Source organism: Nothobranchius furzeri, chromosome 13, assembly GCF_043380555.1.
Source record: "Nothobranchius furzeri strain GRZ-AD chromosome 13, NfurGRZ-RIMD1, whole genome shotgun sequence".
NCBI classification, from domain to species: Eukaryota; Metazoa; Chordata; class Actinopteri; order Cyprinodontiformes; family Nothobranchiidae; genus Nothobranchius; species Nothobranchius furzeri.
In genome coordinates this window covers 49,906,384-49,976,741 of record NC_091753.1, presented here as the reverse complement: position 1 = coordinate 49,976,741, position 70,358 = coordinate 49,906,384, and the positions used below count along the sequence as shown (strand labels likewise).

Here is a 70,358-nt window from a genome sequence, read left to right as displayed (position 1 = left end):
TGTACAGAAAATACATTAAAACAATTGACTAAACAGAAAACAGCAAAGATAGATAAATAAATAAAACACATGATACATAAAATTAAAATAGCCCTATATAAAAATAAAAACTTGATAAAACCGCACTGAATCACCTAAAACAGCTAAAATAAAATAAAAATAAAAATAGAAACCAACATCTCACAAGGTATCAAAAGCCAGGATAAAGAGGTGGGTTTTCAGGAGTGCCTTTAAAACAGGTGAGGAACTGGCCTGTCTTATCTCTAAAGGAAGTTCGTTCCACAGTTTAGGAGCTGCTACAGCAAAAGCGCGATCTCCTCTAAGTTTACGCTCAGTCCTGGGTACAATCAGGAGCAGCTGATCAGCAGACCTGAGAGAGCGGGAGGGAGTGTAAGGCTGTATCAGGTCAGAGAGATAAGAGGGGGCGAGGCCATGAAGACCTTTAAAAGCAAACAAAAGGATTTTAAAATGAATCCTAAAAGAAATGGGCAGCCAGTGAAGTGAAGCTAAAACAGGGGAAATGTGCTCAAACTTTCGAGTGCCAGTTAAAAGACGAGCTGCGGCATTTTGCACCCTCTGTAGGTGACTAATACATGATGCACTGACCCCAATGTAGAGTGCGTTACAGTAATCCAGCCGAGTGGTTACAAAGGCGTGGATCACTGTCTCAAAGTGCTGCCGTGAAAGAATTGGCTTTATTTTTGCCAGCTGCCTGAGGTGAAAGAAGCTAGAAGCTATAATAGTTCTACGGCCGATACCAAACATGCTTAGGAAGTTCTTTGCCAAAAATACCTCTCACACGAAATCATTTCATCTGTTTTGTTCTTGACAGTTTCAGTGCTTTCCAGAATAAGCTGTTTCAGAGCTGTGTCACATTGAGAAAACAAGCTAGAGCTGGCCACGCCCACCCATTAACCCCAGGCTACTATAAGCTGAGAAGCTCCAATAGTCAGAAGGGCTCAGAGTAGAGCTGCTTATCCTCGGCAGCAGCTCTTCGCACATGAGGTAATTCCATTCTAATGTCCCTGTTTGTGACATCACACAGCTATTTTTCATATTTGGAGTATCGATAGAGGCAGTAGAAACCCGCAATGCAACACAACTTGTTGTAGTTTGGTACCTTTATCTGTTCTTACTGATACTTTTCATTTTAAAGGCCCAGTGTGTAAAAAAAGTGGATTCTTTAGCGCCACACAGTTCAGAGTAGGTATTGCAACTACAGTAGCCCACACACATCAAAAAGGCAATATGACTTGTACAAGTTACTGAAACAAACCGAGTACAGCAACCTTTGACAGGAATACATAGATGCCCATTTGGACATTCCTCAGTGCTTGTGTGAAAGCACAAAGACAAGATGACGCTCATGCTTTGTTCCCTAAGAGATGGCACAGGATCAAAACGCTGATTCAAGTGGGTTTACAGCATCACCTGTCATGACTCCCATCTTTCAGCCTTCATTCAGCACACCTGGTCCCCTCATCAAGCTACGGCCAAGCCCTGTTTTCCCTAGCAACCTCAGTCAGCACCTCATCAACTCCATTCATCTCACCTGTTCCTGTCATCAGCTTCATCCACTTCACCTGCTCCTGTCTCCTCAGCTCATCACTCACACCTGCTTCCCCTGCTATATATTCACCAGCCAGCCACCAGTTCACTGCCAGATTATTGAAAGCTTCTTGCCAGTAAATCTTCCAGCCATTCACTCTACCTGATCTCAGCCTCCGGACCTCGTTTTTCTCCTGACCCCTGCCTTGAACTCTGCCCGCCATCACGACCCTCGCCTGTCTTCTACCACGTCTCCAGCCTGCTCTCTGTACCTGCTTGTGCCGATCTGGTTTTGACTCACGCCTGCCCTCCGACTCTGTCTCCTGCCTCGCCCTCCTCGGGTAACTCCTCATCCAAATAAAGACTTTTAAGGAACTATACTGTGTTTGGCATCATTACGGGTCTTCTGAGTTCTGTTCGTGACATCACCACCATATTAGATCAGTTCCTAACTCTCCAGAATTTGCCGCTGATGTCGGTGTAACTTCCTTCTCCATTTTGCCGCCGGCAGCAGAGGACGGTGTCGCACTCTGCTGCCCGCGCTCTCCTCACCGTGTTTTATTTGTTTTGTTTGTTGAACACATTCCTCAGTAGAAGCAAACACACTGGGGGCGGATTGAGACCCATCAAAGATGGGAGCCAGCCACTACGGTGCAGTCTACCATTGTTGCAACCATAGGATGCACAAAAGCGGACATAGTTGTTCACTGCGTTGACTTTGGAGAGCGAGGAGAACCACCCAATTTGGCGGCGAGTCGGCAATGCTGTTACGCTTTCCAGCGCCCAATGGGACGTCTACGTATTCATGCCTATGGCTCCAATAGGCAGAGCCTGTCTATGTTGGATCTACGTATATGATGTCTGTGACAGCAACGGTGTCTCAGTTCTCTTCTTGGGATTAAAAAACCCACTTGTGCCATCTCTTAGGGAACAAAGCATCAGCATCTTCTTGTCTTTGAGCTTTCACACAAGCACTAAGGAATGCTAAACGCTCTGATTGTAGTCGCATTTCCTCCCACAATAAAGTTTCCAGCATCCAAACAGATGTCTTGCTTGTCAGTCGGCTCATCCAAGGTGCCAGACTTAGATCTGGGCCTGCAGAGTCCCGAGAAGCACAGCTGCCTGCTGCTGTTTGCTATTCACTGTCAATCACATGCATTTCTAATGAGGTTGAGCCAAACCATAAAATATGAAGCTCACAAACTTCAGACCAGATGGGATCAGATGGACATGTGTGAAAGGAATACATATTTTTTTTACACGCCTCACACAGCAAATGTCTTCTTCTTCTTCTAGCTGTGCCTTGATGATCATCTCACATCTCATCCATTGGAGTAAAAGTAGCAGGAAGCGTACGGAGATATTAGAGTTGAGTTTATGTTTAACATCTGAAACCTTTCATTATCCTTTTGCCATGAAAGCGCACATCTATGCGAGCGTCTACTGAGCTTTGGGGGGTCTTTTCTGCAGGTTGCTGCGCTCTGAGACTTCCACTGGCTCAGGACCAGCCGCCAAACTTAGATCTGCCTGATAGAGGTGCCTCTATCTGATCAACCCGAAACATCCAGACTCTACAAACGCACATCCAAATCAGACAATCTGGGCTGACACACACACATGCCCGCGCACACACAGAGTAACGTGATGCTCCAGATTTAACACAGACAGGGAAGTGAAGCCCTCATCAAAGGCCCTGCTGTGATTTGATCCTCGCTGACTAACGTCTGTTTTTTTTCTCCGACGACAGCAGGGCAAATTTATTACCTTTGAGTAATGAGGCTTTTTATCCTAAAAGGTGATTTCATTTTAAACGTTGGGTGTCAATGCAGGTGACAGACCATAATGAGGTCTCCCTCCCAGGAGAAAAACTTGACCTTATTAATGGTTGAAACTTAAACTCACATTTATTATATGCAGAATTTGGAGTTCTGTCGTCAACTCCAGGTGTTTTATTATTGCGTCAACTTTCTGATTTAATTCAGGAAAAAAATATCCTTTTATTTTATCTAGACAAATAACAAGTCAAGCCAATCAGTTTTAGGACAAAAGATCCTAAAAAAAACTGCTTTTTAAGTGTCGATGAGCTGAAATAATAGAAAGTTTTAGAATGCTCAATGTAAAAAAATAAAAATAACAGCAGCAACTGGGTTCATTTTTGCTGTTTAATAAAATCATCAGTCACACTGCCAACTAAACTGTTTAATTTAAGACCTTTAAGTAGAAAAAAAATCATCACTAGAAACATGGCTGTAGCAAGCTGTGTCCTTGTGGCGCCACTTAGTGGATGATTTGGTGCACTGCATTCAGCGCCATAGAAAACAAACCATATTTCTGTATTTTATTATCATTATTTATTATTATTATTATTATTATTATTATTATTATTATTACATTATATTATATTATAATATATTATATGTGTGTAGTTATTTTTTTCTGTTGTTTTCGTTTTTTTTATTATTTACACAGAGAACTCCCCCATGATTTTATATTTACTTAACGACTACATTTTTTTATTACAAATTATGCCACTGGAAGATGGAGAAAAAGAGCAGAAAACATAATAATAATGATAATAATAATAATAATACATAGGTAATTGTCAATTTCTTTATCTAAAAAATGTCTAAAGACAAATCAAAATTATTTCCTTAAATAAAAACAATGTTCAGTTAAACTAAATCAACTCTAAAACACTTTCACTTGCAGGACAAAAATAATTTGCCTTTCAAACATTTTTTTCTTTAAACCTGTAAATAAAACAGCAGCTTAATTAATCATAGAACACAACAAAAAATTAGTTAATTCTCCAACGAAAGTTCTCAATTGGTGCTTTTCTGGTCACATTTCATTTAAATCCATTACATTTTACTGTTTTGCGCTGTTGTGATATAAAGATGTCTGACAGGCACTGAAAATAACTTCTTTCAAACTCTCCTCCCATTTTCTGTCTTTATCCTGTGGAGTGTCACAGATGTAAGCTTTTCATATGAGAAGGTAAAACGTCCAACTTGGGGACAAAAGAGACAAGCGTCCATTCACGCTTCAAGATTTCCTCTTAACCAGGAGCGGATTTTGTTCATGGAGAGGAAGTTTGATGTGACTGTAGACAGACTTATTTTTAAAAATCTTCAATGAAAACATGATGCATCCCTGAAAATGAGACGGCAACAGGAAGCTCCCTGGTGATTGTCAACATTCACACTTATTAAATATTCTTGCTGCCAAAACAAAATAACATAGAACTGGGTTTTAGAAAGCGACCTGAGGGAGGTCTCGTGAAACACGCATCACAATAACTACTTATTGCTTCATCAGACGCTCCATTTCCTTCATTGTTCCTTCTGTGGCCATTTCTGCAGAAAGATGTCAGCCTACATGCAAAATACTTGATATGCAGCTTGATTGAGTTCATAACAAACATTTAGGAAAATCATCCATGCTAATGATTTTAGCACAAAGCAGCATCAGGTGTTGGGGTGTCAAGTGGATGCAGTGGAGTTATTACAAACACACACCTGAGCTGGTCTGATGAAAACGAGAGAGACAGAGAGCAGTGTGTGTGTCGACTTTTATAAGTCCAAAGGAAAATGTGATCTGCATCAGCAAACAAGTCACCGAGTCAGCCAGTTGTCTTCTAAGGAAGAGGATGGCTGCCAAGATGGAGGGAGGGTTCTACGCCCAACAGTCCTCTCCTTTAAGATCAAGGTTTCACATTTGCCTCTTCATGGAGCTCAGAGTCACTCCTTTTGAGAATCAGACTGCGTTTCTGCAGGTCAGAGCGCCCGACAAAAGCTCTTTTGACACTTAAAACACATACAGCTAAATGCTCACTTTCTTTTCACCACTTTTTCCCAGCTTCAACTGACCAAAGAAAGCAGCAGTGAACATATTTGGCATTTGAATGAGAAAATATCACAATAAAATCAGATGAAATAGTATTTTAAGACTCTAATTTCTGTATCAGCAGAAAACCTCACTTGTCTGAGGTTCTGCAGACTTTTGCACTTTAAGATTTACATTTCTATGGGTTGCGTTTCACCCTAACATCTCTGTTGTTTGTTGGATATGAGTGGATCCTTTTAGCTTTGAGCAAACACATTGTGTGAAGTTACGCAAATAACATGTTTGATCTCCAAATGACTGCAATAAGTGCATTAAGTTTCCTCTGAGGCTGCGCAGCGGCGCGGTGGTTAGAGCTGTTGCCTTGCAGCAAGAAGGTCCTGGGTTCGCTTCCCGGCCTGGGATCTTTCTGCTTGGAGTTTGCATGTTCTCCCTGTGCATGCGTGGGTTCTCTCCAGGTACTCCGGCTTCCTCCCACAGTCCAAAAACATGACTGTTAGGTTAATTGGTCTGTGTAAACTGTCCTTAGGTGTGAGTGTGTGTGTGCATGGTTGTTGGTCCTGTGTGTCTCTGTGTTGCCCTGCGATGGACTGGCTCTCTGTCCAGGGTGTACCCCGCCTGATTGCCCGTTGGCCGCTGGAGATAGGCTGCTAGTCTCCCTGCATCGGCTACCTCGACTGATCATCTTCATCATCTGTTAAATGGGTCAACTTACCCAGAAAGAAGCTGTAAACCTTAAACTGAATTTTGGATAGCATTTGATTTGTTTTATTGCAATTTAGCCTCTTTTAGTACTTAACATTTATTTTTAACTTGATGGGGTTTACCTTCATGATTTTCTTTTTGGTATTCTGATGTGAACTTGTGCTTTTATTTTGAAAGACACAATGAATAAATAGATATGAGATACGTGGTGGATCAGTTGGTTACAATCAACTTGGATGTGCACAATTTTGGTCTGTGGGAGGAAACTGGAGAACCAGGAGAAAACTCACGCATGCATGGGGTCGAACACGTTAACTCTGTCAGCCTCCTCAGCCAGGATTCAAACCTGCAACCTTCTTGCTGCGAGGCAACAGTACTCCTAAGTGATTGTGAATGTTTGCTTGTCCCCGTGATGAGCTGGAAACGTTTCCAAAGCCCCTGCCGGCTGCCTCTTGGACGTTGGAATTAGTCACCAGCTGACCTATAGTGAGTAATAAGTGGTTAAAGATGAGCGAGAGAACAAACTAATAAATATCCTGATTTTCAGTTATCTCCAAAGCAGCGTTTTCAGATTTGAGCTTAATTTTTGTAAAATATAATGAAGAAAATGTTTGCACATCTTTTCAATGACTGCAATTAAAGATATAAGAATATTTGTTTTGCATTTCTACTTTCCCCTAACTATTTTGGGATTAGTGGGACCTCGTCTACAGATGACACAAATATGTTTTGTACAGTCAGAAGCTCAAAGGTATTTAAATGTTTTTTTCTATTAATGCTTATTTGTCTTTAATTCAATAATTCATAATGAAACTTTAGATAATTTTTCTTCTTAAACCATCTCTCTTCTTATTAGATTGTTTAATTTGAACAGAGTAAATTATCATAGAGCAAGAAGAAAGTGTCATGTGTTTTTAAGCCATTAAGGATCAACTTCAACTTTACTGATTTTCTACCAACATGGGACAATATGCAGCAGATTGGTGCTGCATCTGCAGTGATGTGGGCGTTGTACCGGTCTGTTGTGGTGAAGAGAGAGCTGAGTCAAAAGGCAAAGCTCTCGATTTACCGATCGATCTATGTTCCTACCCCCACCTATGGTCACGAGCTTTGGGTAGTGACCGAAAGAATGAGATTGCGGATACAAGCGGCCGAAATGAGTTTTCCCCGCAGAGTGGCTGGGCTCTCCCTTAGAGATGGGGTGAGAAGCTCGGTCATCCGGGAGGGGCTCGGAGTAGATTCGCTGCTCCTCTACATCGAGAGAAGCGAGTTGAGGTGGCTCAGGCATCTGGTCAGGATGCCTCCCTGGTGAGGTTTTCTGGGCACGTCCAACCGAGAGGAGAACTAAAGGGAGACCCAGGACACGCGGGAGGGACTATGTCTCTCACCTGGCCAGGGAATGTCTTGGGAGAGGGCTGGGGAGAGGGAAGTCTGGGCCTCTCCACTTAGACTACTGCCCCCAAGACCCGACTCCGGTTAAGCGAATGAAAATGGGTGGATGGATGGATGGATGGATGGATGGATGGATGGATGGATATGGGACAAACTGATTTAGCTCAGAACAAGGAGTCTTTCATGTATCTTTGATAAATAAAATGAAAATAAGTGGCACTGAAAAACAACCTCTTAATTTGGAGCGACAAGTCATTTTTGTGGCTCTTTACAAACAATATTTAGTTTCAGAGGTAAAAACTCACTCTTTCAGTCATAAAGGTTACAGACTTTTTCCTCTGGAGTTACATTTTTACTAGGGGTGGGACTTGATTAAAAAATTAATCCAATTAATTTGAGGTTTTGTAAATAATTAATCCTGATTAATTGCATTTGAATCATTCAAGACAATTTGCGCCCAAGCTAGTTTTTTAAATTAAAAATAATGTTAGTGAGGCACAGATGACAAAGCACCATGTATATTTCTGTAGGAGATCTATTTGATTACTTTGGCCTCATAAAGGAAACCATTGTGGAATTTTTTGGCATGTGTAAATATTAGTAAATGTGTTATTGATTAAGTGTAAATGAACACAGAACATTGCAAATGTTGTGTACTGAGCTGAACACAAAGGTGGCAGCAGAGTGCTGCTAATATACTTAGAGAGGTGTAGTGTAGAGTTCAGGGGAAGTTCTGCAGAGTTAAAAGATGAATGCTGCGGGTATGATGATGTGGGTAAATCTGAGGATGCTGGAGAATGTGAAAATATTCAGAAACAATGAGGAAGTAAAGAGAAATTTCAGCAACAGCTCACAAGTGCTCAGACACTTCAGTCTTAGATCAGGAGAGAAAACAGTTGGAAAGTTTTGGCAGCAGTCACTGCAATCAGTTTATTTGCAGCAATTTTCTCATTTAGTTTTATTTTCAGTGCAGTCATATTTTAAAGCCAAGGCAACAGAACTACTCCTGAAACAAAGTTTGCACCTTGTTTACTTTTTGTTGGATTCTCCATTCTGAACTGCTGAAATCTAAATTTGAATGAACAAACACACTGACCTGTCCTCTGAACTCATATGCAAATATTTTTCTCCAGGCAGAGCAATAGGCTCATAGTTAAAGTGCAAAAATGAAGCAGACACATGACTGAATACTGCTACAAAAATAAAAGTAATAAATTAAAGAAATGCATTTCTGACAGACCGAATGGGTAGGTAATAAAGATCTTTGTGCTGCCATGTGGTCTCTATTGCCTCTATAAAAACCCTAAACATGGAAAAAAAAACACATCCATCAGTTTTCTGTCAGTGTCTAGTTTTAGGAAATATGTGCTAAAAAGGCCATTTCAAAAAGTCCCCGCTTGTGATGTCACAACAGTTACAAGAAACAAGCATAAACCCCTTTGGTACGTTCTTTCTGGCTGTGTCTCAATCAGGCCCCCACAATGCTGCTCTGAAATAGAGTCAAACCCGGAAGTTAAATAAATTGCAGTTCCACCCTCATCCACTAGGGGCTGGTGTCAGAAACGGCAAATCCTCTTTGACTCCCATGTTAAAAATACCAATTTCACAGCAGAAATAAACATGTTTACAGCCTGGTACCAAAACATGTTTTTTGTTTAAATGATCTAGTTTACACTCATGACAACTCTGAGAGGGGTGATTTTTTTCCTCATTCTTCTGTTTAAGTGTATTAAAAGCCTAAAATTCTGTATAATTAATGAGCATCAGACCCACGTGACCACAGAGCTAGCTCCGTGGAAAGGCTTCAGTAGAGCCTCGGTCTGGCTTAGAAACTGCTCCGGGATTTTGAGTCTCTGTGTTTGTGTATTTTTGTTTGGATATTATTTGTGCAATTGTTGGACAAAATGACTTGCTGTGTCATTAATTGCACTAATAGAGCGTCCAAGGAGTCTCCACTTCATTTTTTTTCGGTAAGTAAAATTATATTTATGTATTTTAGGTCACTGCGGAGCTGAGCTTAGATTTTAACATGTACTGTTTAACCATGAAATTTAAATGTAATAGGCTAAAACCCAGTGCATTTAACATAATGCTGCACTTTAGAAAATGGGTTGAAATATGACATGTTGGTGGAGCTGGGTTCCGACTATCGGCTTGTGGAGCTCTCGGGAGACCGATGTTTTCCACCCTTATCCCCTCCCCGCAGCTCGGTCCATCTCTGTCTGATCGCGGCTTCTGTTAGCTGCGCGGGCTGATGGCTGGTTCTTATGGCAAGCCAGAACCGCCAAAATACGCCACTTCTCCCCGCAGCTCGGCGCATCTCTGTCTGATCGCGGCTTCTGTGTGCTGCGTGGGCTGACGGCTTGTGGAGCTCTAGGATGGAAACCTTTCCACCCGGTTCTCCCCAGCGGCAGCTCTGCGCATCTCAGATCGCAGCGGCGCTTGTCTGCTGTGCGGCTGCCGGCTTGTGGAAGTCTCGGAGACCTCTGTGTTCCACCCGGTTTTACCCAGCGGTCAGCCCGGCGTATCTCTGACTCAGAAGCTCTGGTGTTGTGCACAGTCAACTCCGGTTATAGCTAGGTTGCTACCTCCGTTAGCTTAGCTCCCACCTCCACATTAGCTTTGGGTTAGCTTCAGGTTAGCTTGTAGCTAGTTCGACCGGGTGTCGTCAGTTGATCCCAGCCTTACAGCCCCACCCTCAGCTCCACCTCTCTTCCCTTTTATGGAATTGTCTGGGCTTGACGTAAGCTGTGACACGTACGGTCAAAATGGTGGTGGTGGCCACCTCCCATTTTAGCAGAAAAACTTGTTATTGGAGGCTATGGAAACCCATTGTCCATATATTTATGTCGATGGTCTCAATTCAGGGTCTGCATCCTTTGTCAGCCGGATTCGTCGGCCGGTTACGTCACAGCGCCGCGACCAGGCCTGTCCCAATTCGAAGACTCCTTCAAATGCGGTCAACGAATTCGGCTTTCTTTTCGCCTGTATGAAGGATGGGTCCGGTGTATCCTTCAATGGTTTACATTTCCCAAGATGCCTTGCGGGCCAGACGGTAGAACTTTTAAAAACAATGGCGGACAGTGAAGCGGGAGCTGTTGGAAAGGATTGCGCATATAAATGCCAGTATAAACTTGAACACTGTTAGGTTAGGGACTTTTTGTGATACATGAACGTTATTTTAGTTAGAAATGTTACAGTAAAAGTGCTTGTATTGCAGTCTCGGCTCGTATGTTTGGCCACTCGGTGTCGCACTTCTCCCGCTACGTTTTCCCCCTGATTTTAATAGAAGTTTGTATTTTAGGGACAAAAGACAAAACCAGGGAGTTTAGGGCGGAGATGGACCACATGTTCACCGGAGCTAAGTATTCGGCGGTTGTGGCAATGGAGGTACAAGAACAACATCTCATCTTTTAAAAACTTTCATTTGAGTTTAGTTTATTTCTGTGAAAACATGACAGGAATAAACCGTTGTCCTCTTCTATCTTTTCTCTTCCTGTTTCTTTTCTTACATGTTAGGACTATTCTGGAGAAAATGGCCATCCAGGGAAAGGTGACCCCATCCAGGCAAAAAGAAAAAGAAAAGGGATAATTTAAAGAAAAAATATAAAGTATGTAGATGTGTGTGGAAAAATATAACATGTATACATGCTAAATCTAAAAAGGTTGAACAGGCTTGTAGTTATTTGTGTAAACTGATTTTTTTTTATCTAGGATTGCAAGTATCCAGGGTCAGGAGAGGGGGGTTAGTGGGAAGCCCGCTGCTGCTACTTGGCCCTGGTTTGACCTCATGGATGGTAGGACAGAGACCCTCAACCAGTCCGCCTGTCCTAATTGCCTCTATCCGTGAGGACACTCCAGGGCCAAGTACAGCAGTGGAGGAAAGGGAGGAGAGTGAGGATGAAGATGCTCAGCCAGGAGGAAGTCAGCCAGGTGGAAGAAAAAGGAGAAGGGACAGCGATGACCAGCTTCCGGAGCTGATCAGGGAGGACATGAGGCTGCAGAGGGAGGCAGAGCAGCAGAGGGCACAGGAGAGAAGGGAGAATTTTCGGCCCCGTGTGAGTTTGAGTTTGACACCCCTGCTCTACAGGTAATTGATGGTTCCATGTAATGTGCTCTTTCTGCTAACAGTTATTTGTTATTTAATGATATCCATATTTTTTAATTATGATTTTTTTATTTAAGCCATTTTCACATTTTTTTCTTCTTACTTGAGTAACTCTTTTGGTGGGGAGCTTTTTCAGTTGAGTAAGTATAAAATATTTGAAGTTGTAGTTTATATTTGAGTATAGGTTTTGAATTTAATACGGAGTCTGTTTACAACCTGTAAAAAGTTGCTAAAACTATCCATTAAACTAGCTATAGCTGATAGGTAAAGCCTACTTAATAGAAATTACTTTACCTGTTCATTGTTGTGTCTCAGCCTGAGCAAAATGCCTTCGCGGGCGATACGTGTCTTCTAACTCCTCCAGAACCAAGGAAATTGTTAAAAAGCTCAACAAAACTTCCAGCTCCATCATTTGAAGTTCCTTCTCCCTTCTGCTCAGCGGTTCCACGGTTGCTAGGCAACAGAAACGTTCGCCGAGGGAGAGGCGGGAATTCATGAAGGCTAGGCCTGTCCAAATTCACAGCTGTTAACATCCGGTCTACTCGGCTGACGGAGGACCCAGCCCACGTCGGGCGAGTAGGCTGGGTCCTTCGATGGATGCAGACCCTGAATTGAGACACGGCCTCTGTGTTTGGCTTCTAATTCCATTTTTGGTTCTTTTTTAAAACACAGGAAAGGTTTCTCTTTACCTTGCTGACAGTTTCGTTTGCATATGCAAACATCCTCAGAGCTGACGCTGAAGACGACGCATCAACTCTGAGGATGTTTGCAGACTCAAACTAAACTGTCAACAAGGTAAGAGAAACTTTTCCTGTGTTTTAAAAAAGAACCAAAAAAGCATAAACCCCCTCCCACATGCAAAAGAGAGCAGCAGCTCTACTCTGAGCCCCTCCCAACATTTTGGAGCTTCTCAGCTTATAGCAGCCTGAGAAAGGGGGTGGGTGGGTGTGGCCAGCAACAGCTTTTATTCTTAAAGTGACAGAACCCTGAAACGGCTCATTCTAGAAGGTACTGTCAAGAATAAAACTGCTAACGTGGCTTTATATGAGAGGGATTTGTGCACAGAGCGTCATCAACATTTTTGTATGGATCATAGATCTATCATGAATTAAAGAAGTCCTTCACTGATAAACCATTTTAACTTATTGTTTTTGAAAGCTAACCAATACAACCAACAAGGTGGGCCACCAAGTTATGGACAGCCTGGCCATTACAATAATTACAAAATACAGCAGAGAACGTCCCGACTAGTAGAAGCTAACCATTAGCATTAGCAACTCCACCACACAGCACAACTCCTTCAGACTTGTGTTATTTGTAGAGATAAAACATCAGTGACGCAGAGCAAAATTAGTCGATGGTATAGTCTTGTTGCTGTTAGTCAATCAGAGGTGAGATGCCCAAATATCAGGAAATAAGACTCCACATCCTGTCTCTGATGCTCCTCTGGCTGAATTCTCCATGCTGAAACAGATGCACTGGAGCTCCCATTTTGTTTCTGCTGCTGTCCGTCTAGATTTCTAGGCTACCAGAATATATGTTTGTGTTTTTCAGTCATAAATTACTAATGATCTCTCTTTTCCAATGGAACGGAACGGCTGGTGGATGGAAAGATTTTGGCTTTTTAAACTCAGATTTGGACGATCTTTCAAGCTTTCATCTAACATGTCAACCAAGTGATTTCTCGTGCTATGTGTGAATCCATGCAACACTGAGAAACGAAATTCAAAAGCATGCTGTGTTAAATTGTCACAAATTCAGCTGTGAGACGGTTAATTCAATTTTAGAGCATCCCGTCTGTGCAGCCTGTGTGTAGGGGCTAGGTTGTTGGTGAAAAAGAGACGTTTGTTCGATTACTTCCTCTAGCTCACCGAATCAAAAGTCTCTGGGTTCTGAGCACAGATGGATCCAGACTTCTGAATGAGTTTATTGTACCTGCTGGCTCTGCTGCTGCAGCAGCTCACCCTTTCTGCAAAAACCACAGCACAGTAGATGCCACCTGCCACCACAGAAAACAGCCTCCTCATCAACATTACTAATTTATAAACATGTAAAGAATGTTTATTGTGTTACTCAGGCCTGATGTGTATTAAATGTGTGCACATGATCCAGCTCCCACCCAGGCCTAAAGTGATTGAGCCTTTTTCCATCCCAGCTGATCTGCGGTTGGAAACACCTGCAGCACGATCGCAGCTCGCGAACTTCTGATTCAGGATCTGCTGGGCGGTGTGTGTGAAGGGAACAGACCCGCCATTTCCCCTCCTCGGTGGTCTTTTTTTCTTTCTTTAAAGCCGAACAGCAGCGGTAGGGGGAGGAGGAGGAGGTGGGGAGGAAGAAGAAGAGAAGGAGGAGGAACAGCGACGACGACTTGCGGAGCGGCGGAGGCAGGGATCCGGTGTGCCACATCGGGATGAGAGCGAGACAGAGACCCGGGTCGGATGAGTCAACGAACGGATTTCACCATTCATTTCCTTGAATTCTGAATGAGCCTGGACGAAGTTACGGGGTGAAATAAGAAAAAAATAATCAGATAATTTTAGCTAGTTGTCAGATTCCCGTTCCCTTTATATTCCGCCCTCCTCTGGTCCGTGTCTGCTATAGCCCAGTTTGGATTTGCTCTTCCGCCACCGAGGGAGGTGGGAAAAGAAGGGCTCGGAGAGGCTGCGGAGGATTCGGACTCGGACTGTAAATTTTTCTACCTTTTTGTCACATTGTCAGATAAAAGAATTCTAGCCTGTTATTTCTGAAGCCCTTTGTCGTGTAGTGTGAAGCGAAGATGTCGGGACAGAGCATTACGGACAGGATAACGGCAGCCCAGCACAGTGTAACGGGGTCCGCCGTGTCGAAAACAGTATGCAAGGCCACCACGCACGAAATAATGGGCCCGAAAAAGAAGCACTTGGATTGTGAGTATATCTCAACACTGTTCGAGTTTAAAACTTACAAATTTCACCTGGAATTTAACGTTTTTTTTATTATGGCGTTGGCGGAGCTAGTAGGCCTCAGAGCCTTAGCAACGTTAGCATTAGCAACATTCTACATATCGCTAATGTCAGGGAGATTAAACAGTTTCCACTGCTACCACGTTCCTTGTTGACATATTGACTCATTCATACTTTAATTATTCTAAGCTGGGATACATTTTACACGTATAATTTGTGGGGTTAATGTTCAAACTATCAATATCCATAAATAAGAGCGTTCACAGGCCATAAAGGCACATCTCCATATGTAGTGGAGTGAGTAACGTGAAACCTGCTGTTTTTTATGCTTTTGAAACAGAGACGACACAATAAGGGCAAAGATTACAGCTGAAGTCAGCGCAGAGATTCCTTCCCTTCAGATTTTCTGAAAAGCAGAACCATTTTCTGCACGAGTTGTAAGGTTAAGATCACGAATTCTTCCGTTTTAAAGAGTCACATCCTGTTGGTGCCTGCTTCTTCTGCCATTCATTCAGCATTCACCCAATAACAGCGATAAAAGTGGTCATGTGAAGGCCATAGACATGATGATAAAAGTTCAGTCAGTGACCCTGTGTGCATTGTGTAATCTGCCAACTCATCACACTGCTTTGTGAGTTGGAACACCTGAAAGTGCTTATCTAAACTGGTTATGATGGTAATTTTGTTGTTTATGTTGGCTTTGTGTCAAAAGTTGCAGGGTTCACACGAGTTGTGCAGCTGAGCTGAGGTGAGACCCCTGTGGTGAGATGAGTAAAAGTTGGCAGGGTGACACTGTTGGCCAGAGGCAGTGAGACAGACACACACAGCATAGTTTCCCTTTGTTTTGTGTTGACACATTAGATAAAGTTAGCAGCCAGGATTACATTTAAACCGATTTTTATTTTGTCCTTGCTATTGATTTTTAGGGAAAATACATTTATATTGTAATTGGAAATGATTTGTGCTGTTGAGTGCTTTTATCGAGTTGATGTCAATGATGTGAAACCCCAAAATCTAATGTAGGGATTAGTTTGCGTTGACGTTTACTATATTGTGTTGTGCAGCTGTATGATGGTAAAGAAGTGGTATTTGAGGCTGATGTTTTGATTTGACACATAAGGAGATGAAGTGTCTAAGCCATCAGTGGTGGTTAGTCATTTTAGTGTTTTAGATTTAAATATACCGCTTTTCTGCTCAACAAGTATTCCTAAAAATGAAATAGTATTTCAATAGTAAGTATTGATTATTCTTATATAATCATCATACATTAAAAGAGAAATGTGATCTATCTTATCTACAGTGTGTGTGTGTGTGTGTGTGTGTGTTGCCTCCATTTTATCCCTTAATTAAAAAATGTGCATAGTTACGAAGCTTTCAAACTAAAGTAATCAACAATTTTATCTTATTTAACATGTACGTCAGAAAACTGATCTCTCAAATGAAGTTTGTTCCACTCCAGTACAGTAGGTGGCGACATGCACCCTTTTGTGTCAGCATTCTTCCAGTTAGCATATACCAGGTGTATTCAATTCCTGGCCTGGAGGGCCGGTATCCAGCACGTTTCAGGGGTTTCTCTGCTCCAACATACTTGATTCAGTGGTTGTCGCCTGTGCAGCAGCTCATCAGGCTCTGCTGAGGCCTGTTAATTAGCTGCTGATTGAAATCAGGTGTGCTGAAACAGTTAAAACTAAAACATGGATACTGGCCCTTCAGGACTTTAATTGAATACTCCTGGCATATAGCAACACAACTGGTAAACAAATGCTGGCGGGAGTGAAGCAGAGGAAGTTAAAACAGGATATGCACCATAGCTGAAGGAATGGTCAACAGCAATGCTGCAGCACAGCTTGTTTGGTAATCACTGTACTGTTTGATATTGTTCCGCGTGTTACTTTGTGGCGATGATATTACCAGAAGATCACTTGCACAGTCTCGTCGCTTCTGGGAGTCAGTGGTATGAAAATGAGGGACAAAAAGTCTTTTAAATACTCAAAACACAACATAAACATAATGGTAAATGCACTACCTTGGACCAGATACATCACAGGGTACCACAGAGCAGCGCTACGCCCTCTGTAGTCCTGGCGGGGAATTGCTTTGCAATGCTCCCCAGGAGACGGAGAAGTCGGAGAGTAAAACGTCCGTCTGCGCGTCTCCCTGGTGGAGCTGACGGAGAAGTATAAGTTAGGCTTAAGCTGCTCACACACAGATGCAGGTGGTTTCCTATCGCATTATTCGGATCCACTATTATTCAGAACATTTTCATTTCATATTTTTGCTTCTGTGTAAATTATTTCACAAAATTACTGAACTATTACACTAGTAGTCCATAATACAGAGTCTTCTAAATTATAAGAAATATTTTTAGTTCCTGAGCTGATCGATCTTGGAAATAAATCAGTCACATAACCGAGACTTGGTATTAACAACAACACATTATATTTATTTATATATTCTAGTGGGTTAGTTCCATTTGACATCATTAATGAGGATGGTTGTGTTTATTTAGACGGCTGATTACAACACGCCGATGCTGTCATATCTCTCCCCATATTGTTGCTCTTTACCCCCCTCCTCCTAGCGCTTCTCCTCTCCATCATTCTCCTCTTTGGACAGTTCAGCCAGCCATGCTAACGGCTGCTGCCTCTCTGGAAGGTTCTCCTGTCCTACTAAGAGCCTTTTGAACAAGTCAAATATAGGACAGAAAGGGAGGCCCACATACTCCGTCAGTCTGATCATCGCTGTGAATGGCAGGGTCGTCAGCCCGACAGGGAGCTAGCTTGGCTCGTGCACCGTGCGGACGTGTTGAATGTGTGAGCAGGTGAAGTGGGACAGAATACAAGTGGTTAACATCTTAATGCAGCTTAATCCATTAACAATTGTAATGAGCAAGTTGGGCTTCAGATGCAGAAAAACCTGATTGCTTTGACACAGACGCATAATTTCCTGTTTGTTATGCTAATCATATTTTATGCAGAAAACATTTGTAATTAAACTGTCGTCCCACTTCTGGAGGATTTTAAAAATAGTTATTGTTTTGGTAACATCATCAGCAACTCTGCGCAGGACTTTCACTCTAGCTTTTGGTGCTTTTAACATGTTATTGGTTTGATTTTTCAGGTCTTATAAATACATTAAATAGTTGACTTCCAAACTCTTGTATGCAGGGTATCTGCAGGTCCTTAAAAAGTCTTAAAAAGTCTTAAATTAGCTTTTCCAAATTTAAGGCCTTAAAAATCCTTAAAAATGACAAATAATCCTTAAATAGTTTCCAAAGGTCTTAAATTTTCAAAGACCCAATAAAGATTATTTTATTTCTATGAAATTTTCATGAATTTCTAGTTAGTCTTCAGCATTTTTTGCGTATGATATTTGCGTAAGCAGAACCATATACATTCAGTTGCTTGTGAAAGGGGCTATTTTTAGATGAGCACATTAGCTGGTTAAACTAGTGGGAGCTTGCGCCGTGGGGAAGTGCAAGTTTGATGGTAACTGGATGGCTAATCCCATGTTCGCGACGCGGTTAGCACCAGTTCCAGTCAATAGCTGGAAAATAAAGCTTAAATTTAATTATAAAAATAGCTTAAATTTGGTCTAAGTGGCCTTAAAAAAGGTCTTAAAAAGTCTTAAATTTGGCTCCCTTAAACCTGCAGATACCCTGTGTATGTTTTTCTCCATATGAGCTTTTTTTGTTTTGTTTTGTGCAATAATTATAATTATTGAATAATTTGTTGTAAGATCTGATCCACTGCACCAACGAGATGAACGTGAACATTCCCCAACTGGCCGACTCTCTGTTTGAAAGGACCACCAACACCAGCTGGGTGGTTGTGTTCAAATCTCTCATCACTACACACCACCTCATGGTCTACGGCAATGAGGTGAGACGCTTCAGCAGATCTTAATCACATCATTGCCCCTCTAACACCCCCGATGTCAACGTCCTCAACCTTTCTTTTTCTTCTCTTGCAGCGTTTTATCCAGTACTTGGCTTCAAGGAATACACTTTTCAACCTCAGTAATTTTTTGGACAAAAGTGGGTTACAAGGTAAAGTTCTGATTGTGGTTGTCTTAATTGTTTGGACACAAACCGATCATGAAAAGTGAATTAGTTGTTTTTCTCCTGCTGTTTGACGCTGCAGGCTATGACATGTCGACATTTATCAGGAGGTACAGTCGATACCTGAACGAGAAAGCAGTCTCTTACAGACAGGTTGCCTTTGACTTCACAAAAGTTAAACGCGGGTGAGTTTTGACAATCACATTTGAATGACTAAAGGCTTGACATGTTCTCTTGCTGCCTGCTTTCTTTATGACTTATTGACTTTACAGTAAATTGTCATGTCTTGAATTTTTCTAAACCAAAAATGTTTCCTCGGGTAATGAGAATTAGAACTACTGGGCTGTAAATGTTAAAATAACTCTACGACTCCTTAAATATTGCTATTTCCAATATTGGATACGTTAAATAAGTTATGGAGCTGTAACCGGATTACAGGATACAATAAGATAATTAAAAGAAAAAATAAACAAATGGGCCAATAATTAGGTTCGGGGAGAATTGGAGGTTGTTTAAGAATGACTGGAGTCACGGGTATAGCATGAAACGGTTTATATACTAAATTTTAATAATAATGGGAAATATAACACATAAAGATAACACACAAAAACAGATGAAAACAATCGACAATAGTAAAATGCTCGGTATGAGATTTGATCATATGAGTCACAAGTCAGCCGGCGTCAAGTCAAATCCCCACGCTTGGGGTGAAAGTCAGAGTCCGGTGGTGCGATTTTTTCCTACCGCACCGTTGAGATTGTTCACAGAAGAGAGCAGTCTGCTCTTCAGTTACTTGAGATGTCCTGGTTCGTTCAGTGGTTAAGGCTCGCCATCTCCCTCGTCAGGAAGAAATCCAGTTCTCGTTCCAAGTGAGTGATCATAGGAGTCGGGATCAAACCCAAGGAAAAAAAAAACCCAGCCAACGCGCTCCAACGGTTCCCTCCTACAGAGGATTGGTTCACTCTGTCGTCTCCACACAAATCGCGTTGGTTCCAAGTTCCTAGCTCTTATTAGAAGGAGTCAAGTCCGCCTCTCCCTCTATCTATGCGGCACCCAAATCAGGGTTCTTCACGGCCTCGACCGTTGTTTTTTTTTCTCTCTCTCTCTCTCTCTAACCGCTCAGTCTTTGCTTTCTGTATCTGCGTGCTGCACAGCCGTTTGTCTCTCCTCTCGCTCAGCTGCGTCGCACGGTTTTATTTCGCGGAGGCGGGACTTATTTCTCTCAGCCAATGAAATTTCAGATTCCCACCTGGACCAATAGTATACAGCTTTCCTCTTCTGTTTCTGTTAGTGATGTTCAAGATTCTTGTTTTAACCGATGTTTAATATTAAACTCGTTATTTTAGTTATTCACCCTTCCAATAATTCATTATGAAATTATCTATTAGTTAATTAGATATCTATTAATTAGTATTGTTAATTTCCTTAATTTATATTTTATATTTTATCTAAATTGAGGATGGATCATATTAGTAAGCCAATTAGTTAATACCTCATTAAGGTTCTAGCTTATGGGTTACATCCTCCCCCATTAAATATCATGCACGTCCCTGTGCATTGTTTCTACGGGGTACACAACTTCTTGAGTAAGAGAGTCAATAAAAGCTTTATTAAGTCCTTGGAAAAGGGACCTAACTACGGTCACTAGTGGATTGCCCAATTGAGAGTAAGTTAGTCTTTGAGTAGGCTGACTACTTCGTTCAGATCTCCTGACATACATCTCTGGTTGCACAGTATCATGCTCATCCGTTTCGGTTTGATTCTCAACTGAGACAGGACGAAGTGAGCTCTCTGTTTCCGACAGAGCTGATGAGCTATTCTCTAAGACTTTGGTCTTTTCAGATGTATGTGTCTGATCGTGTATGATGGGTTCAAAACTTACATCACGTTGCTGCGACTTTAGGACACCATCCAATTGAGGTAGGTTTGTGTTAGTTTCATCCCCCGTTTCTACGTCGGGTAAGTATACTTCGTTTTTTTTCGTTTTTTCAGGTAAGTATGTTGCTGCTTCTTTCACTCTTTCAGGTAAGAATGTTTCGGTGTTGATGCCTTTGTCAAGTAAGGACAATTCAGCATTTTCATTACCAGCTAAGGTTGGTTCCTTGCGATCCCCTGTGTGTAAGGATAGTGTGTTTTGTTGTTGAATATTATTTACCGGTCCTGAATCTGCTATGAGTTCCCTATTTGGCAAGGTGACCGCTATTTGATAGGATGGTCGGTTTAGCACTTGTGGAAGATCAGAGTAATAAAACTCATCTACCTCTTCGTCAAGTGGCTCATCTGGGTCAGGTTCTAAGGCTGAACTCTGTCTTGTATGAGGTCTGCTAGGTTTCGTAACGCGTTCTGTTTCATTTTCTAATGAAGAGAGAAAACCACAAGGCAGTAAAAGATCTCTGTGGAGTGTTCTGTTGGGTCCTTCTCCGTTCTCTGGTTTTACAGTGTATACTGGCAAGTTTTCCATCTGTTTGAGAACTATATACACTGTTTGCTCCCATTTGTCTGCTAATTTATGCTTTTCTCTTAAGCGAAGATTTCGGACTAAAACACGATCTCCCACACCTAGTGTGGACTCACGAATGTTTCTGTCGAACCGTTCTTTGTTCTTCCTCGCTGTTTTTTGAGAGTTTTTTATGACAATGTCATAACTCTGTTCCAGATGACTCTTCAGTTCTTTAACATACTGAGAATGAGTTATAGAGGGCTTGTTCAAATGCGGTAACCCAAAGGCAATATCTATAGGCAACCGAGGCTGCCTACCGAACATTAGCTCGTAGGGAGAGTATCCCGTCACGTCATTTTTTGTACAATTGTACGAGTGAGTAAGTGGTTTTACAAAATCGCGCCAGTGATGTTTCTCAGTGGCTTGTAAAGTTCCCAACATGCTGAGTAATGTACGATTGTACCGTTCAACGGGGTTGCCACGAGGGTGATAAGGGCTCGTTCTGACTTTACGGATACCAAGTAAAGAACAAAGTTCCTTGATTGTACGTGATTCGAAATCCCGTCCCTGATCACTATGAAGACGCTCAGGAAACCCGTAGTGGACTAAAAAATGTTCCCACAGGTTCTTCGCGACGGTGGTGGCTTTCTGATCTTTGGTTGGGATGGACACTGCATACTTTGTAAAATGGTCTGTAATCACTAAGACATCTTTAGTGTTCTTACTGTCTGGTTCTATGGAGAGAAAATCCATGCAAACTAACTCCATAGGTCTGGTGGTGGTAATACTCACCATTGGAGCAGCTTTGTCAGGGAGGGCCTTCCGACGGATACATCTTTCGCAAGTTTTAACTTTGATTTCGATATCACTAGCCATTCTTGGCCAGTAAAAACGGGACCGAATGAGATCTGTCGTACGTTCAACCCCAAGATGCCCCATATCATCATGTAGGCTTTGCATGACTGTTGAACGTAATGAATCAGGCAAGACTAACTGCAATGATGTCTCTGGTCCTAATTGGCGTCTCCGGTACAGTAAATCATTTTGAAACTCAAACCGTTTCCACTCTCTCAAAAGGTTAAGAACCACCGGGGGTTCTGCAATAGTATCAGTTGGCGGTTTATTGTCAGTCATAAGCAGCTGAATGACTCGGCCAATGGTTGGATCTTTCCTCTGCAAGGAGACAAGGTCAGCATGGTTATACTTGGGCACAGCAAAGAAACTGTCACTATTGTCTTCCAACTGGAATAGGTCTGGAATGGCCGCTGCAGACATGGCAAGTGACTGAACTAAACCACAAGGAGAATCAGTCTCATCCAAGACCATGTGCTTTTGGCATGTTGCCTTCACTGCTTCGGCTTGAAGTTGAAGCTCGACTTCTTTGACAGAGGATAAAAGATGAGATCGGAACTCATCTAGTCGTTGGCATTCCTCAGTGAATTTTGAGTTGTCTTCAGGTTTATCATGCAGCCTCCTAGACAGGCCATCCGCGTCAACGTTCTGTGTACCTGCACGGTATCTGATGTCAAAATTATAGGTGGACAACGCAGCTAGCCAACGATAGCTCGTTGCATCGAGTTTTGCCGTTGTTAAGAGGTAAGTTAACGGATTATTATCAGTAATGACAGTGAATGTGTTCCCATACAAATAGTCATGAAACTTATCTGTTATGGCCCACTTTAAGGCTAGAAACTCCAACTTGTGCGCAGGGTACCTAGTTTCACTAGAGCTTAAACCGCGACTTGCATAAGCGATTACCTGTGTGACACCGTTTTGCACTTGGTATAGCGCTGCACCGAGTCCGGTCGTACTAGCATCTGTGTGTACTAGATATGGGAGTTTTGCGTCAGCGTAGCCAAGAACTGGCGAAGTGGTAAGTTTTTCAATAATAGTTTGAAAGGACTTCTCACAGTCTTGGCTCCAACGATTCCCAAAGGGTTCTTTGGAGTTCAAGTACTTTGATCTACATGGTGGTGTTTTAAAGTTTTTCCGTTTGGGTGGATAACCAGCCGTGAGAGATGTTAGTGGCTTGACAATATTTGAGTAATCTTTAACGAAGCGTCGGTAATAACCGGTAAATCCTAAGAAAGATTGGAGTTCCTTCAAAGTCTGAGGCTTCGGCCATGTTTTGAGTGCTTCCACCTTATCTGGATCGGTTTTTATGCCATCTCGAGATACTATATGTCCAAGATAACGCACAGATGTCTGGAAAAAACGACACTTATCTGGTGATAGCTTGAGTCCGTATTCTCTAAGCCGTTCAAGAACGTGAGAAAGTCTGGTTTCGTGTTCTTCCAAGGAGTTGGAAAAGACGATCAAGTCGTCTAGGAAAACTAACACTTCCTTCAGATTAATGTCCTTCATACACTTTTCCATAACCCGTTGGAAAGTGCTTGGAGCATTTGTTATTCCTTGTGGCATACGGTTAAATTCATAAAACCCAAACGGGCAAACAAAAGCAGTTTTAGGTTTATCCTTTTCACACATCTCTATTTGATAGTAACCTGACTTGAGGTCCATCACAGAAAACCACTGTGATCCAGCGAGAGCAGAAAAGGACTCCTCCAAGTTAGGCAGGGCATATGCGTCGCGAATGGTTTGCAGATTAAGCTTTCTATAGTCTATACATAGACGTACCTCACCATTCTTTTTCCGAACTACCACTATTGGTGAGGCAAATGGAGACTCCGACTCTCTTATTATACCGGTTTCCAAGAGGGCTTCCAAATGTTTTCTCACGGCTTCATAATCATGTGGATGGATCGGCCGAGATTTCTGTTTGAATGGGGTCTCGTCTTTTAAGTTGATGTGATGTCTTATCTGTTGTGTATGACCAAAATCAAGATCGTGGTGCGAAAACACATCGGAGTAAGTGTTAAGTTTGTTGGTGATCCTCCCTTTCCATTCTTCGGACAAGGGCGAAGTACCGAAGTCAAAACTGAGAGGAGGGTTTGAAGGTGAAGTCTGTTGCTGCGAACTACACGCCGCAAGTACTTTCTGATCACTTTTGTCAGGTTCTGGATATGGCATAACACGATCGGCTTTAACTAACTCAGCGATCACACAGTTAGTGGGTAATGTGATGTCATGGTTAGTTTCGTTTCTTAGTACAACAGGTACTTTGTATGGACCATGTGAAGGTAAGGAAATGAGGCAACAGTCTACAATTATACCCCCTGGTAGAGAACCATTGGTGGGTTGTTCAATGAGTGCATAAGGCTCATGCTTGTTTTGGCTGGGTTGCATAAACCCTTCTAGTAACAGTTTTTTATTTGCAGGGAGAACTTCTTGGGTTCTCCCTCGAAGCTTCACCACACCAACTCGTCCATCTTTGCTTTGTTTTTTTCTGACTGCTAAGGCTTTTAGCACGTGTTGGTACCCATAAGAGAGTGCCTTGGAATCAGGTAAGTTATTGGCAGACAATTGCTCATACAAAGGATCGAGTGTGTTTGTGCCAATGAGTAGTGGTGTATCAGAGTTTGAGCTTATATCCGGAACCACTAACGCAAGGGTAGGTAACTCAAGTCCAGACTGATCGAGCTCTTTTGGAAATGTGACACTTATCTCTATGTATCCTAAATAAGGAACTGCTTGACCGTTTGCGCCCTCGACTTCTAACAGATTACTGATGGGTTTAATTGAGAGGTCAGGTAAGTGTTCTTGGTAAAAAGAATTGGCAATGGTGGTTACCTGGGACCCTGAATCCAGTAAACAATTACATTCAACACTGTTAACTGAGACTGTAGCTGTGCATCGCCCACCCACTAATCTTTTGGGAAGTTTTGGCACTGAATGAGCATGAACTGGCTTGCAAAAAAGTCTCTCTGTCCTTTCCTTAGAGGGACTTGGTTCTACTTTAGCACCTATCTGTCCCACGATAGGAGCTTCTACCGGTTTAAAGGAGGAGACTGAGCAATTGGCTTTGACATCTCCCACTCGCGCTGCTTCTGTCTAAGAGCAAGTCTTTTAGTTGCAACTAGTGCTGGATTTGGCTCGTTGCTACAGCTAGAAGCTATGTGCCCATCTTCTCCGCACTTAAAACAGTATCCAGGCTTTGGTCTGGGCACCACTGCTGTTATCTGCTGAATCTGTTTGGGCTCATCTGGAATTTTAGTCCCCACACGGGGTTTTGACTCTTTTTGAGTTTTCTTTGCCTTTTTATCTGTGTTGTTAACCTTAAGCTGTGCAATTTGGCTCCTGAGCTCAGCGATTTGTTTGCGTAAGTCATCACAGTTATCATCTATTTCCAGTTCACAAGTGTTTTTACTCTGAGAGCATGTTGTTTGCACATTTGAATACACTCTAGTTCGTTGTGCCCCTAAGTGTTGTTTCATGCGTGCTGCTTTAGTAGCCTGTTTGTCTTCTTCAGTGCGCAGTTTGAGGAGAAGTGCTGTAAAATGAGGCGGGTTGTCTTTCTTTTGTTCGAGTTGCAGGTTTGAAATCAGCGAGCTGTCCCAACAGCCTCTGCAAAACTGCTTGAGCAGCTGCTGGTCGGCGTCACTGGAGGAAATTCCATTCCTCTGAATAACTAGGTTTAACAAGGTGTATAACCTCTGAAAGTAATCGGAAGGTTTTTCACCACTGTCCTGGTTTGTGTTTAAGAAGCGAGCAAAGAGCTCGTCGCCGTCTTCGACAGCTGCGTAAGCTGAATCGAGATGTTCAAGGTACGTTTCCGGGTCGGATTTTGGACTAAGAGCTTTAACGATGCTCGCTGCTGGGGCTGACAGACTCTCCACGATTCTTCGTACAATTTGGGACTTGGTGAGTGAAGGATCATTTATGCATAACACTACACTACTACGCCAAGTATCATAGTCAGTTTCAAAAGAAGGGTGTGGAACTCGCCCTGAGAACGGTTTTAGTCTGTATTGTGAAGTAGGCGGAGGGATAACCTCACTGCTTTTAACAATGTGTTCCACAATAACTCGCTGAACCTCAGGTGTGTTTAAAAGATTTGGTGGAATGCAAGGGTTTTGTTTTCCAGTCTCTGTAGGTGGACAATTGTCCTTTGAGTTGTTCATATAGTTAACTTCTGGTGTTAAAGGCAGGGAATATGTAACTTGGTCACTATGGAGCATTGGCTCTAGTTCAGTGACTGGTTCAGATGCATGGGTATCCCTTCCTAAAGATTCCCCAATTTTTGCCAGTTCCTCCATTAGAAGGTCTTTAAATGATTGATTGCTACGCGCAGCTATGTCCCTGAGCTCTGACAGATAGGCATCAGTGGCAGATGTGCTAGTTTCTAGACTGTACGCGCTGGCTAGGTCTTGAATATGGAAGAAAACATCTGGGTTCCTAGTACAAGGTTTGTCATAGGGTAAACATTGTTTCTTTAATTCCTTAACAGTGGCTTCATGTTGAAACTCCACAATAATCTGATCACAGTTTGGTAACTTAATGCGCCTGTTAACTGGTCCGAATCCTTCCATAAACCCAAAGACTTCGTTATCAAGGTCTGTATCAGTTAACCCACTGATTAAAACAGCATTTGAAACTTTGACCTTTTCTGTTTTCACAACTTCCATTTTAAAACACTCAAAAGTACCAATAATGCCAAAATGGCAAACCACTGTGACCTCCAGGCACTCTTATGATGTCAGTCAATGGTTAGCTAAGGTAACAACTCTACAATTCTCCTGGCTGGCTCGCCAAGTTTTATGTAACCGGATTACAGGATACAATAAGATAATTAAAAGAAAAAATAAACAAATGGGCCAATAATTAGGTTCGGGGAGAATTGGAGGTTGTTTAAGAATGACTGGAGTCACGGGTATAGCATGAAACGGTTTATATACTAAATTTTAATAATAATGGGAAATATAACACATAAAGATAACACACAAAAACAGATGAAAACAATCGACAATAGTAAAATGCTCGGTATGAGATTTGATCATATGAGTCACAAGTCAGCCGGCGTCAAGTCAAATCCCCACGCTTGGGGTGAAAGTCAGAGTCCGGTGGTGCGATTTTTTCCTACCGCACCGTTGAGATTGTTCACAGAAGAGAGCAGTCTGCTCTTCAGTTACTTGAGATGTCCTGGTTCGTTCAGTGGTTAAGGCTCGCCATCTCCCTCGTCAGGAAGAAATCCAGTTCTCGTTCCAAGTGAGTGATCATAGGAGTCGGGATCAAACCCAAGGAAAAAAAAAACCCAGCCAACGCGCTCCAACGGTTCCCTCCTACAGAGGATTGGTTCACTCTGTCGTCTCCACACAAATCTATAAGAATGGAATTAATTTGATAAGCTATTTAAGTTTCCTTTTTTTTTTAAGTTGCATCGTTAGCTTTTTCTCTTCTTTTTTCTTTACTCACCGCGTTGGTTCCAAGTTCCTAGCTCTTATTAGAAGGAGTCAAGTCCGCCTCTCCCTCTATCTATGCGGCACCCAAATCAGGGTTCTTCACGGCCTCGACCGTTGTTTTTTTTTCTCTCTCTCTCTCTCTCTAACCGCTCAGTCTTTGCTTTCTGTATCTGCGTGCTGCACAGCCGTTTGTCTCTCCTCTCGCTCAGCTGCGTCGCACGGTTTTATTTCGCGGAGGCGGGACTTATTTCTCTCAGCCAATGAAATTTCAGATTCCCACCTGGACCAATAGTATACAGCTTTCCTCTTCTGTTTCTGTTAGTGATGTTCAAGATTCTTGTTTTAACCGATGTTTAATATTAAACTCGTTATTTTAGTTATTCACCCTTCCAATAATTCATTATGAAATTATCTATTAGTTAATTAGATATCTATTAATTAGTATTGTTAATTTCCTTAATTTATATTTTATATTTTATCTAAATTGAGGATGGATCATATTAGTAAGCCAATTAGTTAATACCTCATTAAGGTTCTAGCTTATGGGTTACAGAGCAACTGAACAAAGATGCTTTTGCACAACCCTCGTGCCGGTTTGGTGCTAAACAACATCTCTGTTCTCTTTTGGTTAAAAACAAAACGGGTTGCTCAGCAAAATGTAAACTGGAAATTGAGGATGAAATAAAATATCCATTCATCTTCCTCTGCTTATCCGGGTTCGGATCGCGGGGGCAGCAGCCTAAGGCCCAGACTTCCCTCTCCCCAGCCACTTGGGCCAGCTCCTTCGGGGATCCTAAGGTGTTCTCTGACCGGCCGAGAGACGTCGTCTCTCCACCGTGTCCTAGGTCTCCCATTAGGTGTCCTCCCAGTTGGATGTGCCTGGAAAACCTCACCAGGGAGGCGTCTTAATCAGATGCCCGAGCCACCTCAACAGGCTCTTCTTGATATGGAGGAGCAGCAGATCTACTCCAAGCCCCTCCCGGATGACTGAGCTTTTCAACTTTTCTCTAAGGGATAGTCCAGCCAACCTGCAGAGAAAACACATTTCTGCCACTTGTTTCCACAATCTCATTCTTTTGGTCCCTACTCAAAGCTCATGACCAAAGGTGAGGGTTGGACCGTAGATAGACCGCTAAACTCAGCTCTCTGTTCACCACGACAGTTCGATACAAAGCCATCTCAATCTTTCTCTCACTCCCTCACCCAGGGTCGGATAAAGAAAATATCAGTTATCTCAAATATTGCAATCTTTGGTGTTTAATACTAAATAGATATTCAAAAGCAGTGCATAGATATATATTTTTTAAAACTTTCATAGAAACTCTGTTACTTTTCTGTGGTGCAGTTAAAACTCCAACCGCTAGGTGGCAGCAGTTTTTACCACCTTTATTCTGACAGAATGCCAAGCTCTGTCAATAACACTGGATGTGTCAGAAACGTGTTTACAATTCTGTCATTCTGACACCTTGATTGCTATGGTTACGAGACTATTAAATCTCAACGGCCGCGCTAAGCACAACAGAGAGGGACATGTCTGCTCTCATTGGGGAAAAGGTTTTTCGGGAATCCAAAACTATGTATTTTTTTTTTTACTGGTTTTAGACTTGTATGAATTGGGATATTTAAATATTTCTACATCCATCTGGAATTGTAGACAAGTGACCAGCAGGTTATTAATATTAAAAAGAGTATTTTAATTTTTCAGTTTTCATCTCCCCTGTGCTCTCGTGTCCACAGTGTTGACGGTGTGATGAGGACCATGAATACAGAGAAGCTGCTCAAAACCATCCCCATTATCCAGAACCAGATGGACGCCCTCCTGGATTTTAACGTGAGTGTGAGGCGAAGCCTCGTAGCTCTGCAGAGCTGCTCATCCGGAGTTTACAGGTCACACGGAGGAGGTTGCTGCCCTTTTATTAACATATGCAGGCTGTTTGTGTGTCAACAAATCTCTGCAAAGAGGCTGTGAGATAAATGTGAGATGTTGCGGCTTTCTCTCAGGTCAATGCCAACGAGCTGACTAATGGAGTCATCAATGCAGCCTTTATGCTCCTCTTCAAAGACTCCATCAGGCTCTTTGCTGCTTATAACGAAGGCATCATCAACCTGCTCGGTAAGAACTTCAAGGAACAATTTAATTTCACCTTCTTTGTTTTTCTCCTTGGTAACCAGAGGTTTGTTTTACCAAACAGAGAAATATTTTGACATGAAGAAAACTCAGTGTAAAGAAGGCTTGGACATCTACAAGAAGTTTCTCACTCGGATGACTCGGATATCAGAGTTCCTCAAAGTCGCAGAGGTACTTTTGTTTTTATAAGACATAAGCCCGCGGACATGAACAGGACGTGACAATACCTTGGTTTTCTTTCTAAAACAGCAGGTGGGAATTGATCGAGGTGACATCCCTGATCTCTCTCAGGTAGGCAGCGACCTTTCTGAGTGATCTAAAATATAAAAATGTTTTTTCTTGCTTTTTTCTTTGCAAATGCTGCCCTTTTTTATTTTAGCAGCACTTTCTTTGCGGAGTATAAACATGCAGTCAGCACTGGTGTTCTTTAAAAAAAGGCACTTTGCATGGTTTCTGTTTTTTGGCAGCATGAAAACCTGATTCTTCTTCTCTTCCTCCTGTTGTTCTGCTTCTGATTTTCCTCCTGCTCTTCTAACCCAAGTCTAATTCAGTAAATAAAGGTGTCTCATCCACGCTGTTGATGCAATCTGCTCCCAAATTAAAACCAAAACAAAAAATTTCTTGCAAATATCCTCCCTCAGAGAGCTCGGTTTAAAATGCACATCCCTCCTAACTGTCACCACCTTTATATTCTGTATTTTCCCCTTATCTTTCCACTTTAGTTCACAGTTTGTGTAAGTACAGTTATTTCACTCTTCTACATCTGTGACTTGCCTCAGTGTTGTCTTTTTGCATGCCTCTGCTCTGACCCATGTCTCCTACATCAGTTGAAGGAAAAAACGCTCGCCGTGGTAAATTCTGCTCACTGTCATTGAGGTGAAACCCAGAGTAGCTCATCTGGTGTAAAATGGCTGCCCCCGTTGTGCTTAGAAACGGCCGATTCAACAACGCCGGGGTTGTTGAAAGCGCTGTTGGTGCAGTACACCATCCCACACAGATGTTGCTCTCATCCAAAGTAGCTTTTTGGCTGGAATGCAGTCATCGATCACTGGTGGGTGACGGATATACCAGAGCTGGTCAAATGCATAAATTGGCTGATTTCACTAATTTTTGTAGCGTATTTGATGAGATGGAGCGCTTTCTTAACCGTGGTCACCCACCACTGTTCGTTATGGTGTTAATGGCTTTTCTACACAACATTGTCTGCACCTCAGGTTGCCGCTGACTGTGTTTTCTCACAACAGGCTCCCAGTAGCCTCCTCGAAGCCCTGGAGCAGCATTTGGCTTCTTTAGAGGGAAAGAAAGTCAAGGACTCCACTGCAGCCAGCAGGTGTGTGAACCTTCTCTCATCCCCGCTGATTTCTTCTACGTCAGTTCAACACTCCCTAGTCCTAGCACCGTCTGATGAAACTTAGCAAGTGTCCCTTGTCCTGCAGGGCCAGCACTCTGTCAAATGCAGTTTCATCGCTGGCCAGCACAGGGATGTCTTTCACCAAAGTGGACGAGCGAGAGAAGCAGGCTGCTCTAGAGGAGGAGCAAGCTCGACTCAAAGCTCTCAAGGTTCGCCTAATTTGAGACATTTGTCGTCCATTTGAAGCGTTCCTGTTGAACTGAACCTTCCTCTCCTGCAGGAGCAAAGGCTCAAAGAGCTCTCCAAGAGGCCGTCGTTTGCCACCACAGACACGTCACCAGTTTCCACCACAGGGGGCACCATCAGCACAGCACCAACCATTGACCTCTTCACACCCAGTTGCTCAAACGGGTACTGCCATTTGAAAGGCGATGCTCATCTGAGTTTTTATTAATCAGTTAAACATTTAGAATTAAGCAGTTAATAAAGTCAGCAACACCTGCTGAAGTTTCTCCAAATATTTGCTATGATTTGAAATGTCTTCTCTGACTTAATTTGTGTGTCTGCAGTGCGGTGAAGATGGAGAGCGACCCTTTTGACCTGCAGTCGTCTTTCCAGCCCTCCATGCAGTCCGGCTCCGCAGGGCTTCCTGCAGCGACGGCGTGGGCAGGTAAACGCTCTCCTCCTCGGTACCTCTAACCAACGCCTGCATCTCTGGACTCCTTCTGGACTTTTTGGTTCTGCATGCTCTCCTCTCGTTGTTGTCTGACTCTGATGCCCACCTCTTCCTCTCCACTCTCTTGTCTTTTCTCTGTTTTCCTCTGCCCGCGTAGATCCTTTCACCTCTACTGAAGCGGGAGATGATTCCATGCCAAACCTTAACCCTTTCCTCTCAAATCTCGTTGTCGATGCCACTCACTTACCTGTCGTATCTTCAGACGGTGTTAGCTTTTCCTCTACGACATCTGGTCATGAAGTGTTTCGTGGTAACAACTCATTTTGTTACTCTTCAGAAGTCTTGTCCCTCTTCCTTTATTTGTAGTCTCTTATCTGCATGAATATTCAGCATGTTGAGTGTGCTGCTGTACTCTTTTGTCTAAATTAACCAATTGTTCGCTCATGTCAAACCAAACATGTATTATGTTTAGGGTTGTCACGGTATGAAAATTTAACCTCACGGTTATTGTGACCAAATTTATCACGGTTTTCGGTATTATCGCGGTATTTTTTAAACGGTGTTGCATATGTTCAGAAAGCATTGATAGTCCTGTTCTACACAAACTGAAATAGTTTTGAAAAGGTTTAACAGTGTTTATTAAACCTAAAATAACACAAGCCTTAGCAAAAGTGCAACTTTTCACAAGTAAAGGAACAAATATCTTCTTTTTCTGGAACATGTTACAGTAGTCAGTGCAGGTTTAAATTATACAAATCCAAACATTCAAAACATAAACAATATGTAAACAAATCAAAGAAACACCACTTGTTTTCTCATATACTTGTTTTCTTCATTATCAAAATGAAAATCTAAAACTCCAGTCCACACTTGACTTGAGCACTGTACAAGTCAACCTTAAAAAATATGTATTTAAAACAAATAGCCACTTTAAACAAATTACTAAAATAACTACTACACTATGTAATCAAATCCAAATGTTCAAGTATAAATGGCATTGAATAAGTAAACAAATCAATGACAAGGAACTAATTATATATTTCTCTTCATCATCAACAAATAAGATGCTTCATCCAGCAACAGGGTGTCCGTGACACGGTTTAAATGCTGGCAGAGGACGCTGCGGCTGCAGTATATAGTGACTCGTTGCATTCTCCCTCAGCCAAAAGTCCTCGCGTCATGCATTTAAGCTAAAATGCTAATGTTAACTTACCTTGCACTGGCTGTAGAGACGTGGGTGATGGTCACGCAGATGTGCCATGAGATTCGAAGTGTTGCTGCCTTCTGCAGACACTTGTTTCCTGCACGTTCTGCAAACGGGATAGCAGTCTTCTATTAACTGTCCCTCAGCATTTTTCAGAAATCCAAAATATGCCCATACTTCCGATTTAGTCTTCTTTGAGGGCTGATGGATGTCCTGGGCGCTGCCGTCTCCTCCTTCGGCCATTATTTCAGCTTCAAAGTTTTGGTGCCGTTGCAAACTAAAAAGTGCGTGTGTGCGCCGCGGGAACTTCAGCTGAAGCGACGGTGGCTGGTAAGGGTCACCGCGCTGAAACCGCGGCCACGGTAAACCCACCGAGATAATTTAGTTTTTTCAAAATTGGACGGTTATTTTTATTGTCAACTTTTTTACCGGGGTTTACCGCTATACCGGTTACCGTGACAACCCTAATTATGTTATATATATTGTGTTTTTGTGCAAAGTTCACTCGTACCGTTTATGTCCTCCTTCATTGTTTAAATAATTTTAGCATTAGCCTGGTAGAATGAAGTAGACGCGCTCCTTGTCTTGCTTCTCCTGCGTTTAGCTTCACCATGATTGTCTGCTTTAAGCGTGCTGCTGCATGAGATCTGTTGAACATCAGGGCTAAGTGGGCAAACATCAGTATTCCTCATGGGCAGTAGAGGTCAGGGCACATGGCTCCCAACTGGTAATGAGAAAACACTTCCATAACACAAATGTCCTATTTTCACAATTTATTTTAATCCAGAAGAGCTTTTTCCTCCGCTCTGCAAGATGTGGAAATTTGAGTTAAATAATGGTTGTCTGCTGTTGAACTCGTTGAATTTAGACGGTAGTTTTAAAATCGGTCCATTTACACACGTAGCTGGGTTTCTGCTGGACAAACATCCTCTCCCGATTATCTAGGAAAGAAACTTGGGTCCACACCACCTTGTTTACAGCAGAACAATCCAGTGCTTCGTGAAGCATATTCGTAGGCATGCCAGGCCTGTAGGTGGCAGTAGTTCTCCAAATTGTCTGTCTTTGCTGAAAAACATTCCTTGGACATGGAATGACTAGGTGGCAGATAACAGTCTTCAATGTTATCCTTGCCTGTGGTCTTCTTAAAAATCCCTAGAGCTTGTAAAAAATAGCAAGTGTAAACACGGGGTACATATGGGGGCATCAAAGCATGGCAAAAACCAGAAACCATGGTTATTTTCATCCACATTCACTTTTATGTGGATGACGGGCCAAACGTTAGAGAAGTATCTTAAATGGTAAATGGTCTGTATTTGATATAACGCCTTCTAGAGTCCTGGAACCCCTCAAGGTGCTTTACAACACAATCAGTCATTCACCCATTCACACACACATTCACACACTGGTGGGGATGAGCTATGATGTAGCCACAGCTGCCCTGGGGCGCACTGACAGAGGCCGAGCACTGGCGCCACCGGTCCCTCCGACACCACCAGCAGGCAACGTGGGTTATCTTAGTTTTGTGGAATACTCTGCTACGTATGTGCGTGGTCTTAGGGCTGAATACTCGCCTGGCCACAACCCATAGTCAGAGCTCAGTCGAGGGATGGACTCTATGGTTGTCCATCAAACGGTCTCCACACTCCATTGGACAGCGCCAAGACCAGTCAGAGCAACAAACAACATAACGTATTCATAGCGATAGAAATCAGAGGTTAAAGAAGTACCTCTGTTTGGTATCGGCAAATGGGAATTGCCTCATATGAAATCCAAACATCCCGACTAGGGTTGTCACGGTGTGAAAATTTAACCTCATGGTTATTGTGACCAAAATGATCATGGTTTTCGGTATTATCGCAGTATTTTTTTAAACGTTACATTTTCAAAATAAACCCTGTAAATCAGGAAAATATTGTCCTCAGTTAGTGTCTAAATTTTGCCTAAAATTTGTTATTTTGTAATTATGTTTATTTGTTTACATTTTTCCCCTTTAGTCTTTAAAATACCAATATTTGCCCATAACTTATTTTTTGTCTGTTGTCAACATTTTAAAAATATTAGATCAGATGATACTCTGTACTCAAGTAGCCTTCTAGTCAGATACTTTTTTTTTACCCATACTGGAGTACTAAACCCTATATCAGGAAAATATCGTCCTCGGTTTGTGTCCTTCCAGTGAGCTTTGCAGATGTGGGGAAATGTCATCAGGCAGTAATCATTGTTAAATTCATAATTATTCTCGGAGAGACCAACTCTTATCTGCCCCTGGGAGCCCCGTAATGCATAGCGTCATTTCAACATGGCGGTGTCCGTGACACGGTTTATATGCAGGTAGCGGCGCTGCGGCTGCTTTATATAGCGACTCGTTGCATTCTCCCTCAACCCAAATCCTCGGATCAAGCATTTTAGCTAAAACGCTAATGTTAGCTTGCCTTGCGTTGACTGTAGAGTTGTGGGTGATGGTCACGCAGATGTGTCATGAGATTTGAAGCGTTGCTGCCTTTCACAGACACTTTTTCTGCACGTGCTGCAAACAGGATAGCCGTCTTCTATCAGCTGTCCCTCGACATTCTTCAAATATCTAAAAGATGCCCGTACTTCCCACTTTGTCTTCTTTGAGGGATAATAAATGTCCTCCTGAGCGCTGCCGTCTCCTCCTTTGACCATTATTTCATCTTTAGCTTCAAGAAAGTTTTGGTTGTAAACAAAGTGCACATGTGCCTTTGGCAACTTCAGCAGATGATACGGTGGCTGGTAAGGGTCACCGCGACTACACCACAGCCACGGTAATCCACCGAGATAATATAGTTTTTTAAAAACAAGATGGTTATTATTATTGTCAACTTTTTTACCAGGGTTTACCGCTACACCGGTTACCATGACAACCCTAATCCCGACTCATCTTTTGTATGAATTGGAGCGATCCATATCTTGCTGATTGAGTTTGCATCTACCGCTCTTCTTTTATTATTAAACAGTTTGGTGTTGCTTTGTAAAGATACCATAGAGCTTTAAGTTTGTGTCTGTTGTAACACTATTTTTGATTCTCCAGATTGTTACAATCCCTTTTTTGACTCAAACTCATCAGTTTCAGCCAATTACAAACGCACAGTGCGGATAGAATCGTCCGTCTCAGGTACTTTGTTGGATCACCACCTCAGCCTGTCTTTCCTAAAAACATCAAACCTACCATGATCCCCAATGCCATTATTTTTAAGTTTTATTGTAGAGTAAAAGTATTATAAAGGAAGAGTTTTGCACTTTTGGGAATAAAACAACCAATTTTCTCTGTAGAATACGGTTAAGTACTCGCATACCTCGTTTTCTGCTTCATTTGATCCACTTTGATTCTTTTATTTGAAAATGACTGGAGCCAAAATAAGGTTTTATTTGGGTAAAGCAAGAAAAAGGGTGATTTTTACAATATGCACTTCAAATGCTTTTGTAATAGGGATGTCCCGTCTGAAATAGGTCCAATATCGGCCAAAAAACACTCCGATTTTATCGGAATGCATCAAAAATCTCCGATATGAGTTGTCTATTCCGCTTTAAATGTAATTCTAGCAATTCTAACCAGCAGATGCAGCATGCAAAGCCTGCATGATCAGAACCGTGCACGCTAGCAAAGTAGCAAGGAACAAGAACGATGTTGGCCATATGGCAGTATTTCGGTATCGGAAGTGAAAAAGTTGTTTTGGGACATTCCTACTTTGTAATCCTGGGTAGTTTTGTTGGATGTTTGAAAACGGGATGCTCGATCCTCTTGAGTAAAAATACTAGAAATGCACAAATGTGTGATGAATTAGAGGACGTGTTGGGTCGTGTTTTCCCCCAAAAGTTTCAGAATTTAGAAAATGTCGGTTTTAGATCTTTTGTTTATGTAGATTTTAGAGCTGGGCAATACATCGAAAATGTATCGTTATCGGACTTATCGTGATGATTTTTCCCATTTCAATAAATTTGATAAAAAAATGAAAAGGTGTGTGTAGGTTGGCAATATTCATGTCCCTTTAAGAAGCTGTACCACCTCGAGTCACGTAAAATGTGACAGCCCCATCTAGTGGACAACTTTTGTTTCTGCACACACCTTTAGTTACCGTCAATTTATCGTTATCGAGGTGAAATCCTCAATATATCGTGATATTGATTTTCGGCCACATCGCCCAGCCCTAGTAGATTTGTTTCAATGCAGTTTATTTATACTTTTACATTTAAAGTGACACAAAATGTCTTGATGTATGTGAAGCCGTATTCACACCTCGTATAAAAAGAGCTAAAGACATGAAGTCCTAAGTCGTATCTAATGATCAGAAATAATCACTAAAAACAGAAATTCCCAAAATGTAAAACTGCACCTTTAACCCTTTCCCCCTTGGTCCATTATTATTATTATTATTATTATGATTATTATTATTATTATTATCATCATCGTTTGGTGTTTTGCTGTTCTGGTCATTTACCTAATCCCTAAACTAGACGGAGGTGTGGACCTGTTAGCATCTTCCTGTCTGCTGTCGTTTCTCACCTGTCTCTCTGACTTGACCTTGAAGCACCTTCTTCCTTTGTTTCCTCTTCTTTGTCTTCCTGCTTCGTGTCAGACTCCTTCTGTGGTCCAGTGTCGGTTGCTCAGCACCTCCCACACCAGGCCCCCTTCCCCGCTGAGCCCTCTGCTGTAGCAGGTCTGTTCAGAGGTAGTGTATAGAAGGCTCTTCGGCTCCCGCAGCAGCAGATAAACGCTCGTTTCAGCAACCCTGCTTCTCTGCTGTCTTGTGATTTTTATGTTTGGGAATCCAGTCCGAATGTAACTTTGTAACCGGAGCTTCTTGGTTTCATCCTGAAGGATACTCAACGCCACAGGCTCCTCCACAGCACTCAGCAGGAGGACTTCAAGTGGACTTTGAGTCTGTTTTTGGAAACAAAGCCGCCGGCAGCAGTAGCCTCAACTCTGATGGTGAGGATTCAAACACCCGAGGTTCTGTTTCTCTCCATCGGGTTTGAGCTGCAGCCGTAAGACTGTGAAGTGGAGGTTTTCTGATTGTTTAATAGTCTCAATAGAATAATCGCACAGCAAAGATAAAATTCCAGTTTTAACTTGGAATCGCTCAGATTGGTAGGTTTACAGGCGTTAGTCAGACGTTTTTATATCTGCTGTCTCACAAGAGACATAATTGGTCATTTTTATACTGTACTGTTGCAGCAATGCAAGTTTTTGTATTATTATTTTTTTTTTTTGCAGTTTAGTCACTTAATGTTTAACCTCAAGAGAACCAGCGCCCACAAACGCAGAAGCTTTATTTTTGCTTCATATAATCTCGCGTTCAGATTACCTTTGAGCTGTTTTCACCCAGCTTGTCCTGGGTTGATGCAGGAGACTCCTGCTGGCAGGACGAGCATGAGACACCTCCCCTGGGTGAGGTGCTCAGGCATCCAGGAGTAGATCTCCTGCTCCTGTTGAACTGGAGGAGCAGCTCTACCCTTCAATCCCTACCGGATGTCTGAGCTCCTCACCCTTTAAAGACTAAACCAGACGCCGTGCTCCGTAAACTCATTTTGGCTGCTTGGATTAGCGATCTCGTTCGTTTGGTCTTTACCCAAAGCTCACGACCGTAGATGAGGATTGGAGTTTCCGGATTAGCTTCCTCTTCAGTACAACCGCTGCTCCAGTCCACCTTTTGATCTCCTGCTTCCTCCCTCATTCCCAGAGATACGAAAGCCCTCCACGTAAGGGCCTCTCCCTCTCGAGTCCCCAGAATCAGGTGATTTAATCACCTGCTCACGTTCTGCAGAAGCCTGTTGATGACTTAACCGTTTAAATCGGCCACGTCGGGGCAGGGAACGAGAAGTCTGCCTTTGCTGCTCGTTTTCAGTTTTAAGACGAGTTGTTTTCTAAAGAGCAAACTATCGATTTACAAGAACTTAAAACACAAATATCCAATTATTTCTGACAGATTAAAGGCTCGCTACTTTAGATCGGAGTCTAATTGTTCTGATTTTAATTATTTTGTCAGATCTTGCTGGAGGCATCCTGAAACCGACTCTAGCTGGCTCCAACCAGCTGTCCAATCAGCAGCCTGAGAAGCTGGTGTCGGATGACCTCGACTCCTCTCTGGCCAACCTTGTTGGCAGTGAGTGTTTGTTTTATTATTATTATCTGAACTAATTAACACACACACACACTTACGTTAAGGCTAAAACACTTGTCAAGCTGACACCCTCTTGATGAATGTTTTTCTTCTGTTTAGACCTCGGCATCGGGAACGGCACCATGAAGAAGTAAGTGATGCTTCCTGGTGTGTTTGTGTCTCTCTGAGCCGCCGCTAACGCCAGCTGTGTTGATCCACAGTGACATCCACTGGAGCCAGCCGGGGGAGAAGAGGATGACTGGCGGCACCAACTGGCAGCCCAAGGCGGCGCCGACCACAACCTGGAACCCCGTCTCCATGGTGACTCTTACACACGCACGCACACACACACACACACACACACACACACACCACTGTTGTGCTCATCCTCTCAGCTGCTGCAGTTCTCCTGTTGTTCTCTGGTTTCAGTAATTCTGCATCAGAACCTCCGATCATCTCCTAAACATCTTACCGAGATTAATTTAGTATTAATTTATAAACCCTTGGGTTCGAGAAAACGTTTGAAGCTATTAAAATAGGAAATTTGGAAAAGAAATTAGGACAAGAAAAACTAAATTATTTACTTTGAAAAGAAATTAATAAATGGCAGAATTGAGAGTGTAAACAGTTTTAGGTTTGTGTAATATAATTAAAATAATATTAACAAGTAGGGCTGCACGATATTGGGAAAACCTGCGATATTCGATAACAGTGCTTAATATTGCGATATCGATATTACTCACGATAAATGAACAAATACTAAAGTATGCAGTGTTGATGTCGTCTGGCGTGTGACGTCTGCTCTGGGTTCAAAGCAAACAAAAACTAATGCATGAATTCCATTACAACATAACATTTTTATTGCAAAAATATGCAGCTGCACCTGCTACTGTATTAGCAGCAAAACAACAAACTGCATGCATGCAGTTTCTCAGTGAATTTAAAACATCACCTCCACCATAAAACCTTTTCTGATGCTCCAAATACAGAAAAACATCCCTTACCAGGGTTTTTGAATAAATAAAAAAAAAATCTGTAAATAAGTTTAAATGTTAAATAATAGTTAACATCACTTAGATGCAACAGCAAATTCTCTCATTGCTACTGAGCATTTTCTCCACTTATGTGGTTATGATATAAGGCTGTTGCTGTAATTGGGAAGTGAACTGTGCCGGGCCAAACTAGGAGAATATTAAGATTTTTTGAGGGAAAGAGAAAAACAATTGTCTACCTTTCAGAAGATTAACTGGCAAAAAACTACATGGAAAATATGTGAAAACGTTTGTCTTTAACCCCAAACTGAACAAGTTTACCTAGATCTTAGAAAGCAGCTCAGATGATGAAACTGCTACTATGATTCTGATAACAAGCTAACAAATTGAACTAGCTCCTCTAAAGATAACCGGCTAGCAGAGCTTCTGACTGACAGTTTATGTGCAGCAGCAAATCAACTATCCTGATTAACAAGGTTATAAAAGCTCATAAAGGAAAAATCACTTTGATGTGTGGGGGAACTTTTCCAGGCCCTCTTTAGCAGCTCAGGGTGGGACTGGGAGGAGAGTGCTGTAGCCTTTTAGCTGGAAGCTAACCGGAGTCTGGGGCTAACGGTGGGTTGGTTCACCGGCACGTGTCGGAGTCAGCCCGGTTATTATCAGCTGCTTAACGACACCGAGCGGACTCACGTTCACGTTTGAAAGCAGCGCTGATTCCAGAAACCTCAGCACAAAGTGCGTTCGTTTATCTGAGCCTGCATGACGAACGAGCTGCAGCGGAAAGCGGGGGTGGAGCGGAGATGGTGGAATTTTTGGGTAAGGGTCTACGTAGGGGGCGGGCGTATTACGTGAATGGACCCATCTGATTGGCCGCATATCAGAAGGACTACATTTGATTGGTCAAATAATACTTCTGTGTAAAAAACAGAGCTGGTTTACAAAAAGCTGATGTATGACAGGGATGGAAATGTTGAACCAAACATTTATCGCCGTTTTTGACGCGCTTTGCGATGGGCCTATCGCACGTCCCGTTATCGCCATGACGATAATTTTTCGATATATTGTGCAGCCCTATTAACAAGGAAGTTGGTCTTACAGCATTTAGATTTTCATATTATAGCAATTTATCAAATGTACAGTGATCCAACTTATAGCTTTTTCTATAAAACACGTTTTTATATTTCAGCCTCCATCAATCATGGCCTTTCCTGCCACCACACCTACAGGCATGATGGGATACAGCATGGTGAGTGTGAGTGTGGATGTGTTTGCACCCGTCAGGCGGACGCCTGTGAACACGGGGTATCCACTGGGTCTTAAAGTATTAGAAGTTGCCAAGTAGATTTAGGGAAAGTTGCGACTCTTTTAAAGTCTTATTAATGTAGTCGAGTCTTAAATTAGGTTGTTGCTGTGGATTTAAATGTGTTTGTGTCATACTCGCAAACTTTCAGTGAAAATCAGTTTTTGATGTTTATGTGGGTCGAAGAGGTTTTGTTTTGGGGGGGGGGGGGGGGGCCTTTATAAGAATGGGTTTTCAGAGAGAGGAGGGGCGTTCATCTTGTTCACAAACCATCTTTGTTGTAACAGGTTACGAGTCGTCTTTTGACCAATCGTAGTCATGGAGACGGCATGTGGAATGTCCTTAAGATGCAGCCGTAGCACGGCGCTAACAGCGCTTCAACATCTCGCAGCGGTTGGAGCGTGAAGTTAGTCAAAAACCAAACTGCTGTTTTCTGTCGGGGACTTTAGTGGGTTTCAGCCTTTACAGACGCTTGCTGTGGCTCGTCATGTGATTTTAATATAATCCGATTAAAGTTGCGTAACCTGACCAGGTTAAGTAACAGCAGGATCGTAGGATTTGTTTGAGCACACTGATGGTTCATAAACGATTTGGTGCTTTACCACCTAGTGGTCACTTAGCGTTACTCTCAGGGGGCACTGGGGGGGAGAACTACCACTTAATGAAACCCAAACCAAATTCTAGCCGTTTAATGGTTGAATAAAGACCGATTGGAGCCATTTATAAAATAAAAATATAGATTGGGGATTTTCAAAGGTAGAAATCATAAATGGAGCCAGAGTTTCTGTTTTGTAAACAGGAAGTCTTTAAATCAGATGCTGATGAGTGATGTGATGTGTGTGAAACACCCTGCAGCCTCCACAGATGGGCTCCATGGGGATGATGAATCCACCCACCATGATGTACTCCCAGCCCGCCATGAGGCCACCCAACCCCTTCGGCTCCGTGTCGAGTGCTCAGGTGGGTGCAGGCTGCAGCCGGGTGGCTTTTCCAGTAAAACGGTGTCTCCATTGTCCCGTGTGGTGTGCCCATAGCTAGTCGGTGTGCGCTCTGTCGTCGGTGTGAACACAGACGAAGATGATGACAGTTTTAACAACCAACCCTTCACTCTCTGGAGCTGAAAGCGACAAAACTGGATCATCATCTCTTGTTTTGTCTTTCCGAACGGCTCCTTTTTTTAATAATTAACTCATCTATCATACATCACAGCTTTTCCGAGCTAATCTCATCCCTCCTTCAGTCTCTGATCTGACTCTGACTTGTCCTCTGGTCCTCCCACTTCCTGTATTAGCCCTCTGCAGCCTCTAGTCCTTCCAGCCAGAGTCCTCTCCGAGCCCCTGGACAGGACCCGTTTGCACACCTCTCTCTCAAGGATTTCTTGTAGAGCATCTCTTTAGGTACATCATGCTCTTTGCTTGCAGATGCACCTGCATGTTACTTGTCCTGTGCAGATGTTGTTTTTAATATTTGTGTTTTCATCAGGTCAGATAGCTGCTTTAACCCGCCTTTTGTTGTCGTCTCTGCTGCTTGAACATCACGCTTGTTTTTGAGTGAAACCCATTCTCATTCACCATTCTTCCTCCTTTGTGACTCATTGCTGTTTGTCTGTTCGCCGAGCTTTGTTCCATCGGAGTTAATATTTAATCATAACTTCCAAATAATCGCTGCCAGTCTATTAAACTATTTATTCATAAAAACAAAATTCATTTCCCAAGTTTGCGACCAACTGCTCCAACATCCAGATAATCCCTGCAAGCTCTGAAGCACACGCTGGTTTTCATTTAAATCTAAATTATATTTGATTTTATTGAAAATCAATTTTTTATTGCAAACTTGATCTGAAAACTTAAAGCTCTTAAGAAAACTAATAACAAGTAAATGTGCAAATGTCTCTGAATGCCGAGAATTCGGCCACGAACGACACTTTGGTGTTTTGTCTAAATTCAACCTCGATTTGTTCGGTTCCTTTCAAGAAAATCAGATTTTTATCTCAGAAACATTTGATTCTATAGTTGAAGATGCTGACAATAAAAGTTCAAAATACTTTTTTTTTGTGAAATATTATAAAGTCGTATCTAAAGACGAGGAACGGCCCAAAAATGTAGTCCGGAAAATGATCAAATGTAATAAAATCTCTAGTAATAAAACGGTTTTATTTCACGAACATGTTTTTTTTTTTATTCTGCTGCTTCCATGTTTGCTCATAAAAGAGAATTTTTACCACCAGACCACCTCTGCACACCGTTTGTGTGAACACGCGTCCCGTTTCAGCCGTTAAAAGCAGAACAAACGTTTTGAATCGCCTCTTTCTGACATCGTTTGTTGCTTCTTTTCTCTTTCAGATGCAGTTCATGTAATTTGAATGAAGTGTCTCAGAAGATGAAGCACTTAGCAGCAAAACGTTGTCCCCGTTGCAGTCTAACTCTTCAGAGAAGCATCCACACACACACACACACACACCCTCAAATACAAGACACGCCAACAACACAATGGTGCACAGACTGTCCAAAACCATGGTAACCATGTCCAAATGACGTATTGGCGATAGCTCACACCCTTTTCTCTGTAATCGAAGCGAAGAGCGACGATGCTTCTGAACCCCTCCGCCCCTTCGGAAGGACCTCTGATCCGTTTTACGGTGTACTCTGTAACGATCGTTTGGGTGCTGAGAAATTTCAGTGTTGTGTATTTGAAGAAGCTGCGGTCTGATGTAAAAGGCTTCAGCGGGGAAGGAGGTGGAAGTAAAAGAAACAAACACCAAGAAGAGCGGTTCTTCTCTTTCTTGATCCGATCATGAGTCATCCAGAACCCTTGGGTTATTTAACGGTCACGGAGTAGTGATGCTAATGACGTTTACACCCCTTTAGTTTCTGTCTTTTTTACCGTGTTTACAGTAGACATTCCTAGTGTGTTTGTATTTATTTATGTTTATTGGTTAAGGTTTGTGTGTGTGTGGGGGGGGGGGGGGGATAATAATGTAAAATCTACCGTACGTTGAACACATGTGGGAGTGCTTCAGCATTAAAACAAGGATCCCAGACTATCATTAAGAGGTAGAGTTGAAAATAGATATATAAAAATTACACCTTATTAAGCGGAATGATAGAGCACTAAATATTCAGTTTTGTGTTTAAGAGAAGTTTTTACTAGATGAAAGGTTCCACCTTCTCCATCGTACTCGCAGTGCCGGGGTTAGAGTACGAGTTAACCGTATAAATAGTGTGCCTATAGAGTTTAACTTTGCGATGGATCTGAAAATCACTTCATCCACGAACCGGAAGCGACGCACTGGGTGGTGGGCTCCATTTGCTTTAAGCTTGGCATGCCATTGACTCACTGACTGTAATCAAGGCTGCCTTTACTCTGAATGTGAAAGAGTTGTCTTCATGTTGCACACATCTTTCCACGCTGCAGTTCCTCAGCCAGAGGAGTGAGGGTGTGAGGAGGCGGGCCGGTGGGGCGGTGCTTGCTGGTTAGTTTTGAGGCGGCAGGAAGACGTGATTGGGTGTAAATTAATGTATAAATAAAAGATGCAGAGGAGCGGGGCCCGAGCGGAGCCGCACTGTTGATCGGTGCGATTGTGTATATAAACACTGACTGTTCTTTGAGCGCAAAAGGTGAAAGATGTATGAAATATGAAAGCAATTCAATCAAATTTGACTCTACCTAAGTTTGATTCAGGATCTTCTCTGCGTTTGTCTCAGCAGATATTTTCTGTATGTAATTAGATAGTGTAGCAGACAACGACTGAAGTCTTTCTTTCTTTTTCAAATAAAGAGCAGCTTCCACAAACACTCGTTTGTTTTCTTCAAGCATTGTAATTTATATGTGGTTAATGTGTAAGATGGCAGCTCCAGGGGAAAATGCACTTCAGCTAAAGTGGGAAAGAAGTGTTGGAAAACAGCAGATTCCCTCGATCCTGTGCTCCCTCTGTAAAGGGGATGTGAGGATTTATGGCAACAAAAAAGGGTCAAATGTCCTGAGACATCCCACAAACTACACCAGTCATGTTGAATCTATAATACTAAATGTCTTACAGGTGTACCCGGCTCTGATTTGCATCTTTATTGGTTGATGTTTAGTAATCTTCTTGCTTTGGGTTCTCTCATTATTAAGGAAATTACCTGATCGCTGTTTGCTTTTACAAACTGAAAAACCACTGAAATGTGTTCCTCTTGAAGCTAAAACAACCCTAGGCCAGTGGTTCTCAATCCTGGTCCTGGAGGGCCAGTGTCCAGCATGTTTTAGTGGTTTCTCTGCTCCAACACACTTGATTCTGTGGTTAAATAACCCGTTGAGCAGCTCCTCAGGCTCTACCGAAGCCTGTTAATCACCTGCTGATTGAAATTAGTGTGTTGGAGCAGGAAAACAACTAAAACAGGCTGAATACCCGCCCTCCAGGAGTCAGGACCCCGCAATAAACAGGGCAGCAGTAACTCAGCAGGTAGTTTTCCATCGGAATGTTGTTTGATCCCAGCTCCTGGCAGAGAATTCTGTTGTATCTTTGAGAAAGACCAGCTTTTCCTCCTGGTGGTGGAGGGACCTTTGCTCAGAAACCTCGCTTCCGTCACTGCGCCCCAGGGCAGGTGCGATTGTATTGTTGTAACTTATCACCATCATCGTGTGAATGGATGAATGATTCACTCTAGTGTAAAGTACTGGCCATTTATCATAAACCCACCAAAGTTTATGTTCGATCCCATGAGTTAAACTCGTATTTTAAATATTTATTTTGGTTCATTTTTCTTAACCATTCCATCAAGATTCATCTACAGCAGGGGTACTACTCTTCCCCGAAGGCCAGGATCCAGCATGTTTTAGTTGTTTCCCTGCTGCCACACACCTGATTTTAATCAGCAGGTGATCAAGAGGCGTCTGCAGAGCCTGATGAATAGATTAAGTGTGTTGGAGCAGGGACACAACCAAAACATGCTGGGCACTGCCTCTTGGGAAAGGTAACTGTAGCCTGGCCTGCCACAGGACGCATTTGGCAGGCCAGGCTAATGGGCCATTCCCATCTGTACCTGGTCGGCCCTGCCCGGATAGCTCCAGTAGGCCCCAGCCTGGCCCAGTTGATTCCACACATCCTTGCTTAGGTATGCAAGGAATGCAGTCAGACATTTTCAGCTTCTAGGTAATCAGCATAATGAATGATAATGAATTGAGCATGCCTTAAGCCCATGTGGGCTGATTCGACCCACCAATCAGAGGCTTGCTGTAATGGAAGGTGTGAATTTGCTGTCAGCAGTGGGTGTGCTGGCCCTGGTCAGCCTGAAGCAGACCACCTCAGAAAGAGGGCTGAAAAACAGTCTTGTTGCACCCTGAAAAAAAGGCAGGCCACCAAGATATGTAAGCAAGCTATGCTATCCGGGCCGGGCCGACCAGGTACAGATGGGAACGGCCCATAAGGTAACTGACCATCCCTGACTTACAGGCTAACGTCAATAAAACATAAAATGACAAAATTTTAGGTCTTTCTAGAGCAGTAATACAATTTAATTGGCCTGCAGTACTTAAATCGCCCACAAGTGGGCAGGAGACTTTTACAAAAAATCAAAGACACACGATTAAGAATGTACTAATCATGTTAAAGAGATTAACTGTGTGTAGTAAATGTGACTCATTTGGCCCTGAAGAGTTAAACTGGTTTAAACTACATTGTGTGTTGGAAACTCAGAAATAAAAGTCAGTAATATGCTCTTTTTTTACTTTATTGTAAATTTGATAATATCTGGATATGTATTTGTCTTGAAAGTTCTAGAAAGCCTTTAGTATCACGCTGAGAAACATTTATCACCAGATAAATAACAGATCGGTGCGGTCCTCTCACACCCTCTAGTTCAACAAACACTGGCGACACCTGCTGGACGCAGCGGGGTTTTACACCCGCACATTAACGCCCATCTTTAATTTTATCCGATAAAATCCAAACCTGAGCTGATCATAAAACGTCCGGATCTCTTTATACCACCAGTGTGCGACTTTAGACGTATAAAGAGACCCCGCGTCTCCCCGGTTCTCCTCCACCGGATCCTCCCCGTCTCTCCGCCTGAGTCCGCCCCCCTCGTCTCATCTGTCGGACGGACTCGGCGCATCCAGCAGCAGCCGCAGACCACCAGAGAAGAGAAGGAGGTAAAACTTGTATCTAAGTTTTAATTATGCTGGGAATTCTGAAATTAAGATGGTTAAAAACCTCTGAAGGTGTCCTGTAATGTAGGCAAATCCTAAATAAACATGCTTCTTCTAATTCTTATGAAAGATGGCTGAGTAATTGTCACTATAGTGTAATTAATTTTAAGTTGTGTAATAATCAGAAAAATAGCTTAGTTGTGGGGAAATTTAAATTCAGGATCATGTGCTGTCAGAACAGGATCTGTTAGTGACTTACCAGCTGTGTCAACAACCTCCTCCTTTAATAAACTTGCAGAAGGAGCAGCAGGACATGTTTTACCTTTACATTTCTGAGAAAGACAAAGAAACTCATATTTTATCAAATATTTCAGAAAATAGAAAAAGCTCGATGTTTCATAATGATGCCATTTGAAAATTCTAGGGGAAAATGTCAACAATTTTCCTTCGTCTTGTGAATTTCTGGATGTTTCGTCACATGCTTTGATCAGGTTAATGTGTATTTAGCAGCTATTTCAAGTTATTTTCTGAATTAAGTTAATCAGAAGTCAAGATAATAAATAATGACTGAATTTTCCAGGTTTTTGGGATTATTTGTTAATTTAGGCTTTGATGAGACTGCGAGAACTTGTTTTTCACGTGTAAACATCTGGATTTGTTCAGCAGAGGTTGCATTTGATCACCTGGAGCCATGATCGACCTGAGCCACCTGACAGAGGAGGAGCAGGAGGCCATAATGATGGTGCTGAAGAGAGACGCTGAGCTGAAGAAGGCAGAGGAAGAGAGGGTCAGGTACAAGTTTGTGTTTCCCTTCAGCTGGAGAGTTTAAGGCCACCGTTTAAGTTAATGTCCTTCCAACACGATGAAGGGCAATCCTCCCCTAACAGAATAACACAATAAGAGCTTCTCCAAGCAGCTGAGAAACCTCAATGTGATGAGAGTAATCTGATTACAGATAAGTGGTACGATTACACACACGGCAGAGGACCGTTCTGGAGCAGAAAACATCGCTGTAGAGTCACAAACCTCATCTAAAGGAGAAAAAAGCTTGTCAGTATTAATAATCTGAATTATTTTGCATCTCCTACAACAATCCAGCACTTATAGTAAACATTAACAGAATATATCTTGATTTTAAAAGTAAAATTTGATGCAAAACAAAGAGCTTCATGTAAAAGGATTAAGCCAACAGCCTGTAATTAATTTGCTTCTCTCCGTTTTCACATGACAGCCATGCTTTCTATGAAGATGAGTGCAGATGGACATTTTTAGGCTCAGGAATTTGTTTTGATCCCTCTTTGGTTTAATTTTAGCTCAACAGAGATATTTTTACAAATTGTATTCATAATGTCGGCCATGTGAAGTTGTTCAAATATTTGGCTTTAGTCTCAGGAAAATAATGAAAAACAAACTTAATTGGCTGTAAATTTATTTAAGAAAAAATGGGAACAAACATGCCAAACACATCCTGATTATGAAAAATAACTAGAAATGCAAGCATCTTGGAGGGGATAACATTTTAAAATCATTAGCCATGAATTTCATTATTAAATTATTCAGAAAATCTTTTAAAAAGACCATATTCAGGGAATAATGACCTTTGACCTCTCAGGAAGCACAAAAAAATGCAGAATAAATCGCTTCAGAGGAAATAAAAAGCTATTGGACTGAATAAAATGGAACTAAAGAAACAAGACTAAACTTAACCTGTCAATGTGAGCTATCACATTTACGTTTTTCTTGTCTTTCCTTGACAGAAATTTGGAAAAAATCCTGCCCAGCAGCTCCCAGCCGGAGGTCAAGCTGAAGTATCTGACGGGAGAGTGGTTTTACGAGGCCAAATCTCGCAGACACAACGATAAAATCCACGGATCTGAGATTATTTTGGCAGCCATGAAGCAAAGGAAGACAGGAAGTTTAGGTGTCTTATTCAGTACCAGTTTACAATAAAGGTCCCTTTATTAACGTTACTTAGTGCATTATTAAGGATTAATGAACTACTTAAGTGCTATCTGCTTAACCATATTATTATTAAGCAGATACCCCCGGCCCTTGGTCCTAACCTTAAGAAAAAAAGAAGACAATCTTTTACAGCTCCTTTCAAGATAAAAATCACTAGGAGCTTCACAAACAAACCAAAAAAGTATCAAAAAGATTTCATAAAATTATAAAAAATATGTTTAAAATGAGAAAAAAATTATTGTGATTAAAAAAAACAATGAAAGGAAAGGGAGAGAGAAAATGAATAGGAAAGCAGGAAATCTGTGGATCACGGGGAAAGGTGGAATAAGGAGAGGGTGGTGATGAAGGTCACACCAAAGCCTGAACTGGTGAGTTTTCAGCTGCCTTTTAAAGGAGACCACCGAGTCCACTGATCTCAGGCTTAGGGGGAGAGAGATCTAGAGTCTGGGGGCCACAGCAGCAGATGATCTGTCACCTAGCCTGGTGATCTGCACAATCAGTAGGCTTTGGTCACTGGACCTCAGGGACCTGCTGGGGGTGTAGGGACTGAGAAGATCACCGATGTATGATGGTGCTTGTCCATGTAAGGTCGTAAAGACCAGAACCAGGATCTTGAAATGAACCCTTAAGTTGACTGGCAGCCAGTGAAGCTGGAGGAGAAGCGGGGTGATGTGGGTGTGTTTGGAGGACTTGGTCAGAAGCCGAGCACAGGCATTCTGAGCCAACTGTAGACGGTTCAGGGAGGTTCTGCTCAGACACGTGAAAAGAGAGTTACAGTAGTTTAAGCGTGAGGAGATGAAGGTGTGGAGAACAGTCTCAAGTTCAGGGCGGGACAGAATGGGACTCAGCTTCGCAATGTTCCTGAGATGGAAGAAGGAAGAGCGAACAAGAGAACTGACATGAGAATCTAGGGTGAGGGCTGGGTCAAAGGTCACGCCAAGATTCCTGACAGAAGGTTTGGTGTGAGAAGCAAGCTGACCAAGAGAGTCTCTGACTTTGGGAACCAGCTTGTCTGGGGCACAGATGAGGATCTCAGTCTTATCTTCATTCAGCTGAAGAAAGCTCCCAGCCATCCAGGTTTTGATAGAGTCTAAGCAGGTGTGTAACAGCTGCAGCTTAGACATCTCATGGGGCTTAAAGGAGATGTGCAGTTGGATGTCATCTGCATAAAGATGGTAGGAGACTCATTTAAATGAGCTCAGGATGTGCTGAAGAGGCAGCAGATAGAGGAGGAACAGTAGAGGCCCCAGCACAGAGCCTTGTGGGACACCACGAGTGAGGGATGTATTGGAGGACCGGAACTTGGAGATGGCCACAGAGAATGATAAATGATAAATGACCCGCACTTGTATAGCGCCTCTCAGAGTAAGGACTCCAAAGCGCTTTACACTACAGTGTATAATTCATCCACATTCACACACTGATGGTGATGAGCTACAATGTAGCCACAGCTGCCCTGGGGCGCACTGACAGAGGCGAGGCTGCCGAGCACAGGCGCCACCGGTCCCTCCGACCACCACCAGCAGGCAAGGTGGGTTAAGTGTCTTGCCCAAGGACACAACAGCAGAATTCTCTGTCCGGAGCCGGGATCGAACCTGCAACCTTCCGATTACTGGAATGCTCTGACAGATAAGAGGAGAACCACTCCAGAGCAGATCCTGATGGGCCTACCCAGTCTCTCAGCCTCTCCAGTAGCAGGTGATGGTCAACAGTGTCAAAGGCTGCAGTCAGGTCCAGCAGGACCAGAACAGAACAGTCCCCTGCATCACTGTGAGTCAGAAGGTCATTAGAGACCCTAAGAAGAGCTGTTTCAGTAGAATGAACTCTACGAAAACCTGACTGGAAGCTATCATAGATGTTATGTTTATCAAGAGCAGCTGTGAGTTGTTTAGCCACAATTTTTTCCAAGATCTTGGAGATGAACGGAAGTTTAGAGATGGGTCTGAAGCTGCTATGGAGAGAGGCGTCAAGACTCTGCTTTTTAAGAAGCGGGTGGATTACAGCGTTCTTCAAGTAAGCAGGGACCTGACCAGAAACCAGAGAAGCATTCATTATAGAGAGCATGCTGGGACTGAAGGACACTTAATAGTTAACAATACAAGGAATGTTTAAAAAAGGGACCCTTTGTTTATTAATGCTTAATAATGCACCAAATAATGTTAATAAAGTGACCCTCATTCTAAAGTGTTACTTTTTATTCTATTTTATGTGTATTTTGGATAAAGATAATCTAAGGCAACCTTAATGCTCTTCTTTCTCCTGCAGATGGGTCTCTTAGAATGGACAGACCCAAGATCAGTAGCAGGCGAGGTTCAGACACCGTGGCTCCGCCCAAACCTGTCAGATGTTTGGAGGCGTCACCGCCACAAGACAGAAAGTACACCACCACTCTTATCAATCTTTGATACACTTCCTTTATTTTTAACATCTGCTGTTAAGTCAGCCATGTTTTTAGTTCTGCGCAAAATTATTAATTTACCCATAATTCCTTTATGTTTTGCTACAAAGGAACCAGACTTTCTCCTCTAAAATGTTCTTGATCGATAGGTTTTCTTACCGTCTTTTAAAGGTTGTTTGGACTTTTCAGCTTCAGCTAACAGGTGACTCGCTAGCTGACCCAAGCTAGTCACTTGCTAGTAAATTGCTAGGTGACTTTCTTGTTTTAAAAGGCATTTTTGGTTAATGATTTATATTATCACTAGCCACTGTGTAGCTGCATGTTTGGTGGCTATGTTGCTTCACAGCGGGAAGGTTGCAGGTTTGAATGCGCACAGCGACCTTTCTGCGTGGATTTAGCATGTTCTCCCATGCACACGTGGGTTTTCTCCAGGTGCTCCAGTTTCCTCCCACAGACCATAAACATGCATTTTAGGTTGCTTATAGACTTTAAATTGTCCCTAGGTGTTGTCCCTGTGCTGGACCAAATCTAAGCTTTTAGCACCAACAGGATGACTTGATTAGCTATTAGCTCAAAACCTAGCATACGGTCTGAATGATTTATCAAGTCATGTATCACATCTCTGCTGGATGTTTCATAAAAACATGAATTTCATGTATTGTTCAAGAGCTGTAGATGTGGATTTTATGGCCCGAGATGTCGTTTCTGTCCCTCATGTGTCCAGTTTTCTCATTTAAAAGCACAGAATGTCCTATAATATGTCTTAAGAGTTTGCAACAGCTAAAGAAGAATAATTATTATTTTCTGTAACACTTTACAATAAGGGTCCCTTTATTAGCGTTACTTAGTGCATTATTAAGCATTAATAAACTATTAAATACAGTATTAACAACTGCTTAACCATAATATTTAATGCATTACTAAGCAGACACGCCCCCCGACCCTTTGTCCTAACCTTAAGGACACTTGATAGTTAACAAAAACGGTAATGTTTATTACCCTTTGCTTATTAATGCTTAATAATACACTAATGTTAATAAAGGGGCCATTATTGTAAAGTGTTACCATGTCTTCTGGCTCCTTGGACTCAAATTAAAATGAAAGTAGGGTTTTTTTTTTGGAAAAGTTTTAGAGTTGCTTCTTTTCCATCTTTCAATTCTTTTTAAAACACAGAAAAGTTTTATTTACCTGCAACGTTTTGTTTGTCTGGGATTAATAAAGTATTGATTGATTGATTGACTGATTGATTGATTGATTGATTGAGGTCAACCTGATGATGTTTGCACCTGCAAATGAAACGTTGCAGGTAAACAAACCTTTTATGTGTTTTAAAAAGAACTGAAAGATGGAATTTGAAACTCAACACAGCAAGAACACAACAACGTTGCTTCTTTTGTATTGAGATTCAGACTCAGTTGTAGCCTACATTTAGTTTTCTTCCAGAGACATCCTGTCACTCAGCCTGGATAAATATGCGTGTGTGTTTAGTGTGTGGAGTGTCTTGTGACTCAGCTTGTTTAAATAAAGGTGGTGCGGCCTGGAAACAGCCTGTTTAATAACCCAGCACCGCTCAGAACACACCACACAGATAACAGACCAACAGTTGAGCAACAGTTTTCCCCAAGATTGATCTAGTTCATCCACAGAGAGTTGCTCGAATAAAATTATCTTACAGCTGTAAAACCGTCAGCACAGCGGTTTCTTGGTCTGCCTGAGTGTTCGTGGCTCCCGGGTCAGGGAGTTTAAGATTTTTGGCGTCTGCCTGATAGATCCCGGTGGCTGCCTGGTGGGATCTGGGTCCCTGGGCTCTGCTGGGTCCCCGGCGGGGGTGGTCGCCCCTGGGTCCCGGGTTGCTGGGTCCTGGGCTCGGCCGGCTGGGGGGTGGGAGGCTGCAGGCGGGCCTGTGGGCTTGCCGCTGGTATCTCCCGGGACTCTGCCAGCTGCTGCTGTGGCCCCCCGGGACAATCCTCTCTGACTCTCGAGGGGGGCAGGGGCTTTTCTGGTCGCAGTCTCCTTTGGGTCCCTGCGCTCTGGGGCAGCTCCTGGATCTCTGGGACTTGGCGCTCCCCCCGTCTCTTACACATTTTTGGGGGGCAGATCTGTGGCCCCTCACACACTCTATTGGATGCTCCTATAGAGAAACCTTACGTATACAAGCGCGGGTACACACACAGGTGCTCACATGGTGCTCTCATAAGTATGGACTTGGGCACGTTCAACACATGACTTAAGGCTGTGGTTGGCACTAAATGCGCTGTGATTTATTATCGTGATTGTTCAGTAAAACAATGTTGATTATATATTTCTTCATCAAGTTGACGCAGTGATAGCTTGCTCCTGTTGTATTGTTGTGTGTCCCTTTTCTGCAGGTCTAGAAGCAGACTCTTGTTCGTCATTGATTGTTTATTTTTGTGGACCCCCCCCCCCCCCCCCCCTCTTCTCCAACACCTTTTGCTTTCTCTTTCACCTCTGTCTCCGTGTCTGGTCGCATTCAAAAAACAATAACAATAAAGTTTTAAGTATCAGGTGTGACATTAAAAGCAGAAGCTTTGATGCTCCACCTAAGAGTAAAATCTGTAAGGCTTGTTACCAGCATTCAGACATCAATTCTGTTTGCTTCACAGCCAGACACGACACGGTAAAAATAAATAAATAAATAAATAAAAAACAGTCAGCAAATTATTTCTGAATCAATATTTTTATTTTTATAGGCCACAAATCTCTTAATCCTTCTCCGGTATTTTTACTCTGACATAGCTGCAGCTACTGTGCAGGGTACTGCATCACATGGGGGTCTAACACTCAGATTGATTCGATTTCATCCTCACGCCCCATTTCACTATATTCTGATATCACAAACATTTAAAATCTTTGTCTCTCCTCACAGCAATGCGGAAAAGGAGAATCGTTACTCAGGAGTTCGCTCTCCCAGAGTGGTCAGTGAACCTGTGAGAGATTATACATTTACTCCTGTTGCCATGAGTGTTGAGATCATTTCCTTCCTTCTGCCTTCAGCCCAGACACAACCCCTTTAACCGAGCGTCTCTTATAGTTGTGGAGCCTCCTGTAAATAATCAGGACATGTCGATCAGTCGGGGCCAGAACCTGCAGGATACAGGTGATGGCAATACACTTTTATGAAACTGTGGTAATAGGAGTTACAGGTGACTCTTTGCCTTCTGTCCACCCAGAGCCCATTTCAGCCCTGAAGAATCACTCAGCAGGTGACTCCGGTCACACTTCAGGCGGCTCCATCACATCTGATGGCTCGTCTGTCGGATTCAGGCCGGTGCCGAAGAAGAGGACGCTCCTCACGAGATGCAGCACCAACCAGCTGGGGTCAGAGACTCAGCTCAAACATGCAGAGGTTGTTCCTGCTCCAAGACGGCGCCTCCAGCAGGGTTCCGGCGAGAGCTCCAGCCAGTCCTGCCTTAAGATCCAAGATGAAAGTGCTTTAAATAAGTCTGCTCAGGCACCTAAAGCAGCAGGAGGAAATTCCCAGCAGCCACCCTGTGATGCATCTAAAACCTCATCTGAAACTTTCAGACCATCTCGCACCGGGAGCAATGTGACGGCCGAGTGGAGAGAAGATCCGGATGATCAGAACCAACACATGGACATTTTTAACCTGTCCAGCAGCAAAGTTCAAGTTGAAGAAAGCAGCAGCAGCGTGGGAACATCAGCGAGGCAGGAGGCACTGAGTCTGCCCCAAAGCATCATGGGTAAGTACACTCACATGACACATCTTTCACCTCTTTGCTATGATAATCTTTTGACTCCAGAGACCTTGGCCGTGTTATTTCCTCCTAAAACTCTTGTTTTCTACTCCAGATAAAAAGCCTAAAATATCTTTTTTCCAGATCCTCCCACAACTTATGATCTGAACTTTATTGATAAGTCCGATCAGCAAAAGCACAAATCCAGCAAGACGGGGTTTTTTAAATTGTCCACGCCAACCACAAGCCCTACCGGTGAAGACGGAGAGGCCATCGCCAAGGTGCTGGACTGGTTCGACCGTAGCACAGACAGCAGTGATTGGCTGGAGTCAGAGGAAAATCCCAAGGCTGCAGAGAGCTTTGACCGGCCAGCGGCCGACAGCAAGTCCAGAGCTGAAGATTCCTGCTCTGGAGGTGTGAGTGAAAGGAAGCTGGAAAAGGCAAAAACAAGGGGTCACAGGAAAGGAAGCAGGGAGCTGGCTGAAACACAAGAAAATGTTAGGAGGGAGCACACCGATGAAAGTGGGGATGAAAGCCGGCCTCTGAAAATCTCTCATCTGAAGTCTTTCTGGGAGAAAAGCAACCCAGGTCCAAAGATACTTATCAGCAAATCAGTGACGCCTGGCGAGAAAGGACTGAACCCGGCTCACATTTCTCAAGAGAATTACTCTGATTTGTCCTCAGTTCCAGAACGGTACAGCGGGATGGGCATGCACAACAAATACAGCCCCAGAATAATAGATGAAAAAGAGCATCAGCTGGTCAACCGCCAAGTCATCAGCACGGTCAATAGTCACCAGCAGGAAGAACATCTGATGATTCATTCAACCCAAATAAACAGCAATGACTCGGATCATCTAAACTCACAGCACACGCCTGAAATAATCCACAGGAAACCTTTAGATGTCGAGACATTAAACACAGCAAGGCAAAGTTCTTCAGACAGAACCATCATGGATCATAAGAACGTCTCCCTGTTCAAACCCAAGCTGCAGTCGGACAGCGATTCAGAATCAAAAGAGTCATTACTGCTGTCTGACACTCGCTCCGTGCCTCAGTTGGACCCAGAAACAAGGGTCAGGACAGAGTCTGAGATGCTGGTTTTGTCCAAAAATATTCCCTACATGGACTACAAACAGGGTGGGAGCGAGGAGCAAGTCAGGCAACCAATTCCCAGAAGTTCCAGTGAAGACAAAAGCATCCATTCAGCTTCTCCTAAAAGAAAAGATGATGCTTCCAATAAAGACAGGACACATAGTTCCCACTTAAACAGGCAGGCGTTACATCATCAGGAGAGCACAGCGGAGAAGATAAAGCAACTCAAATCCTTCTGGGAACAGGAGCTCAACAAGCCCACGTTTTACTCCGGAAAACCCAGAGCTCTGGGAGACGGGAGAGTCGCTCAAGGAGCAAGTCAGGCCAGGCTGAACAAAAGATTCACAAAGTCCGAGTTTGACTTGACGTCAGTTGGAAATGAGTCAGGCAGTGACAATGAAGGTGGCGTCAGAACTCATTCAAATTTTACTGTTGTCCCATTAAATCAGAGGCTGGACAAGATGCCCCCGAACCTCGGCACCAGTCGGGCTCAGTTCAACACCCTTAGGGAGTTTTGGGATGAGGCCTCGTCTGACTCGAGGGGATTGCTGGTCAATGAGAAACCCAAAAGCCCCAGGAGAAAAGAGCCGCTGCGAAGTCAGCTCTCATCTCAAGAGTTAAAGGGCGCTGATCTGGAGATTTATCACTCAAGTCCCGCTGTCGAAAAATCAAAAGGAGTTGTCACAAAGTCCCACGAGTCCCCTCAGAACCAGTCCAAGTCTCCACACAACAGACGGAACAACAGCAAAAACAATGTGGCCGGTTACATCCCAGCTGAGACGGGGCAGCCGAAACAAACCAAGAGGAGCTCAAAGGACTCCAATCGAGAGGAGAAGTTCACAAAACCACAGAGCAGCTTAGGCAAAGAGATCCGGTCTCCAAAGACCAGAAAGGACAGCTTTGGTGTTTCCAGCAGCCGTGGGAATTCTCTGCGTCGTGCCACGAGTATGTTCGCTCTGGCAATCGATGATGAAAAAGCGCCAAACCTGCTGAGAATGGAAGTAAATCCCATCTGCTCTCAGAGCCGAAAGCCCAGGCAGATTCCAGAGAAAGGCCCTTTGACCAGGAGAACATCCAATGAGCCTGAAACGGCGGCTCCACTCGCTCGGGCATTTGTTCCAACAGACTACCGCCACTATCTGGGGATGATGGAGCCGGCCAGCGTACACACCACACTGGCGCCTGTAGTCAAGGACGAGGGGTCGGAGGTCAAGCCTGGCTATGAACTTGACCTGAGTGGACCAGTGAGGGCCAGCACGCCAGTGAGCTCGGAGGAGCGTTACAACAGGAAGTCAAACAAGACGAACCAGCGTCCATCATTGGCGAACTACAGCGAGTCGGACACTGGTCAGGACTCATCAATCAGCAGCACGTCAGAAACCTGGTCCAGCTCAAGGAACACCTTGAACCGTGAGCACCAACTTTAAAATTCAGTTCGAATCCAGAATCCTGAAACTATATTAAACGCTAAACGTTTTAGTAACAACAGTCTGAGCATTTTCCTCCTACACATAGGAGCAAACGCCGTCGGTGACCAGAATCCTGTGTGGGAAGCTCTACGCCGAGCTGCGGCTCGGCCTAAAAATCTAACCAAGAGTTTGGAGGACATCACAGCAACCATATCACCACGTAAGCATGTCTTCTACCAAGTCTACCAAGTCAGGGTTTAGTTTTGTTTTTACATTTTCAGAGGATTTGGTTTTACTTTGATTTACTGATTCTTGCAGGACAAGAGAGAAGACCCGACCAAATTGCTGATCTCAGGCGAAGCAGTAACGGTAAAAACAGCCTGATTTGTATTTCACAACCCTGTGAAATGTGTCCTGATGTAAGCTTTCTGTCTCTAATTCAACAAACAGCTGCTGTCATCCAATCGCCCTCCTCGTCGTCCTTTGCTGATCCAGACCACCTGAAGAAGATGAGCAAATCCGTTCCGTCGTTCTTACAGAAGGAGGTAAACCTTCCCAAACGTCCTTTGGTCTGGTAAATCCTGCACCGCTTCGACGTGCTTTCCTCGCCTGCTGTCTTGTGTTTCAGGACCTGGATGTAGACACTGACCCCAGCTACGCACAAGACCAACTAACACCAAGCAGCTCCATGACGATGCTCAGCGGCTCCTCTGGCGTGCCGTCTGTATCGTCCGTATGTTCACAAACGGCAGCATGATTGCTTCTGCATGAGCTTTTCGCCCTGTTTACACACAGCTCACTAACATAGATTAGCAGCTTTGAGTTAAAATCCTCACAACTCCTCCGATGCAACTCAGTCCTTTCCGTTTGCTCACAGCTGAGTGGAAGCGTGATCACCATGTACAGTGGTGACTTTGTGGAGGTTCAGGGAAACATCCAGTTCTCCATCAACTATGTCCAGAGGCTCAGAGAGTTTCACATCTTTGTTGCCGAGTGCCGCAATCTGGCTGCAGTTGAGTCGAAGAGGAGCCGCTCGGATCCGTGAGTTCTGTACTTGGAAATTTAAGAAATTTAAGAACGACGTTACTGGGTTAGAGCTAACCCTAACCCTCAACAGCTACAATGGCAGTGACATCAATATGAATACATCTCTTAAAGCTGAGGTACATAGTTAAAAATAATTTTCAAAGTGACTTAAAAATGCTAAAAAAAGGTCCTATCAGACCCTGTTCTATGATGTAAAGTAGGTCATCTTTCACATATTTGCCCTAAGTCCCTCTCCTGGCCTCTAAAGCAAAACGAAACATTTACTTTAGCCTAGACCATTGACCAATAGATTTGCATATCCACAAGAGGGCGCTGTCAATAAGAATGTGCTCCGGTTCGCAGCATGCACTATGGGGTGATGCACTGACTCACAGTCAGCTTAGCACACAGACCTAGCTTGAATGCTAACTCTACCTGCATTGCATTGATGTTAGCCTATAAACTTTAAGCTAACTGTGAACGAGAAGGGAGGGGAAGGGAAAGGGATTTATCTCAGGTGTACTGGAGCTAAGTGATTAGCATAGCATTCAACCTTATGCTACAATTCAGGGATGCCAACTCTCACGCATCTGACCCTCTCACGCCACACCTCAAATATCTCACACTCACCCCCCCCACACACACTCGTATGGAAGCTAAATGGTCCGCACGCCCCCCCCCCCCCCCCCCCCCACACACACACACACACACACACACCTCTCAAATGTAGAAAAGTACAAAAGTTGCAGCCCTACATTAGACTACTGCTATGGTACGTTGTAGCATTTGCAGGGTATGCTCGTTCAGCGAGTGCCAGATTACTGCCAGTTTTAGACGTTTCCCTGCATGATCCTCTGCAGATCTGAGGGAAATGTGTGATTCACAAGGTCTGCAGAACTTGATGAAGGCTGAGGAGATGTTTCAGCAGTTAGTCGGGTGAGCAGGAACATATCAAAAACATTATTAGTCCTTTAACGCTACAAAGCTATCTGCGTGTGCTGTATGAGGCGTGGCTTTCAACTTCTTAAAGGGGAGGGGCAGCAGGGGTGGAGCTATTTCCGTTCAGATTCCATAATCTCCTCCCCCTCTTTTTGATGACGTCGCTCTATAGGCCCCAGCTTTAACTTATTGAATATTTCTGCATGTGTTTTTTCATTGGAAATTGGATCACCAGAATAAACAATCTATTTCCCAAGTAAGATGTTCTTTCATCTTTTGGAACTTTTATCAGGTATGTGAAAAGCTACCTGGTTCCTGACAAAGCAAGCCTTGGAAAAAGAAAAACATCTGTGAAGAAGAAGACACTGAATCCAAAGTTCAATGAGATCCTGAGGGTGAGGCCACAGACACAAACTCCAGCTTTCTTCCCTCACATTGTCATACTGAACTGACAACAAACAAAAGCAGATGTCCTGTCCCTGCAGTATCGCGTTCGCATGGAATACCTCAGGACCCAGACTCTTGTTCTCTCGGTCTGGCATCATGACACCTTTGGCAGGAACAGCTTCTTGGGAGAGGTAGATGTGGACCTGTCCAAGTGGGACTTTGGCCACACCCAGATGAATTACTTGGCTCTCAAAGCACGGGTAAAGACACAAAGACCCCTTTATTTGTGGCTTTTCTTTTTTCACCATATAACAGCAGTTTTTTCAAAAAGGTCAGCAAACCCTTTCTTCGTGTCATCGATCTGGGCTGCTTGTATCACATGCAGTTCTGTTTTCTTCTAGACGTTGCCTTCCATTGCACCTTTAAATGGGGGGAGAGGAGAGATGAGACTGGCGATCCGTTTTCTTCCTCAGATCACCCACAGTGAAGGTTCGCCAACCATGCCTTTATGATGTTTTGGACAGCTGTGGCAAAGTTTAATAATTCAAAAACTGAATTAGACTTTATGCACAGTTACACTTTTGAGTCAAGTTGTCAATGGGTTTTCAGAAAATGCCATTTCTAACTTAAACATTCATGCCAGGAAACAAGTTCAGGTAGAATAATACCAGGAATCGCCTATTTTTTATATTTAAATTTTTTATTTAAAGGGCTAACAAAAGATGTTGCCAGCACCGGAGAGATTCACATTTGGGTGAAGGAATGCAAGAACCTGCCTTTAATCAGAGCCACCATTGACCCCTATGTTAAATGGTATGTCAACAAACATTCCTATTGAGTAAATTAATTCTTTTTTACTTTCAATAAACTTAAATCATCTACTGCCCCTATTTGAAGCTTCGTCCTGCCAGACACGAGCAGGAAAAGTCGACAAAAGACTCGTGTTCTCCGGAGGACCGTGGAGCCGGTGTTTAACCACACCATGGTGTACGATGGCATCAGTGAGGCTGATCTGAGTGACGCCTGTGTGGAGCTCACCGTCTGGGACCGAGACAGGCTGGCAAGCAACTTGTTGGGCGGTCTGAGGCTTGGCGCTGGAACAGGTACAGTCAAAGTTCAGCTGCAGCCATTTTATGCAACAATAATGAGGAAAAATGACTGGGAAGTATTAATAAATGTCTAATTCAAAAGGCTCTTGGGCTGTTGGTCAGTCACGGGATTAACACGCCATCTTGGATGGGTTAGCGGAGGGAAACTAACCGAAGGAAGTGAGACATCGCATTATGATAGCGTTGTTTTACGATTTCTACATCTGTAGATGGAGAAAAAGAACATAGAACAGATGCCCTATCAGGAGAACGTTTGCAAAGATGTCAAGGATTAGTTTTAGATAATTTGGTCACTTTTACTGAAATAATTTTTACTGAGACTCGAAAAATCAGAATATGGTGCAACAGTCCAGTTATTTCATTAATACAACTTAGAGTTGGGCAGTTTAAATGCCCAGGAACCCTTTGCAGGTATGGTAATGGCCTGTATTCGATATAGCGCCTTCTAGAGTCCTGAAACCCCCCAAGGCACTTTACAACACAGTCATTCACACATTCACACACTGGGGATGAGCTATGGTGTGACCACAGCTGCCCTGGGGCACACTGACAGAGGTGAGGCTGCCGAACACAGGCGCCACCGGTCCCTTCGACCACCACCAGCAGGCAGGGGGGGGGGGGTTAAGAGTCTTGCCCAAGGACACAACGACAGTGACAAACTGAGCGGGGCTAAAACCTGCAACCTTCCGATTACGGGGCGAGCACTTAACTCCTGTGCCACCGTAACAAGATGAATTGACGTGAAACATGCACATTTTTCATGTTGTACTGCCTTTTCTTCATCTGATTGCAGGAAAAAGTTACGGGGCTTTGGTGGAGTGGATGGACTCAGGCCCATACGAGGTGGCCCTCTGGGAACGAATGATCGCTTCCCCGAATGAATGGGTGGAGGACGTGTTGCCACTGAGAATGCTAAATTCAGCTAAAACTGCTTTCAAATAGGGATACGAAACGGCTACAAACACTATGCATTTATCTGATAATTAAATAAGCTATACAAGTATTGCTTCATACTTTTTAATTCTATTTAAATGGAGGAAAAAAGCTGGTACAAAGTAGTGAAATTCAAATGTTGGGACTGATTTTGATGAAAACCAGAAAAGAACAGATTTTTTTTACTAAAAATTTTAACTGAGTTTGTCAGAAATGAATTAAGTATATATGACATATAAAGTGAACTTTACAATAATACTCACCAGAGTATTATATGACTCCATATGAAGAATGGTTGATTTAAGATTATAATGTAGAGATTTCAGCACCGTGCCCATCATATTTAAATCCATTTTTTGAAATGGCCAAAATTTAATGCAAGTCTAGATATTTACATTGATTTGACCGTATTGACCCACACTAGGTTTGATACCATAAATAACAGGATTCAAAATGCTCTTAAACCTTGTAACTAAAGAAATGCAATAAAGAATCTTTTAAAATTTCTCTGGTCTGTGGCTGAAAAATGTGCTGATTTTCAACAGAAATATCAGAACACAAAAAGTTTTGGTTTTATTAAAGAACAATAAATGTTTGGCTTAGCATTTTTTAATGTAATTTTCATTATTTTAATGTTAAAAAGTCCAAAAAATTCTGGTTCAGGTTTAAATTATTTTAAGGTGAATGCATTTCTTTATAAGTAAATTGGGATTTTCATACCTTTTATTTCTTACGGTGGCTCGGAAGGCTCAAATACCGCAACAAGTAATAAAACAGAAGTTGTTCGCCAGAACTTATAACATGTAAGTGAGAAACCATTTCTGTTTTATGGTCATTTATTAATGTTTCAAAACTTCTATTTCATTATTACTTTAGTTTGTTTTGTTATGGGTTGGATTATTATTTAGCAGCTTTTCTATTTGTTGAACCCTCTGGGCTACCATAGTTATATTATAATTATTATTCTAACAAAATTGTTGTAACCCTACTTTTGCTACACAATAATGACATTAGTTTTCCAAGTTAAAATCCTACACAAGGTAGGCCTATCTTTTTAAAGGTGTGGTTGACCACAGAAACATTTTTTGATTATTATTTCTGATCATAATCAGTCACTGAGATTTTCATGCAGGCAGATCAGGAAAACAATCTTCTACCCCTATCACCTGTGCTGGCTTCTGATAGAAAATGGATGGTGAAACGCTAGGATTTGAAAATCCTCACATATCTATGTCACACTGTGAATTTGCATTCATGACCACGCCCATATTTGCTCATGCCCACCTACAAGAAGAACAGAGTGTCTTTGTGGTAGTGACATTGCAACCTGGCTGAACGCATTCTGTTGGCCAATCAGAAGCGAGGTGTGTGCATATCATTAAAAATAATGAGCAGTCCTGCTGTTTTCTGACTTTCTTTTTTCAAATATCACCGAGCGACAAACCTAGTGGCATTTCTGAGGACCCTTTGCAACTGTCTGTACAACTTTCTTGTAAATATTCCCTGCAGATTATCAAAAAATAAAAATAGATTTTGCACTCCAGACCATTCTTCCGGGATCAAGGAAAGAGACGTGATCAGTTACACTGACTGACCAAAAACAAATCTCCCTTGGTCGGACCGACAAGAACGGTATGTCTGCAGAGCTGGAGACTTCTGATTGATGCCTGCTGCATCAGATTCATGCTTCTACTGATGGCACAGGCGTGAATCTGAAGTTCTCAGGTCTGCAGCCGCCAGGCACTTTGGCCCTGCTGGCATATGGCAGATGACAAAGTCAGCAGGAGTTTGAACTACTGTCCTGTTTACACATGCAGCTCTGTGGATCTGAATTTCTCTGTGATATGGGGACGGTATTATATGATGAGACACCTGCTCCCTTTTGCTTGATGCACCCATTGCACTGTTTTTATTGCAATCTGGAGGGAGAGAAAACACGACAGAGAAGTGGAGAAACTATGAAGGGAAGAAGCAGCTGTTTGAGAAAATGCTAAGTGTGAGTGAGAATGAGGAGAGCAGGAGGTCTGAGCCATGTCCTATGACATACTGGTTAGGATCATCACAATAAATCTGCCTTGATATTCATTTATACTTTCAGAATATATTTTACACATCAAAGCAAATTGGGCCACTTTAATCATGCTAATTAATTTTAACTAATAACATTGTTTTTAATTTTCCTTCCTTTTAATTCTAAGAAAGATTAACATGTTTTAAAAATCTTTAGTGACATTTTTAGTTAGCGCTTTGACACATAATACATCCCTTATCACTTTAATATGAATTTTGTTTTGATGGCTTCCCCATCGCCCGGCCACTGACCAGCTTTTACTCCATCGCTGACCGAACTGGGAGGTTCAACCAACTGCTGACACTGCAGAGGTGTGGCTTGCTCTTTTTGCAATGAACAAACATTTTTCACATTTTCAAGGTGACTATTTTGCATTGAAAGCAGGTCGGACGCATCTTTTCAGCATGTTGACAAAAGCTGCCTTTGAAGGTAAATGTGGTTTTACTGCTCCTTTAAAAGCTTATACCTGAAGATGAGGCATGAACTCAGAGCAGGTTGCTCACAAACACATTTAGCTTGAGGATACAGGTGGGTGAATGTACTGATGGACTGGAGCAGGTGAGGGAGACGCAGGCGATTGTCAGGAGGCTGTCAGCAACATGGAGATGGGAAGAGGCAGGCTGGATAATTACACTTGACTGTTTGTAGCATAATTTAATCATTAAAAATAATTGACTTCTAAACAAAACTGATGACTTTCTGTTTTTCAGCATTGAAATAAAAAAGCTTAGTTTATTCAAATGGACAACGTACAGTAGAAAAATGTATTTCACATGAATATATTATACATACGTATAATTAGTATGGTCATTTGCATAATAGACCCTCATTTACAAAAATGAGACACATGACACTTTTTTAAAGTTATTATAGTTCTATGGTTTATGAAGTTCTTTGTATAAAGTCCCTCTTCAGCCGTTTTACCCCAAAATTCCACTATCTCCGCTCCGCCCCCGTTTTCCGCTGCCGCTCGCTTCCGAACTCAAATTATACTGTACCCACTCCACTCCGGTGCGGAGACCTGAGGTGCACAAACAGGCATGTGCGGGATTTTCGAGATCTTGCGATACAGTCCGAGCAATAAATGCGTAAGTTAGATCCAAACACCCGTTGTGCGGGAGAAGCATCGAAATGAACTGTTTAATCTGCCCATCATTTGTGTTGAGAGATCAGCAGTGTTTGGATCAACAAAGCCTCACTACTTTGATAGTAGAAACCAGGGGCGGATTTAGGACTGAAGAAGATCCAGGGCTTAACACACGCACGTGCACACGCGTGAAAAGCACTAGTCAACATCATATATATTTGTCTTATACCACATAATATTTAATCTGAAGCTACATATTAAGCATATTCAGGACAGAATATTGTTCCTGTTAGTGTTTAGTGTGAGATGATAGTAAATATTCCCTTTCCTTCTCCAACAACTGATAATCAGCTAACTTTAGGCAAACCAGCAGCACAACAAATATTTTCAAATAAGACTCACAAACCTGAGTCAACACCAGTCTCATCAAAGCTGGGGTTCTGTCGTTGTACTTTTTGCCTAAAAAACGTCCTTATGTCCATCTTCACTCATGCGTTTCAGGCAGAGAGTGTGGAAGAAGCCGGCTGCTGAAGGGCTTCTTCTTCAGTGGTGGAGGCTCAGGCGGGCTGTATATAAACTACTGCCAGCTGCTCCCTCTCTGTTGGACTTTGGTACTGCATATTACTTCCACGTTTGTGATCCGGGGCTTTTCATAAAAGATTCGGGGCTTGAGCCCAAGTAGCCGGGCCTAACGCCGCCCCTGGTAGAAACTGTATTCATGGCTTATTTTTGTGCATTTAAAGTTCAACTGCCATTGACAGTTGTTAAAAGTTGTTAAACCTGTGCCTATGAAACAAAAAAACGCTTTTTGTTTATCGATTTATTGTGAAATAACGGAAGTTGTGCTTGCTCCCTTTCCTGTTGGGCGGTTGTGGTTTCTGTCCACTGACTGCGGAGGTGCTCCGGCGTCCGGCAAAAATAGAATCGATCCTATTTTTGCCGGATGGCGGAACGGCGGGCGGCGCACTGCGTCGCATGGCCGCAGTAGTGGAACAGCTCTGACTGACTACAACGGGACCGTTTTTGCTGCGGAGTTCGTGCCGGAGCGGAGCGGAGATGGTGGAATTTTGGGGTTATTCTTTACAGTTTCAGTGCCTTCCAGAATGAGCCATTTTAGGGCTCTGTCACTTTAAGGAAAATAGGCTGGAGCTGGCCACACTCACCCACCCCCACCCCGGGCTGTTATAGGAGGGGCTCAGAGTAGAGCCACTGCTCGTTCAACAGCAGGAGGTTATATGCAACTTTTCCCATTTGTGATGTCACAAATGGGGACATTTTGAAATGGCTTCTTTCAGGCAAATAATTCATTAAAGAAACAGATGAATGTTTAGTTCTTCAAGTTTAGAGTGGTTATAGAGGCAGTATGTTGGTGAAGATTCTCAGTCATCAAGGTCATGGTAATCCAAAAGGGTTCAAATGAAGGCAACGTCTTGATGTTGTTTTGCTTCTCATCTGAGGAGCTTTGTCAACGTCTTCTAGAAACCAAAGAAGTCCAGTTGCTTTCATTTCAACCCTTTTGGATTATAGAGGCAGTAGAAAGCTACATGTCAACACAAAATGATGCACGTGAGTTCTGCACAATATGTCTTCTTTAATAAACTGTGCTTTATATTCATTCATGCACAAATTTTTTACTATGTTAAGTTATGCTTTCATGCTTTATACTGCAGACAAGGGTGCACATAAGTGGTGTGCATGTGTCTCAGAGATAATGCATGCATAACAGTTCATTTGTATTTACGCTCCTTTGTATACTTTTGGTGAACTCACCTTCCTACAACCCCCAACCCACCAAAAATGTGTATCTGTCGTGTTTTTCAATTATGAAGGAGGGTGAGAAATGTATTACACAAAAAGACAATGTGCAAAACCAAGCAGTGTAATAATTGACTACTTCCTTGCAAAAAAAAAAAAAGGATGTGGACCTCTGTTTATAGCTGTTGAAGAATTGTGATATGAAGATGGAGTAAAAAGGACTTCCCTCTAAGTCAAGTGATTTTGTCCCTTGAGTTGTTTTCTTCGTCTTACGTGCAACACGCTGTAAGCAGTCAGGGCGACCATGAAAGCAACGAGAATGACGATGCAGACAATGATGGCCACCTCAAAAAGGGAATAAGTCAGCCAAGGTAATTCCGCTGTTGGTGCAGAAATGAAGGAAGTTTTAAGATTTCAGGAAATAAAACATTTATTTTTGACTGTCAAGAACTGAAATCTAGAAAGTGGTCTAATCCCTGCCTTGCAACTAGATGCACAAGCTGTGCGCAACATAATAGACACGTTTTGCCTGCAAGCCCCCTTTCCCCTGGCTCACATTCTGTTCTGTTTTTTAATAAACGTATTTGTTGGTTGCACAACCGGAAATCCGCAGGAGACTTATTTTTTAAGTTTTCAAACGTTTTAGACTGCGCTGGTGTTTGACTTTGAACTTGTCTGGTTTAATAACAGCTGAACGTCAATCAATCAATCAAAATTTATTTATGAAGCGCTTTTCATGCAAATGCAGCTGAAAGCGCTTTACAATATTAAAAACAACCAGACAGCAGTCGTTTTCCCACCCCTCCCACACAGATTCACATAAGTGATACCCTTGACTTGACGCATTCTGGAGGCATAGTGTATAAAAAATGTCCTTGCGGCCAGTGGAAAGGCCTCTAATGACATGACAGTGGCGGGCGTTATGCAACGCTTGCACATCTGGTGGAAAGGCCTGGTGAGACAACACCCTGAGACAAGCATGCAGCGGATTATTACCTAGAGTGGTCGTGGAAGTTCCAGTCTCACCTACCAAAAGACATAAGAAAAACAAGTGGCATCATCAGAAATAAAAACAACAATACCAGTTGCTTTATACCCATTTGGTAGTTTTTGCAATTAGATTTAAACAAAAGTTAAATCTTAATCTGTGTAAAATAGCTTTAAAATGCTAATTCAGGTTTTAATAGAATTTAAATGTTGATTTGTGTCATTTATCATTTTTAAAACGCACCAACACCCTCCGCGCTCACATGGATAGCTCGAGAAGAGATTGTAGTACTGGTCGGAACATCCTCAGCTGCTGCCCTCTTTCTTCTGCCTGCAGTCGCATTACAGTCCTACAGACGGGGGAAAAAAACTTCATTTAACAGTCGACCTACATCGTTTCAAAATCGAAACATGTCAGAGTCACTCACAGGCATTAAATCTCTGCATGTGGCGACATCACAGAGTCTCGTGGTGCAGTGCACGTAGAAAGTAGAAATTGTCTGGTTTATTTGCTCCACGAATCTGAAGGTCTCAAAGTTAAAGTGTGCTGTTTGTGAAACCCCGTTGCACACCACCTTAGTTCGTTGATCACACGTACAACTATGGTGCAAAAAAAGATCCCTTTTAGCCACTGGTTTATTGCTTTGTTCAACATTACAACTAAATGATGTGGAAGAAGTAAAGAGACCCATAACATAAAAAATATTTTTAAAAAGTGTTATTTGTTCTGATTAGTGTGTTCAACTCACCCCACAAAGAGATCATGATAGACCACATGCATGGGAGATGGATTTGTTGTGGTAAAGCATCTATCCAGCATTACATTGAACCTTGAAAAACAAAAAGCAGCCTTAAAATAGTTTGTTTTTGTGTTTCGAACTAATGCGTATTTTTGACAAAGTGATTAAAGTTGAAGTACTTTGCTGTTAAATTAGTAGCGTCAACCTTAACATAAATTCTACTCATGACTTTGAGTCCAGTCGGTGGAATTATTAGCACCTCTTTATACAGCTTGTCCTGTTTGATGGAAACGAAAATGCCAAATGAATTTGATTAATCACAAAAAGCAAAAATGGTAGCTTGTTATGCTAACGTCGTACTTTGTAAAGCTGCATGCTCAGGGTACTAGTGAAGGTGGCATTTTCGTCTCTTATGGCAACATTTGCTCCTGATCTGGAAAAAAAAGCAGCAGGAATTCATGTGATCAATGAATGTTTTATTGTGAAATCCAAATATTCCAGCTGGAAGACTCACACTGTGACTTCAGTGTTGTTGAGCAGGTACTGCAGCGGGTAAGCACAGGAGAACTTGTAGAGGATCTGCTGGCGATAGCTGATAACATCTACAGAAGGGTCGACAGCTGTAACCATGCCGGAGATGTTCACAGTCTGGACATTTGAGAAATCTGCCCACTGTCCAGTTCCAGCCTGAGTAGTTATCTGTTTAGTAAATAGTAAAGTAAACAAAGGTATAAAAAGAAATTGGTTTCAGTTTGAAAATCTTCCTGTAAACTGTCTTGTCAGTTGAACAAACCCAAAGAATAAGAAAGCAATTAAATAAAATACCTGATATATGATACCACAGCTTGAGAAAAAGGAATCATTTATAGGGAAACTAAATTTCAAAACTGGTGGTGAAACAGTCCAGTCAGCGGTCCCGTAACACAGAGGGTTGTTAATGTGGTTATTGAGGACCATCAGAGACTCGTTGTAGTCGGCGTAATAAATAGGGCAAAGGTAGATGCTCAGGCTCACGTCCTGGGTGCCACAGGTCACAGATATGTCTGTGTATGCTAGGAGAGACCAAAAGACAGAACGCAACATTTCAAAATCCACCCTTGTGGTTAAATGATGCACTTGTAGAAAAATAGAATGTTTGTGGAACAATACTTCTTCACAGGTCCATCCGCAGTACCCAAAGACTAGTTTAGCTTCTTTTAACTTTACAGCACGAGAAGCTAGGGTAATCTTTTTTTCTAACAAACTTAAGGCCATTACTATGCCTGGGTTTCTTAATGTTCCTATTCCTTCTTATGACTGCCTGCTCTCTCATTTTGGGGACAAAGCATGCTCCACATTTATCCCATCGGCTACATCTATTTAAAGATCCAATTCCTGGTGTTCCTCAGGATTCTGTCAGGGTACCATTTTTTTCTCCTTTGAATCCCACTTGGCCTCATATTGTCCTCTTGTAGTGTTATGCAGATTACACCCAGTTGTTTATTTGTTTTTCTCCAAATGGCACA

General features: G+C 42.7%; 3 protein-coding genes across 14 annotated transcripts in view; 2 read left to right on the top strand and 1 right to left on the bottom strand.

Annotated features, from left to right (window-relative positions):
• The first annotated feature begins 14,061 nt into the window (after positions 1-14,061).
• Positions 14,062-44,076, top strand: picalmb (phosphatidylinositol binding clathrin assembly protein b). 9 transcript variants are annotated; one of them, XM_070543571.1, is made up of 24 exons: positions 14,062-14,281; positions 14,361-14,502; positions 18,277-18,419; positions 18,511-18,586; positions 18,681-18,783; positions 29,075-29,168; positions 29,339-29,450; positions 29,530-29,636; positions 29,715-29,756; positions 30,710-30,795; positions 30,902-31,025; positions 31,097-31,227; positions 31,386-31,486; positions 31,650-31,802; positions 35,749-35,832; positions 37,295-37,387; positions 37,537-37,647; positions 38,705-38,821; positions 38,939-38,969; positions 39,040-39,139; positions 40,997-41,056; positions 41,966-42,070; positions 42,402-42,507; positions 43,453-43,674. In XM_070543571.1, exons 2-23 carry the CDS (start codon positions 14,373-14,375, stop codon positions 42,492-42,494), a joined length of 2,196 nt encoding a protein of 731 aa, XP_070399672.1. In that variant the 5' UTR covers positions 14,062-14,281; positions 14,361-14,372; the 3' UTR covers positions 42,495-42,507; positions 43,453-43,674. The 9 variants fall into 9 exon arrangements, with proteins under 9 accessions (XP_070399672.1, XP_070399673.1, XP_070399674.1 ...); XM_070543572.1 differs by having other exon boundaries at positions 14,231-14,502; positions 37,295-37,375; XM_070543573.1 differs by lacking the exon at positions 42,402-42,507 and having other exon boundaries at positions 14,231-14,502; positions 43,453-44,076.
• Positions 44,077-47,150: 3,074 nt separating this feature from the next.
• Positions 47,151-62,388, top strand: sytl2b (synaptotagmin-like 2b). 4 transcript variants are annotated; one of them, XM_015951136.3, is made up of 19 exons: positions 47,151-47,242; positions 47,906-48,031; positions 48,997-49,160; positions 51,467-51,578; positions 54,487-54,535; positions 54,615-54,717; positions 54,791-55,321; positions 55,460-57,820; positions 57,926-58,039; positions 58,138-58,188; positions 58,270-58,364; positions 58,448-58,552; positions 58,697-58,860; positions 60,077-60,179; positions 60,270-60,431; positions 60,573-60,660; positions 60,882-60,984; positions 61,069-61,274; positions 62,074-62,388. In XM_015951136.3, the coding sequence occupies exons 2-19, from the start codon at positions 47,931-47,933 to the stop codon at positions 62,220-62,222; spliced, it is 4,761 nt and encodes a 1,586-aa protein (XP_015806622.1). In that variant the 5' UTR covers positions 47,151-47,242; positions 47,906-47,930; the 3' UTR covers positions 62,223-62,388. The 4 variants fall into 4 exon arrangements, 3 of the variants coding, with proteins under 3 accessions (XP_015806622.1, XP_015806624.1, XP_015806623.1); XM_015951137.3 differs by having other exon boundaries at positions 47,168-47,242; positions 47,903-48,031; XM_015951138.3 differs by lacking the exon at positions 58,448-58,552.
• Positions 62,389-65,044: 2,656 nt separating this feature from the next.
• Positions 65,045-70,358, bottom strand: part of LOC107380088 (zona pellucida-like domain-containing protein 1) — an 8,216-nt gene continuing 2,902 nt past the window's right edge. Inside the window, exons 2-10 of the mRNA XM_015951140.3 lie at positions 69,679-69,905; positions 69,368-69,552; positions 69,214-69,286; positions 69,033-69,130; positions 68,863-68,943; positions 68,542-68,713; positions 68,358-68,463; positions 68,123-68,152; positions 65,045-67,506 (exon numbers count right to left, since the gene is read on the bottom strand). Coding sequence (XP_015806626.1) covers positions 67,355-67,506; positions 68,123-68,152; positions 68,358-68,463; positions 68,542-68,713; positions 68,863-68,943; positions 69,033-69,130; positions 69,214-69,286; positions 69,368-69,552; positions 69,679-69,905 — 1,124 coding nt within the window. The 3' untranslated portion in view covers positions 65,045-67,354. The remainder of the gene's footprint in view (positions 67,507-68,122; positions 68,153-68,357; positions 68,464-68,541; positions 68,714-68,862; positions 68,944-69,032; positions 69,131-69,213; positions 69,287-69,367; positions 69,553-69,678; positions 69,906-70,358) is intronic.

Bases quoted from the DNA above. Each gene is read 5' to 3' on its own strand.
- sytl2b (XM_015951136.3), top strand. From the start codon at position 47,931: ATGATCGACCTGAGCCACCTGACAGAGGAGGAGCAGGAGGCCATAATG. The intron at 57,821-57,925 runs GTGAGCACCAAC...TCCTACACATAG, and splicing joins CTCAAGGAACACCTTGAACC to GAGCAAACGCCGTCGGTGAC. The intron at 60,661-60,881 runs GTTCGCCAACCA...TTTTATTTAAAG, and splicing joins TCAGATCACCCACAGTGAAG to GGCTAACAAAAGATGTTGCC.
- picalmb (XM_070543571.1), top strand. From the start codon at position 14,373: ATGTCGGGACAGAGCATTACGGACAGGATAACGGCAGCCCAGCACAGT. The intron at 29,169-29,338 runs GTGAGTGTGAGG...GCTTTCTCTCAG, and splicing joins ACGCCCTCCTGGATTTTAAC to GTCAATGCCAACGAGCTGAC. The intron at 31,487-31,649 runs GTAAACGCTCTC...CTGCCCGCGTAG, and splicing joins TGCAGCGACGGCGTGGGCAG to ATCCTTTCACCTCTACTGAA.